At 40.5% G+C, this 72,089-nt stretch overlaps 2 protein-coding genes across 2 annotated transcripts; both read left to right on the top strand.

Moving 5' to 3' along the window:
- The first annotated feature begins 20,847 nt into the window (after window positions 1-20,847).
- On the top strand, window positions 20,848-25,811 carry LOC117527543 (metalloproteinase inhibitor 2-like). Its single transcript, XM_034189937.1, has 5 exons — window positions 20,848-21,051; window positions 24,148-24,242; window positions 24,339-24,444; window positions 25,362-25,486; window positions 25,580-25,811. The coding sequence occupies exons 1-5, from the start codon at window positions 20,922-20,924 to the stop codon at window positions 25,772-25,774; spliced, it is 651 nt and encodes a 216-aa protein (XP_034045828.1). The 5' UTR covers window positions 20,848-20,921; the 3' UTR covers window positions 25,775-25,811.
- An 8,772-nt stretch (window positions 25,812-34,583) lies between these two features.
- On the top strand, window positions 34,584-39,519 carry LOC117527542 (metalloproteinase inhibitor 2-like). Its single transcript, XM_034189936.1, has 5 exons — window positions 34,584-34,761; window positions 37,855-37,949; window positions 38,046-38,151; window positions 39,069-39,193; window positions 39,288-39,519. Exons 1-5 carry the CDS (start codon window positions 34,632-34,634, stop codon window positions 39,480-39,482), a joined length of 651 nt encoding a protein of 216 aa, XP_034045827.1. The 5' UTR covers window positions 34,584-34,631; the 3' UTR covers window positions 39,483-39,519.
- The last annotated feature ends 32,570 nt before the right edge of the window (window positions 39,520-72,089 follow it).

Genomic DNA, 72,089 nt, shown 5'->3' with positions numbered 1-72,089 from the left:
TTCCTTTATAATGTATTGGGAGCTGTGGATATTTGGCTAGATGAGGACACTGTGAAAGCTCACCTCCCACATGTGTTTCAGGACTACGCTGACACTCAAATAATTTTAGATTGCACAGAACTGTGATGACAAACCCCAAATTCCCTTTTCCTCCAGAGTGAAGTGTTTTCCACTTATAAATCACACTGTACATTCAAAGGGTTGATTGGGATAGCCCCTCATGGCGCAGTGACCTTTGTGTCTTCTCTTTATCAAGGTGCTATCAGTGATAAAGAGATCTTAAAGCAGTCTGGCATCGTGGCCCTTCTTAAGCCATCTATGGCCATCATGGTGGACAAGGGTTTCCTTGTTGAAGACTGTGTTCCATGCAAAGTCCACATACCTTCATTTCTGTCAAAGAGAGCTCAACTGTCTGGGCCAGATATCAGAAAGACGCAGTCCATTGCAAGACTGAGAGTCCATGTTGAGCGTGCAATTCGCAGGGTCAAAGAACATAAAATATTCAGCACAGTGATCCCCCTTTCAATCACAGGCAGCATAAACCAACTTTTTGCTGTTGCCTACGTTTTGGTTAATTATCAAAATGGTCCCTTGGTGAAAAGCCTGGGCAAGCAATTGCTGATCTCAATTCAGAATTGGAAAGATGATAATGTATCTTGTATGTATAGTTCATATCTTTGTAGTCACTTGTAACCTTTTCTCTAACATTAACATAATCTTTTTAGGGCGTGCACCAAACTGTAAGTATAGGCTGTGATAAGGTGAATGATTTATTGTATGTAACCTTTTCACTTTTATGTTAAAACTGACATAACACAACACATATGTACATACTGTATAGTTTTACCTTTACTGTTAAAATGTGAAAATTAAATGAATACAACTCTTCAATACAATGAATACATATCAATACAATAGACTGAATAAATTTTTTTTTTTCTTTAAATTGTTCATGTCTTCATTGCGTTTTCAATTACTTGTGCATGGACAGGTACTTTGGCATGTAAGTGTAAAAGAAAAACATGTCACACTTCTTTTTCAGCTCTTCTAATACATCGGTATCTCTGTAAATGCGCTGCACAAATATGTCATCACGTGCACAGATCACACAACAACACCACTGCATTCCAGTTAACAGTAATTGCCCCTGAACTTGCCAGTAATAGCAATGACCCTCCTTTAATTTGTGAAGGCCTTGTGTCACCTTCAGAAATTTACAGTCAATATGGCTTTGGACATTGGGACATTTAATTTCCACAAGCCCAAATGATGTGCGTTCCAAAGGGTCATATACAAGCCCATCTGGTGATGCACCCAGCCATGGGGCCTCTGGGTGGACCACCAGCCCACACTTTGTTAAGTTCAAGTTTTTCAGAATGGCATAATCCTTCAAAGCCCCCGTTTCCATTTCCAATCCCCTCTTCATTTGTGCAGTTTGTCGTGTTCCTCGTATGATTCTTTCTGCCAGGCTTTCTGCAGTTCCTGGACCTCTAACGTAGCTCACCTCTCTGAAATGTGAGGCAGTCACTCTCTCTCTCCTAAGTGAATGCCACTCAGGTGAAGCACTTTGGCATCTTGTTGCCTCCTCAATGAGGTGTGACTGTGACAAGGTCACAGACAGCGAGTTCAGATGTAGCTGTTCTTGGTGTGCTGGCACAAATGAACATTCAGTTGGGCTTAGATGGTAGCCCTCTAGTGGCACACTCGGGAATGGGGGGGGGACCCATGTATGACAACACTGTCGGATGGAGGTGGTGGTTGTTGATAGGACAGTATGCTGCCAGCTTGCACCTTCCCAAAGATGGAGTCCACAAGTGGCTTGTCAACTGAGATGACCCCCCCCCCCCCTTCCCCCAAACCAAACAAAAAACAGACAAAATGAAGGATATGGAACAAAAAGTGAAACACACACAAAGAAACAACAAAAAAACCCAGATTCACAAAAAACAAAAACATACACCGGGAGGAAGGCCAGGGCCGGCGTGGCAGACACGCTGCCAAACCAGGGCAGATCGCCCCAGAGACAATGAGACAAATACAGGTGATATAACTCCAGAGGCAGAGTCTGACAGCCACTGAAGGCGGAGGTAGGAGGCGGCCGGGCAGCCAGCGCAAGCCGACAGGTGAGTCTGGATACCGAACACCAATGTCCTCACAGGTGGGGGGGAAAAACTCTGCCACGCTGATGTTTTCGGGTGCGAGGACATCCAGCCCTGCTGTGATATATATATATATATATATATATACGATGTCTGTGATAAAAGTATCCGACCTTATTATTTTTTTCAAAAACCATATGGATTTGAATCGCGTGTGATTACATCAGACATGCTTGAACCCTCGTGGGCATGCGAGAGTTTTTTCACGCCTGTCAGTTACGTCATTCGCCTGTGGGCAGTCTTTGAGTGAGGAGTCGCCCACCCTCTCGTCGATTTTTTCATTGTTTAGGAATGGCTCAGAGACTGCTGCTTTGTTGGATCAAAATTTTTTCAAAACTGTAAGGCACAACTGAGTGGACACCATTCGATAAATTCAGCTGGTTTTCGATAAAAATTTTGATGGCTGATGAGAGATTTTGGTCTGGTAGTGTCGCCGTAAGGACGGCCCACGGTGCCTGACAGCGATCTGCGCTTCAAGGCGGCAGCGTCTCACCGTTTCAAGTTGAAAACTTCCACATTTCAGGCTCTGTTGAACCAGTAAGTCGTCAGAGAACAGAGAACTTTCAGAAGTCGGCATGAGGAGTTTATTCGGACATTCCATTGTTAACGGACATTTTGCACGGAAAGAACGTGCGGGCAGATTCGCATGTCGGGCCGGACCCGACCGCGGGGGGTCGCGACAGGAAAAACACCTCCGTTGGAAACCTTAACGGGCAAGTTGGAACATGCCCAAGCTGTTAAACAATTTCTCAGTTACTCACTTGTTGAAAGCCATCAAAAGCTGCCTGAATTTTACAAATGGTTTTCAACACGGAGGTGTTTTTCCTGTCGCGGCGCACACAGATTTGCGGAGTCGTCACGGAAATGACTCGGCGAATTTGCGCGCACGTCTTTCATTAAAAAATGTCCTTAAACAGTGGAATGTCCGCATAAAGTCCTCATGCCGGCCTCTTCTGAATCTTCTCTGTTCTCTCACGACGTCCTGGGTGAATTAAGCCTTAAATTAGGATGTTTCAGGTCGAAACAGGCCGACGACGGCGCCTGGAAGCGCTGCACGACGTCCCGCTCCGTGGGAAGTCCTTACAGCGACAGAAACACCCCATAATCTCTCATCAGCCGTTAAACTTTTCACCGAAAACCAGCTTAATTTCTCGAATAGTGTCCACTCGGATATTCCTCACAGGTCCAGAAAAAATTTTGATAAAGCAACGCGCGCCTTCTCGAGCAGCGTGTGAAACAAAGGAATTCAGCCGAGAGGGCGGGACCACATCTCACTCAAGGCCTGCCCACAGGGAAATGACGTCACCGACACGCGTGAAAAAACTCACGCATGCGCACGAGGGTTCAAGCATGATTGGTGTAATCGCACGTCATTCAAATCCATATAGTTAAAAAATAAATAAAAGGGTCGGTTTATTATCTAATAGACCTCGTATATATATATATATATATATATATATATATATATATATATATATATATATTGCCCTGGGATATCAATTAAACAACTGCAAAAAAGAAAAAGAAGACAATGTTCATACGGCCGAGGGTATTTTCGCATTGCGTTATATTTTAGTTTACATCCATTCCAGCATTTAAGGCCTGCAACACATTCCAAAATGAAAAAAAAGTTGGAATTCTGTATTTATTCTAAATATAAGGATTAAATCATCAATTTTACAGCCAGTTTTCTTGAAACATGCCAGTGGATGGATAGATGAACATTTCCAAGTCACTGCATATGTCTTGGACTTCAATCAGTTGTAAACATATAAAAACAGTTTGGTAAATCTGTGTCAAGTCGGCAGTTCTCAAAAACTGAGTGATCATACTGGAAGGACACTAGTGAGAGAAGCCACCAAGACACAACTCTGGAGTTGTAGGCCTCTGTGGGTGTGAGTTCATTTGCATTCTAAGTGTTGGCCCATAGAGTTCAGATTGTATGTGTTTTACACACACACACGTGTATATATATATATATATATATATATATATATATATATACGAGGTCTGTTAGAAAAGTAACGGACCTTTTTATTTTTTTCAAAAACTATATGGATTTGGCATGCGTGAGTTTTTCCACGCCTGTCGGTTGCGTCATTCACCTGTGGGCAGGCTTTGAGTGAGCACTGCTCCAACCCTCTCGTCGTCGTTTCATTGCGAGGAAATGGCAGAATGATTTGGGCTTTTTTCCATCAGAATTTTTTCAGAAACTGTTAGAGACAGGCAGCTGGAAACCATTAGAAAAATTTTGATGGCTTTCGGTGAAAATGTTACGGGCTTCCCAGAGATTAAGGAGTGTTACTATCGCTTTAAGGATGGCCCACAATGGTGCACGGCGCGCCGCGCTCCGAGCTGCGATCGACATATATATATATATATATGTATATACATATATATATACATATATATATATATATATATATATATGTATATACATATATATATACATATATATACACATATATATACATATACATATATATATATACATACATATATATATATATATATACACACACATATATATATATATACACACATATATATACATACATACATATATATACACATATATATATATATATATACATACATATATATATATATACACACATATATATACATACATACATATATATACACATATATATATATATATATACATACATATATATATATATATATATTTTTTTTTTTTCATTTAATTAATTTCATTTAGATAAACAAAAACAAAAAACCTATCGACCAACATTTTGCGTAAAATATATGGGTGATTCTTTAACTACACGCACTATTGGCCTTGTAAATGCAATTTCCACCACACCATTGCCTTACAATATAAAGTGCCTTGGGGCAACTGTTTGTTGTGATTTGGCGCTATATACATGTGCTCTGATGTCACTGTTTATCTCCATAGAAACTACCCAAACAATCTTTCATACAAACTGTTTAAAGGGACATTAGTGTTGTGGTGGAAATTACGGCAATAGTGTGGGACAACTACATTTTGTTTAAAAAGATCACAACAGTTGTATGACATTGAATACCCCAATTATGTTTTGATTATTTTACTGATATTTTATTCAGAGATATTTTAAAACATTAGAAAAAACGTTTCTTTACCATTCATTTTTATCATTTGAAGATCAAAAGTCTGGGTGTGGGACAAGCACAAAATGGCAATATTTGCATATAATGATGCTGAAAAAAGGTAAAAAAGTCATCATAGACTACTAGAACAAATTTCTTAACACACTTTCATTGTAAAGATAACTATAAAAGTGTGAAATTTACCCTTTTTTCTGTTTTTCATACAATATGATCAAAGGACATAATAAGTGCCCGTAGTCTAAGAATCACCCATATAAGGCATTCATGTTTAAAATCCACAGCAGCACTGAAACGACTTGTTCTACTTTGTTGTATTTAACCATGTCTGTTTCATTAAAAGTTATTGGATGAAATATGATGTATGATGAATATATGTCCTCTTAAGGGTAGAAACTACTTTCATGGAATCTTCCATAGCTGTTGCATGTTCTTTCAGTGTTCCTGCATTTATTCTTTGGATCTGACAACATACAGACCTACAGGCCTGAACAGGCCATTAACCTGCATCATGCTAAAAGAGAGAGTGTGTCACTGCTTTTTGTCACAATGTGACTGAGCCAAAAAACACAAGATATGAGAAGTTATCACCATCTGCATTTAAAGATGGTCTCGTGTCCATATTCACGGACCAGACTCATGATTCACTGATATATTATCCAGTGACGTGCCACACGCTCAGTGCGCCATCATTCATTCACCAGTAAGGAAATCTGAATGTTTTTCTTACTATGAGCAATATTACAGTGTTTTCAGTATTGTGTAATTTTACGCACACAAACTGGTTGTGACACATTTGTTTTACACAAGACCTGAAATCACTTTTTTAACCTTTTGACCTTCCTCTCTTAAATTCCTCTGATTCTTTTAAGAAGGGTTGTTTGAGAGAATAAGACATGCTGTCTCTCTCTGTACTTTACTGATAGAGAGTTGATACTAAAATAAAAATATATCTTCATCACAATTTTCTGATTTTGATTAAATGATATCAAGTCAAGAGCATTTTGAATGAAAGCCATTGTTCACCGTAGGAATTATTAACTTTAATCTATCATTTAAACTGACTCCAAATCAGAAAAAAAGGTACAGAAAATGCAAAAATTACAAAAACAAAACCCCAACAAAACACAAAACAGATTTACTTTGACTTCATTGATTTCATTGCAGACCATATAAACCCAAAATATTTTATATTTTATCTGGTCATTTTGTTAATATGCATCCATTGCTGCATTTAAGACCTGCAACACAATCCAAAAAATATGAATTTAGGGCTAGTAATGAAGAAAAATAAAAAATAAAAAACTGATTCATGATTTGGTACAAAAACAGTATGCATGAGAAAATTGTTAAAATGTTTAAAAACAATGTTCCTCAAAGGAAGATTGTAAGGAATTTGTGTATTTCTCCCTCGACAATGTTGAATATTATTAAACAAGTCAAGGAATCTGGAGGAATTTCAGGACATAAAGGGGAAGGACAACGTATTCACCTGCTGAACCCCTGTGATGTCCAGTCCCTCAGACGGCACTGCATCGAGAACTGTCATTCGTCAAAAGCTGATATAATCACATGGTCAAGGGATTACTTTGAGAAACCTTTGTCAAGCACTACAATAAATGCCACTTAAAAGCTTAGTTTGATGCATCTCGGTTGGACCATCACACAGCAGAAACATGCGGTGTGATCAGATGAATCAGTTCCATATCTTTTTTTCCAGAAAGACCAAAAAAAAAAAAAAACAAAAAAAACAAAACAAAAAGGACCATTCAGACTGTTATCAGTAACAGATTCAAAAGTTAGGGTCTGTCTTGGTCATGGGTTGTGTCAGGGCCCTTTACTTGGCAAAGGTAATTTTCACTTCTGTGATTACAGCATTAATGCTGAAAAGTATATTGAGAATTTAGTGTAACGTGTTGCATTCAAATAATATCTTTTCCACGGACCTCTGAGTAGCAGACCCAGAATAAACAGGAGAGATTACCATATATATCCCATTTCTTGATGTACCTCATGTAACCTGGTGCCACCTGTCTGCCAGGAGAGTTCTTATCTTCACCCTTGCTTACAACTTCTGGAAAATCACCACAGACAATGAGACTGCAGAATGACTTTCCTTCTGATATTTATTGCAATCAGGTTTTTTTTAAGGACAAAGTGAGGAGTTCTGACATCTGTTAGGACCCCTGTAGTACTGCTGCTCCTTTACTTAGGCAGGGTCAGGTTGGGGGGGGGAGCACCAGTTCATGGCAAGTTACATTCCCAACCGAGGCCAGTACCCATGACAGCTGAATGGACTGGGACAATGCAGATTATGTGTTTTGTACAAAGATACAGACAGGTAGCCAGAAGCACAGATCAGGAATCAAATCCCCGGTCTATATTTTGGGAGTCCAACTTCTAATCCACAGAGCCACCTGCTCTGCAGTTTTCTCTGAGGTCCCCAAAACAATAATTTAAAAATATGTATTTGGTTCTAACTTTCAAAAGATGTGGTGGCTAACACACATGTAAATTATATGAAAGGGCCATATTGTCCATTTTGTTGTTTATGCCCATCCTCTAATCCATTTTCACGCTCTAATCCTTTTGGTGACAGAAGACGACACAACAGCCTTTTCCACTGTATATTCATTGAGGCAGGTTGGGCAGCATGGTGGACAAGTGGTCAGTGCACTTGCTTCCAAAAACAGAAGGATCCCAGGTGGTCAAGGTCACCCGTGACCATTCTCCATGTAATGTGGAGTTGGGTCATGAAGGGCATCCAGCGTAAAACTTGTGCAAGCACATCGGATCTGCTGTGGTAACCCCAAGTGAAAAGGGAGAAGCTGAGAGAACTTATTGTTCAGCGAGGCAGGTCACTGGTTTGTAGCCCATGATGCATTACATTTTCTAAACCACAAAAATAAAAAGGAGGAGTTAAAGACCTTTTCCTACATTTCTTCTGTTACAACATTAAAATGAACTTTTCTCATCTTTTTATGAAGGTTTCTTCAGAGAGAAAATACAGGACAGCAGACAACCTAAACTGACAACCCAGATAAACTGCTTCATTGGTGATGACAGACTGGAAGCGAAACACAGAAGGACAAACAGTTATCCAGCAGAAAGAATCTATGTTTTTTTCTAGGATAACATGTGCTGAACCTTCAAGACTGATTATTTTTTTAATCATCTCAGCAATGACGTTCATGTCACTGAGTCCTGAGCCTTTGAGATGGAGAGACGTGAGAACAGCTCATGGTCTCATGAGGTCTCTGGATGGAGGTGTTTGGAGAAACAGATACCTTTGTAAGAGAACAAAGTTCCAAATATTCAGAGTCCTGATACCTTTTGTGTGGTAGTGAGACTTGGACACTAGCCCCTGAGCTAAAGCAAAGACTGGATCCTCCAAAATAGCCTAGTACCAAGTGGAACCAACTAGTAAAATCTCAAATAAGACATATGGGCTTGAGGACCCCAGCTACTGGAAAAGGACAAGGGGACACCAACTTATCACCCAACTGTGACAGATAGATGGCGACTTACTGGAAGTGGAAACAGACTGGTTGTCAGCCTGGGTGGTTGTCATCCAGGATCCAAGGTGGTTCCATTTTGTGGTGGATGCAGTGACACATGGTATGATGCAGACCTGACCTGACCTGACCTGACCCACGTTACTGAGTCAGACTCTGAGGAGTCTTTGACCTGAAGAAGTAAATAATAAAAAAAACTCTCCTGTTGTTTCATGAGTGTGTCATTTTTAGGGATTTTCCAGTTTGTATGTTGCAGTAAACTAATTGTTCTCCAGGAGAAATTACTTTGACCACTTATTGGTACCAGTAAACCCGTGTTGTGTAAAAGTGAAAGTTCCAGTGAATTATTCACAGCACTGACCTCGGTCACTGAGGATGCTCCTGAAGCAGTGATTCACCAGCACATCAGGATGTCACACAGACAGCAGTGCACCACCTTTGACCCCCACACACACTGATGGCCAAATGATGAGGGTTTTTTTTTCTATTTCCGCACATATTTCCCTCATTCTCTTTGTCTCTCAACTGAAATAACTAACTGATTCACTGATGCCAGTTAAAATTCATAACCAAAGTGATGCATGGAAAACTGAGGGAGTTACCCAGTGGACATGTTTGGGAAGCATCAATCGGAAGATAAGAAAAAAGAGGCAGAAAATCTAAGCGGTGGTCCATCCACAGGTCACACTGTCCCGTCATGGACAGACAGTGGGTGGGTGGGTAGGGGGGGAGTCAGAGGATGTGGATCAACACCACAGCAGCACACACCAGTTACCACAATGAGACCCTCTTTTCCAGCCGTCACATCCCTTTGAGGCTATTTCTGTTCTAACAAGTCTGTAATTTAAGATCTAAAGGTTCAGCCAGTCCTTGTCCCCTCTTTGTCTTTGTAGTGGGTTGTGCTGACACTGGACTTCTTTGTCAAATCCCACCTCTTCCGCCAAATTAAAACCAAATGTTGAGAGAACAATCCAGATGTTATACTTACGTTTATGGAAGCTCGGGAGCAGAGCCCACAGTATTGGTTATCCTCCTGGTGTTAATGGAGGCCTGCTGTCTGGACAAGAGAAGGAAGCATCCTCTGTTTTTCTGACAGCTTTGATAAACTATGCAAAGGGCACTAAATTCCTCCCCAGTTTGATGTTGAACTGTCATTTTCTGTCTCCCCTTTGACACCACTTCTTACAATCATCACACCTTAGACAAGATGTCTCTTCAGAGAATCCTTGAGTACCACTGGAATGACTTTGTGTAAAATGAACAGTTACTTAGGGAGACTAAGATGAGGAGTATCACTTGCCTTGAAAGGAAGCGTCAGCTGTAACATTTTGGCTATATGGTGCATTTCTCTGAGCATGATCTCAGTGCTGAGGACCCCAGAAGCTGGAAAAGGCCAAAGGGATCCATACGTTTCATGAGGCTGCAGGAGACAGATGGTGACTTTTGAGACGTGAGAAGGGATTGGTTGTCTGTCTGAGTGGTTGCTATCCAGGGCCTAAGGTGGTTCTGTAGTGTGGTTGATGCAACAATGGGCAGTGTAATCGCAGGTTTCCAGATCCCCTGCACCCATTAACTTCCACTCTGCTCCATCATGAGTAGGTCCCCTATAATATATAGTGCATCCAGAAAGTATTCACAGCGCTTCCCTTTTTCCACATTTTGTTAAGTTACAGCGTTATTCTAAAATGGATTTAATAAATTTCTTTCCTCAGAATTCTACACACAAGACCCCATAATGACAATGCAAAAATGCTTTTTTTTGTTGTTGTTTTTTGTTTTTAGACTTTTTGCAAATATATTAAAAATAACAAATTCAGAAATCACATGTACATATTCACAGCCTTTGCCATGAAGCGCAAAATGAAGCTCAGGTGCATCCTGTTTCCAGTGATCATCCTTAAGATGTTTCTATAGCTTAATAAGAGTCCACCTGGGGTAAATTCAGTTGATTGGATATAATTTGGGAAGGCCCACACCTGTCTACATATAAGGTCCCACGGTTGACAGTGCATGTCAGAGCACAAACCAAGCATCAAGTCAAATCGTCTGTCTTTGAGACAGGATTGTCTCGAGACACATATTTGAGGAAGAGTACAGAAACATTTCTGCTACTTTGAAGGTCCCAATGAGCACAGTGGCCTCCATCACCCATAAATAGAAGACGTTTGGATCCACCAGGACTCTTCCTAGAACTGGTTGCCTGTCTAAACTGAGTGATCAAGGGAGAAGGGTCTTAGTCAAGGAGGTGACCAAGAGCCCGATGGTCACTCTGTCAGAGCTCCACCATTCCTCGGTGGAGAGAGGAGAACCTTCCAGAAGGACAACCATCTCTGCAGCAATCCACCAATCAGGCCTGTCCTGTATGGTAGAGAGGCCAGATGGAAGCCTCTCCTTAGTAAAAAGCACATGGCAGCCCACCTGGAATTTCCCAAAAGGCACCTGAAGGACTCTCAGACCATGAGAAACAAAATTCTCTGGTCTGATGAGACAAAGACTGAACTCTTTGGCGTGAATGTCAGGCGTCATGTTTGGAGGAAACCAGGCATCATCCCTACAGTGAAGCATGATGGTGACAGCATCATGCTGTGGGGATGTTTTTCAGCAGCAGGAACTGGGAGACTAGTCAAGATTGAGGAAAAGATGAATGCAGCAATGTACAGAGACATCCTGGATGAAAACCTGCTCCAGAGCACTCTTGACCTCAGAGTGGGGCGACGGTTCATCTTTCAGCAGGACAATGACCCTAAGCACACAGCCGAGATATCAAAGGAGTGACTTCAGGACAACTCTGGGAATGTCCTTGAGTGGCCCAGCCAGAACCCAGACCTGAATCTGATTGAACATCTGTGGAGAGATCTGAAAATGGCTTTGCACGACGCTCCCCATCCAACCTGATGGAACCTGAGAGGTGCTGAAAAGCAGAATGGACAAAACTGTCCAAAGATAGGTGCACCAAGCTTGTGGCATCATATTCAAGAAGACTTGAGGCTGTAACTGCTGCCAAAGGTGCAAAAGTATTGAGCAACGGGTAAGAATACTTTATCATTATGGGGTGTTGTGAGTAGAATTTTGAGGGGAAAAAATGATTTCACTCCATTTCGGAATAAGGCTGCAACATAACAAAATGTGGAAAATGTGAAGCGCAGTGAGTAATTTCCAGGTGCACTGTATGTCTGACACTTTGGAAATTTTCCTTATCTGCCTTGCTTTCAAAGTTAGTCACTGCACATAACTCATCCTTTTCCTTTCTTGCCTCTGCCTTTTTTCAGATTGACACTTGTGGAAAAGTCACTATGTAAAAATGCCAAACTGTGGAAATGGAAAAAGAATGGAAACTGCATAGACTTAGAGTTGGTGGCCAAATATGGTGTCAGGGAGCAGATCCAGTGCTCCTTCTCCTCTGTTGTCTTATTGTGACTAGTCTATGCCAGAATCGACAAAAGAGGCCACAGAGCCTTGAGAAACGTTTTTTTCTTGAGGCAGTTTTCCAGAACTTAAGAATGACAAACCACTAAAGAAGCTTACCGTCGCAGGGTGGGAACTCACCACCACATTCACTGTAATAAATTGAAAGTGATAACGTCACTTCTGTCCACTCCGCCTCTGCTTGTGCATTCCTTCCCGTTGACATGTAGTAATTACTATAACTTACATTCATGCATCAACATTCTCATGAAATTAAAGCCACAAACAATGAGCAGACTAATACGTCAGAAAGACCAGCATCAGTACGTGCTCCAGTAAAGAGAACAGTAATTAAATATTTAAAAAAAAATAAATCACAACTCAATAAAATAAATACTCCAGTAGAACATGTATTAACTGGGTGAAAACAGTAAATAAATGTCTGAATAATAAACAGAATATAGGAATTCACAATGTGAAACCACTTAAGATGTCAACATACTTTTACAGCTGAAATTATATGAATATTAAACATCCACAGAGAACCACATTATGATGTTTATAGTTATCTTCTGACCTCTAATCAAACCAACAGATCAAAATTTCTGTGATACAGAAGAAATATAGTGAGAAAAATACACACACAAAACACAAAATTCAGATTTATTCAATTTCAATTCAATTTAATCAGCTTATAATGCACCAGATCACAACAAAAGCCATCTCAAGGTGCCTCACACAGACCAATTCAACAAAAAAAAAAATTAAATCAATATTTAAAAATGAATAAAAAATTCTAATACATTATTAAAAACAAGTAAAAGAATAAAACAGATAAAAATAAAGACTGTTCATAAGAAAGAGAATAAACAAAAGGTGACTTTACTGAATTGAATTGAATTTATTTATTTATCCGGCACACAGCTGAGCAACAACAAAGGCAGTAACAAAACATAAAAGAAACAATGTACGAAGAACCTGTGTGGCCAAAAGGTTGAGGGCAGAAGCAAAGCTTATAAGCACCCTCCCCTTATACCATTAAAATAAAGAATGTACGAGGTCTGTGAGAAAAGAAACTGACCGTTTTATTTTTTTTTTAAAACTATATGGATTTGAATCACATGCGATTACATCAGACAAGCTTGAACCCATGTACACATGCGTGAGTTTTTTCACGGCTGTCGGTTGCATCATTCGTCTGTGAGCAGGCTTTGTGTGAGCAGTGGTCCACCCCCCCATCGGAATTCCTTTGTCTGATAACTTGCTGAGAGACTGGCGCTTTGCTTTATCAAAATTTTTTCAGAAACTGTGAGGCACATCAAAGTGGACACCATTCGAGAAATTCAGACGGTTTTCGGTGAAAAATTTAACGGCTGATGAAAGATTATGGAGTGTTATTGTCGCTTTAAGGACTCCCCATGGAGAAACACCTCGTTGGAAGCCTTACAGAACAAGTAGGAACATGCCCAGCTGTTAAACAATTTCTTGGATACTCACTCGACTGAAAACCATCGAAAGCCGCCTGAATTTTACGAATGGCTATCAACACGGAGGTGTTTCTCTGTAGCGCCTCGCCATGAGCGGCTGCGTGCCGACGCGCCAATCCGTCCGCACGTCTTTCATTAGAAAATCTCATTTAACAATGGAATGTCCAGATAAACTGCTGATCCCGACCTCTTCTGAAACTTCTCTGTTCTCTCACGACATCCTGGGTCAACAGAGGCTTAAATTTGGAAGTTTTCAGCTCGAAACAGGCTGACGGCTGCGGCTCGGGGCGCGGCGCGCCAACCGGCTCCGTGGGTTGTCCTTAAAGCGACAGTAACACTCCATAATCTCTCATCAGCCGTTAAAATTTTCATCGAAAACCGTCTGAATTTCTCGAATGGTGTCCACTTCCATGTGTCTCACAGTTTCTGAAAAAATTTTGATGAAGCAAAGCGGCAGTCTCTCAGCAAGTTGTCAGACAAAGGAATTGCGATGGGAGGAGTGGACCACTGCTCACACAAAGTCTGCTCACAGGCGAATGACGCAACCGACAGGCGTGAAAAAACTCACGCATGCGCATGAGGGTTCAAGCTTGTCTAACGTAATCGCACATGATTCAAATCCATATAGTTTAAAAAAAATAAATAAAACGGTCGGTTTCTTTTCTCACAGACCTCATATATATACACACATACATACATACACACATATATATATATATATATATATATATATATATATATATATATATATATACATACAGACATACACATATGGTCATACTAACTATACAAGAAAAGAGAAAAAAAGGTGCATAAACAATTTAACTGAATCACAAAATTTCAAAACACAACCAAACAAGTAAGAGTGAACAGTGACAAAAACGGTAAACCTAATCCTTCAACCTATAACAAGTAAATATATTATTTTTGTAAAGCCTTTTAAAACCAACCAGTATACCAAGTATTTTAATATTATCAGGACAATTATTCCAAATATTAACACCCCTGACGGAAACACAATTACTTTTAACAGTAGTACAGATCTTCAATTTCTCAGATAATAATGTTCCTCTCAAACTGTAACTGGAAAACTTATTTTTAACTTTATACATAATCTGTATTGTACTATAATCAACTAAGTCCCAGAATTTAAAAATTTGCCGACAAACAAATAACAAATTTGTTTGCTCTCGATATGGTTTATTACTGATAATTCATATAGCTTTCTTTTGCAACAGAAAAACTGGTTTAGTATTAGTTCTGTATGTATTTCTCCAAACCTCGACACAATATGTCATATATGGAACAAGTAATGCATGATATAAAGTGGTTATTGCATGTTGGGTGAGGAAGTCCTGGGCTTTATGCAGAATTGCAATGGCTTTTGACATTTTAGTTTTAACATAGTTAATATGTTTTTTCCAGCTTAATCTATCATAAATATGAACACCAAGAAATTTTGTATCTGTTACAATTTCAATATCATGTAGTAAGTTTTTTGCTTAAATTCCTGGACTTATTTCCAAATATGCTACACTTAGTTTTACCAAAATGGAGCAATAATTTATTTAAATCAAACCATTTTTTAAATTTACGTAATTCGTTCTCCATCTTGTCCAGGAGCTGTCCCAAATGATCCCCACTACAAAACACAGTCGTATCATCCGCAAATAAAATACAACTTACATACTTAGAAACCAAACATATATCATTAATATACAAAAGGAACAACAGTGGCCCAAGGACTGAACCCTGGGGCACCCCACAAGTAATCTTCAAAAACTCAGAATTTGTCCCACCAAAGTGGACAAAATGATACCTACTGTCTAAGTAGCTCGCTATCCAGTCATGTGCCAATCCCCTGATACCATACTTCTGTAATTTGTCCAATAGCAAGGTATGATCTATAGTATCAAATGCTTTCTGTAAATCAAAAAAAAAGAAAAAACCCTACAGTATATTGCTTATTTTCAATCGCGTTGGTAATTTGTTCAACGAAGTCCATCACAGTCAGCGAAGTAGTGCGATTCTTTCTAAAACCGTATTGCTGCTCGCTAAGAATATGATGTTTAGTTAAAAAATCATTTAACCTAATTTCAAATACCTTTACCAGAATTTTGGAAAATTGTGGTAAGAGGGAGATTGGCCTATAATTGCAAAAGACATGCTTGTCACCAGATTTGAACAATGGGATCACTTTAGCTATTTTCATTTTGAAAGGAAATTTCCCAGTCATCAATGACAAATTACAGATCTATGTTAAAGGTTTAACAATGCAATCAATAACATTTTTAACCAAAGACATATCAAAATTATCACTATCAGTTGATTTTTTCCCTTTAAGTTTGTGAACTATATCAATAATTTCTATTTCATCCGTTCCTTTAATGAACATTGAATCACAAACTGTTCCTATTGTTCTGCTGTGATTCAAGGAGCACGTTTTGGAAGGAACATTTAAATTTGCTAAGTTTTTACCTACATTAACAAAATAACCATTAAAATGATCTGCTTTGTTTTCTTAAACAATTCTGTCAGTATATGTATAAAAATAGGCAGGATATTCTTTGACATCTTTTTTCTTATTTATGATTTCATTTAAGAACCTCCAAGCAGGGTCGGACTGGGAACAAATTTCGGCCCTGGCATTTTTACTCTGGACCAGCCCACTATTGGCCCGATGAATCCACCCCCAAACACGCACACCCACCCGTCCATACCAAACCCCCAATGAACAAATACTATACACCTAAACACCATGAACACACACCTAAACACACACTTTCACTGTCATTTCACCTTGATCATAGTACAAAATGGAAGCAAAAGCACACAGGTGGAAAAAAGCTTTTGTGTCTCCAAAGTGTGAGTGTGTGTGTGTGTGTGTGTGTGTGTGTGTGTGTGTGTGTGTGTGTGTGTGTGTGTGTGTGTGTGTGTGTGTGTGTGTGTGTGTGTGTGTGAGAGAGAGAGAGAGAGAGAAAATTAAGGTAATATTTTGCATGAACATTACTGAGTGGAATGGAGGCAAAAAAGAAGCTTGAAAAACTTAAATAACTTGACTAACTAATAACACCAAAACCTTTAAATTGGTTAAAATTAATTAACAGTGTAGAGGACAAAGCAAATTAAGTATACAAAACCACTTAATTAAATGCGTTGCTAAACTTGGGTTTGTCTGACTATAAGTGTCTTGTGTGTACTCAGTGGCTGAGTTAGAATTTCTTTAAAAAAACATGCAAATTGCTATTTTAGGGTTTTGTTTTGTTTTTAAACTGAGCAAATAATTTGTTTTAGAGTGTGGAATACTCCAAAGAATATTTCACTTCTGTGAACTGATCCTCATAACGTGTAAAGTGAAATCAAAATGCCAGCATGGCTGCAGCTTTGAACAGTTACAAACAGCCCCGGCCTCCCCTATTACCATTATAACTGGTCTGCTGTCCCAATAAAGATCACAGCTTTGACCCCCTAAAACAAACAAAAAACATCACTCATTTGTTTTAAATTAAATTTTCACCCTCGTTTCCACACCAGGAGCAACATTGGGGAATAAATCCGAGCAGCAGGGAGAGCGCGAAGCGCAGAGAAGTCCGGGCGCCGAGGAGTCAGTCCATTCACAGGGGCGCAGTGTTGCCAGATATGAAATATGAAACTATCGTAACAAAACCTCAAAATTATCGTATTTTGGGAGAAATGATCGTACACAAACAAAACGCATAAAACGTAGCTATTTTAGCTTTTTTTTTGTTTGTTTTTTGTTTTAATTTCCAAAGAATTTTATGTCACATTTTTAAACAGTAATCATAGGAATGGGGAAACTAGAACGCACTACTAGAAAGATTTTTTTTTCTCTGTGAAGGGACACAAACATGTGTTAATTACCAGACTAGAAAGAGTTGAATTCAACCTCGAGGTCACTGTCGTCATTCGATGCCATGGACACTTGTGCAGATTTTGTTCAACACAGAAAAAATGTTGACACCTCCATAAGGAACTTGAACTTTTTTTTTATTTTTCTTGTCTATCTCTTTGCTCTTGTGTTTTGTTCGTTTGTTATTGCATTTGTTGAAATAAAGTTTCGAAAAAAAAAGGTGTTGGTTGGGTAATCTTTCTGTCACGGCAGAGATTAGATGGAACTCATTACTTTGTATGAGAGGGGGCGGGCTTTCAAATGACTGTCCCGGGCGGCCAAAGCCTGCAGCAGCCCTGTGTGTGGTGTGTCTTTGATGCCGCCTGAGTGCAACGCCTGCAAAATGATTCTTGGGTGTCAGAGAGAGATGCGTGTTTGGGCAACCAACTGAAATGATCGTACATTTTGGATTTTTTCCCATTATTGATCGTACATCGTACAGAGGGTAAAACTATCGCACAAATACGATAATTATCGTACATCTGGCAACACTGCAGGGGCGGGAGCGGCCGCCTGCTCTTCCTGCAATCTGATTGGCCACCTAGTATGCTTCTCCAATTGTCATTGGCTGTTGGTCATGTCAATCATTATGCTCGATGTAAGTCACCGTTGTGTGATCAAACGGAAACAAAACTGAAACCTAGAATAAGACTGCGCCGTGTATGAAACAATACAGAACTTTTATTTTGACACAAATTCAGGAAGTGGTTCTGCAGCTGCGCCGATTAAATGCTGTAGCTTCACCGATCACGGACTTTCCTCGTGTTGACAGCAGCGCGCGGTTCGAGAACACTGTATTTCCATAATCTCTATAAATATGGGAGGGCCGGCCCACGCACGTGAAAACGTGCAGCGGCCCACCGGGCAAATGCCCAAAATCACAGATTATCAGTCCGAGTATGCCTCCAATGCCTTTATATTAATTTAATTTTTTTCCAATATGAGAATAATATTGAGATTTATGAGAATAAAAACCAAATCATACATCTTCAAACAATCCATTGCATACAGTAATTATTAAAACAGGTGATTCATAATTCAACATGTTTTTAAATGTGTTTCACACTTTAAAATTCATCATGTTTGTGCTGATCTCCTGCAAGTGCTATGAAAATGTAATCAAGGTTTTCACCACTTGATCAAGAAATCAAGTTTTTTGTTTTTTGTTGAAAAACAAGGATTTTTATTTGAGATGCACACACACACACACACACACACACACACAAGCAGAAACAGTACCCGCCACTTCACTGATGTGCAAATTTAATATTGCTTTGTGATAATAATAATACATTATTCATAAATATGTCTCAGGTCAGGTTAGGTCTGCCTGGTACCATGTGTCACTGCATCCACCACACAATGGAACCACTTTGGATCCTGGATGACAACCACGCAGGCTGACAACCAGTCTGTTCCCACTTCCAGTAAGTCGCCATCTATCTGTCACAGTCTGGAGATAGGTTGGTGTCCTCTTGTCCTCTTCCAGTAGCTGCGGTCCTCAAGCCCATAATGTCTTATCTGACATTATACTAGCTAGTTCTCACATGTCTCTCCATCTCAAAGGCTGAGGACTCAGTGACATGAACGTCATTGCTGAGATGATTAAAAAAATAATCAGTCTTGAAGGTTCTGTTTGTGTTTAAGTTCAGCACGTTATCCTAGAAAAACAAAACAAAAAAAAAACATAGATTATCTCTGCTGGATAACTGTTTGTCCTTCTGTGTTTCGTTTCCAATCTGCCATCACCATGGAAGCAGTTTATGTTCTTCATGTGCGGAAAAACTGGATCCTAACGGTTGTATTGTCTGCTGTCCTGTATTTTACCACTGAAGAAACCTTCATAAAAAGATGAAAAATTTATTTTAATGTTGCACCAGAAAAAATATTGGAAAAGATCATTTAACTCCTACTTTTTTATGTTTGCTGTTCAAAAAATTGTTAAAAGTAATGCAAACCAATTACCTGCCTCACTGAACAATAAGTTATTTCGGCTTCTCCCTTTTCACTCGGAGGTACTACAGCAGATTCGATGTGTTTGCACAAGTTTTACGCTGGATGCTCTTCATGACCCAACTCCACATTAAATGGAGAATGGTCACGGGTGACCTTGACCACCTGGGACCCTTCTGTTTTTTGGAAGCAAGCCTCAATGAATGTACGGTGGAAAAAGCTGTCTTCTGTCACCAAAAGGATTAGGGTGTGAAAATGAATTATAGGATGGGCATAAACAACAAAATGGACAATACGTTCCTTTAAGGGAAAACACGGTCAATTTAAATGATTGATTAAAATTTATAATTCCTGTGATGAACATTGGCTTTCATTCAGAAGTGTTCTTTAATTGATATGATTTCATCACAATAAGAAAATAGTGATGACTTTTTTTTTTACTATCAACTTTCTAGCAGTAAAATATGCAGAGAGACAGCATGTCTTATTCTCTCAAATAACCCATCTTTAAAAAAAAATCTGAAGAATTTAATGGAGAACAGTCAATAGGTTTAAAAAATGTGAATTATATGGCTTATTTGGTGTAATTTTAGGTTTTTATTAACTTTGTTCGACAACACTGTAATTTTTTTTATCTTCAAAACACTTCATGTATGATTATTATAGCAACTTGGTGCACTTCATTGCAAGTCCAAATATTCTGATTTCTGGGTTGACACGTTTGCTTTGCATGCTGTTTTGAAGAATAATATCAAGCCACTAAAAATCTCATATTTATTTATTTAGCTCATTAGGTTGTTACTCAGTTTATGATGGTCACACATTATAAGAAACAAAAGATCATTTTATGGAAATAAAAAAATTCAACATGCGCTTTTAAAATGTATTTCATATTTTAAAATGTATCATTTTCTGCTGATCTCCTGCAAATGCAATGAAAATGTAATCAAGGTTTTCAGCACCTGATCAAGAAAATAAGTTTTTTGTATTTATTTGCAAAACAAGGATTTTAATTTGAGATGAACATGCATCATTTATCTGACTATTGTAGAAACATTTTTTTTTTTTAAGTAGCGGGATGACGGTGACTAATGTGATCAATAAATGCCCCGAGTTATGTCATCGGTAACAGTCATGCGGACCTCCACAGCGTTGCTCTGATTGGCTGAGCTCGATGACCCCGCCCCCGGCTGCTCTATTAAAGCGCTCCATCTGCAGCCGAAAACATCAAATTTCAATCTTCTTTAACTTTGTCTCTTAAACTCACTTTTTTTCTTTCTTTCTACTGAAACCTTGTACAATTTTTGTTCATTTTTTATTCTCCTAGTGCTGAACTTTTCTTTGCCACCTGTCTGTCTTAATTCAGTAATAGTTATAAAAAATGTCGTGGACGGTGAAGACGTGTTTCGTGACCCTGATCGTCCTGTTTCTTTGGAGGGACGGAGAGGTGGCTGAAGCCTGCAAATGCTTACCAAAACATCCTCAGCAGTACTTTTGTGACGCAGACGTGGGTAAGAAAGGCAAATGATATATATATATATAATTTTGTAACTCAGGAGAATGAGGATCAATAGATCCTGTGGTCAGTGTTTTGAATTTCAATATTTAAAAGTTTGGCTTTTTGATGCTGGTCAGCTCAGACAAAGACGAAGGCAAAAATTTGAATTGCAGATTCAATTTGATCCCAAAGGGCTCAACTCAATCTTTTTACCTTACAGCTATAAGGATGCAGTAGGTGAATTTCAAAGGATTGTGAATCTCCTTAAAATGATCTCTAATCATAACCTTAATTATAAATCATGGCATTGCCATTTTCTACAGGTCAATGCAAATGCTGAAGGGTATCTTCTGTATCCACAGAGCAACAACATGTAAACACTTATCGGAAGATACCTCGGGATAGGAACATTTTGTAAAAAGTGCACATTAATAAGCACAACCTCAGTGGAGTTGACGGCTCAGGACAGGATTACGTCCTTTGAATATACATGTATATGTGTGTGTATGTATAACCGTTATTTGAGGTGGGGATGAGGGGTGATGTAGTGCACCCCTGGGTTACGCGCCTGTGTGAGACCAATGAAGAGATTTCTTGACTTCTTTAATAAATTACAAGTCAATTCTTTATTTTATCTCCCAAAAAACACTGTTTGTTGCTGCGTTCAATGCAGGTCTTAAGCTAACAAGTCTCAAAAGTCACCAGTTTGTCCAACTGCTTAAACTGCTCTTTGCTCAGGTTCCTGTGGGGTGAGTAGCTGACATATTCAGGAGGAGCTGACATATTCAAAGGCTTCTCTTTTTCCACTGGATTAGCTTTGGAAGATGAAATGGCTAAATATTTGTCAATTTGTGCAGCATCTTGCTGACAGAAGCTTTAATGTGTTGTCACTAGAAGACATTTGGGTGGAAAGAAGATCCTGCCTCTCACTGATGAAACAAAATCTATTATGTTTTAAGTAATTTGAATGCTTTGGGATTTCACTATTTTCCCATTGCTCTTCCCATAGCAGTCAGAGGTCTAGATTGACCTTTTCTGAGCTGAAACAAGCGTGTGTAAGTGCTCACAGGAACTTCTTTCACACGTCGCTGTGTGCATCGATACTTATTCTGCTGGAGAGAGATGGATCATAATTTGTCTGTCCAGCAGCTTCGTGTTTTGAGAACTGAAAAGACAAAGTCAACTCTGCCGTAGTTAATAATAATAACAAAAAAAAAGGAATTGCCTGTAACACAATACAACATACGGTCCAAAAAAAAAAGGAGAGGCAACATTCAATTGATTTTATCTGGGGGGCCGAAGAAATCAGCTTTTTTTTTTTCTTCTCCCATTTTTGACCTTTGACCACTTTGTGGCTTCTGGAGGAGGAAACTGGTTGTACGATGCTCTGCAATTACATGTGTGTTTATTTTATTCCTCTTTTCTTTGTTTTTCAAGCACCATAATCCAAATTGCAAAATCTCCCATTTATTACATGAGCAGTAACAAAATTGCACTCTTTACTTCATTTCTGAAACTTATGATTTTACAGGTTTTGGTCAGTCTGTCACCAGTAAACCATCATTTCCTCTGTGAATACTGCATATTATAATGCAAAAAACATCTACTGTATAATCTACACTGTCAACAATTTAAGTGTGTGTGTGTATTTATGATATCAAGATTTACTTTTTTCTTATTAACCTAAAATCATGCACACTGTTTATTTGACTAGCTGTTCTTTGTCCACATGTAGTCTAGTCTTTACACTAAAGTAAAGTAGATTAGCTGGAATCCAGTTTGGAGCTGAGAGGTTGGACAGTTGAGTTGCTCGGCAACCGCACAGGTCATTTTTTGTATGATACTGTCATAAATTACTTGACGGTCCAAGAGTACTGCTGGAAAAGATCAACAAGCATTTCACTTTTAGTTGCATAATGATCAAACTCACCAACCTATGGATTAATCAACAATTTACCTTCCCACCTGAGGTATCTTCGTGCCCCCGCTGCATACATTCCACTCAATGTGGAGGGAGGGGAGGTGATGGTCTAAAGATAAAAATCAACTTTATTTATCCCAAGAAAATTACTTTGCCAGAGTCCAGAAGCAAGAAACAATGTTTAGTTCAATATACACAATTACAGAAAGTGTTAGTAGTTAAATAAAAATCAAAAACTAATAAATAAATAAGTCAACTAGAATACAAGTACAAAAAGCAAGTGTAGTGTCTAAAATAATAAAATAAAATTCAAGCTAAATGACTGGAAGATATATTGCACAAAATATCTGATAATATTGCACATAAGATGAGTCCGTTATGTAACCGTCCTGTAGAAGGGGGAGGAAGTCTGATTGCCACAGGTAGGAAAGACCTTCTGTGGTGCATCTCAGTGGTCCAGGATGCTGAGCAGTTTCCTCAGCATCCTCCTCTCTGACACCTCCACTGCATATTTCAGCTCAACCCCCAGGACAGAGCCAGCTCTCTTGATGAGCTCATTGAGTGTGTTCATGTCTGCTGATTTCATGTTGTGAAATGTCACTACACGACAGTGTAGAACATGACGCTGGAGACCACCGAATGATAAAACATCTGCAGCTTGTTTCTTCAAACATTGAAAGATCTGAGCTTCCTGAAGTACAGTTGGCATTGATCCTTAATATACAGCATTTGTGTTTACAGTCCAGTCCATTTTATTATGTGGACACCCAGGTACTTGTAGTAATCCTTTTGACCACCTGTTTTCCATTGATGGTAACTGGATTTGGACGGGTCTTCCATCTTCTGAAGTCCACCACCAGCTCCTTCATCTCTGATATGTTGAGCTGCAGGTGGTTGAGTCCACACCACCCCACAAACCTGTCCACCACACCCCTGTGCTCAGCCTGCTGGTCAGTGCCGATGCAGACCACAATGGCAGAGTCGTCCGAAAACTTCTGCAGGTGACAGGACTCTGACCAGCATCTAAAGTCTGAGATGTAGAGTGGGAACAGGAAGGAAGACAGGACCGTCCCCTGTGGTGCCCCCATGCTGCTCCTGATGTCAGATGTTTAGATAGAGACACGGGGCCTACATGCCTCTTGATGCAGGTGACTATTAGTAATTGTGGTTTGTCGTCTCTCTTTTCAGTTATCAGGGCAACTGTGGGTAAGCATGAAGAGGTTGAAAACGGCCCATTCGGAAATCCTACCAACCTGAAGAAGTACAAGATTACACAGATTCAGGTACGTTCCTGAATGTTGCATATCTTATCAGTTTGAAATGATTTGATACGTTCATAAACGTCATTTTCCTTTAAATGTATTTTTTGTTTTTGACAGCTGTACAAAGCTCCTAACCTGACCCAGGAATTCAAAGCCTTCTACACTGCGGACTCTTCTGCTGCGTGTGGAGTGACTCCAGCTGAAGGCGATTATGTCATTGCAGGTAAAACTGTGACCACATTACAAACACAATCACATGCAAAATGTAGATAAGAAAACATGCAAAAACAAGAGCAATCAGTGATTTCTGACATCCGCCGATCTGGATCACCTCCAAAATTCAGCGGAGTCTTCCTTGCCCTAATATCAGTCTGTGGTACAAATTTGAGACTCTGTTAAGTAGTTTTAATGAAATTCTTCAAAGCCTATATAAAGTAAAACTTGGACCAGAATCCAAATTTGGATCCGGATCACCTCCAAAATATAATGGAGTGCCTACAATAGTAGTGACAATATAATGGAGTGACAGACAGACAAATAAACACTGATAATTTTATTACATCCATGGCTACTGTAATGATGGAGAAATAAAATCTCACAATGAATTGCATCATGCAGAACTACAGTCTGCATTGTTTTGCATTGGGATTAAGAATGATTTTAATATTTGTATTCATATTTCTATTTCCAGATTCTTGAGATCTGACGAAGTAAAATGTTAATTTTTCTAAATTTTGACAAATTCATTCAAAATAATAATAACGTCCCTATATGCTCAGCCAGTGGACAAAAAATTATATGCATTCTTCCTCTTGATACAATCAAAATAACTTGACTTGCGATCTCTTCCCACCTGGTCCCGTGGCTTTGCATGTTCGTCTCCCCGTGTTTGGGTGGGTTCACTCCGGCCTCCACTTCCAAAGACAGGCAGGTTAGGTGAATTGGAAACTTTAAAGTGACTGTAGGTGTGGGTGTGTTTCTGTCTATAAGTGGCCCTGCGATAGACTGACACTGTGTCCAGTTTATACCCTCACGCCTATAGTTTTGGAGCCTGAAATAAAAATGATACAAAGACATCTCCTTGGCAAACTGATTTCCTTGTTTAGGATTATTCTGACAGTGTGTGTTCATGTCTGTCAGGCAACCTGGAATCAAACGGGAATCTGCATGTCTCACTTTGTGGCTTCATGGTGCTCTGGGACAGCATTACTGTTGTCCAAAAACAAGGCCTGTGTGGGCAGTATGCAAAGAACTGCGACTGCACGGTAAATACTTCAAATGTGCCATAAGACCAAATCAGAACTTTAAACCATCCGATTAGTTCAACCGCTGTTCTCAACGTCTTCTCTTGTTCTCAGATCACTCGGTGCCATTCCACCCCATGTGGGATCAGCCACAAGATGGAGTGCCTGTGGACGGACGACTTGGTTCAGAACCATAACGGCAGAAAATGGTTACAGGAAAAATATTCTATTTGCGTCAAGAGGCCTGACAACTCCTGCAGCTGGCAGAGCAGGAGAAAATCACACAGCTCCAAAAATGAAGAGTCTTAAAAGTCTGTGTTTAAATATACTCTAGTAGAAATTCAAATCCAACAACCAGATTCTAAAATTGAGGGTCTTTTTTTTGGGGGGGGGGGGGGGGGGGGGGGGGGGGGAGTAGTCCATGGTGAGGCTGTTGCAACAAACAAAATGAAAATCTTTTGAATTGTAGTCCCCTCACCCCCGCATAAGCAAAATTTGCTTTCAAACATGACATTTTTTCCTTCAAAATCCCAAGCACTTACTCATAAACCACGTCTTTAACTGACACTGTGAATTTTCACAGTTCAGTGCTAGCCTTCAATTACTTTTTTCAGATATTATTGATATGGATCCAGAACACTTCATTGTCTGCGTGTGCAACAGAATGTACTGGTTCTATATTATTATATTATTTATGTATGCATTTGTGGTGTGTTAAACATTCGAGTGCAAGAGTCACATCATGATGTAAACAGTCAGTACGTCTTCAATTTAAATTTATTTTCATTTATATAGCGCCAAATCACAACAGAGTGGCCTCAAAGCACTTCACACAGGAAAGGTCTAACCTTACCAACCCCCAGAGCAACAACTGTAAGGAAAAACTCCCTCTGAGGAAGAAACCTCAAGCAGACCAGACTCAAAGGGTGGACCCTCTGCTTGGGCCATGCTACAAACATAAATTACAGAACAATTCACTTAACTAAAACACTTCTTGTTTTACTTAATCTTTTTAAATTCTTTAACAGCCAAGGATGCAGTTTGAACACAAATATCACAGCAATAATTTTTGCTACCATGAAAACTTTATTTAAAAAAAAGAGGTTTGAATCTTCTCTTATGTTTTATTTCTCTTTAATGATTCACATCTTTCTGCTTGAGCATGTTTAATTGAAACTGGTAATTCATTGCATTCTATTGAAGAAAAGCTATTTTTGCTAAAATACTTAAATCATTGCAACAAAATACAGATGTTTGTGTAAATCATTGCAACAAAATACAGATGTTTGTGTCAACTAAATATCAAATAAATTAAGGCGTATGTCAAGGAAATGTCATGTGCCTTATTGAGATTTGTTGTTTCCCACTTTTGTAAAAACATGAACGTGTTATCAAAATTGTAGTTATTCTTCAGCTGGTTTCACATGAGACTTGAAGAAAAGTCAGATTTTTAAATGCGTGCTCAGAAGTAACAATCCTGTTCATCCGACTACGACATTAATGTCAAACTCTGCCTTGATGTGGTAACTTTTACATTACTTTTTGTGAATGTAAAATTTGAAAAATGAAAAAATGAAAAATTTAATGGCTGATGAAAGATTATGGAGTGTTATTGTCGCTTTAAGGACTCCCCATGGAGAAACACCTCGTTGGAAGCCTTACAGAACAAGTTGGAACATGCCCAGCTGTTAAACAATTTCTTGGATACTCACTCGACTGAAAACCATCGAAAGCCGCCTGAATTTTACGAATGGCTATCAACACGGAGGTGTTTCTCTGTAGCGCCTCGCCATGAGCGGCTGCGTGCCGACGCGCCAATCCGTCCGCACGTCTTTCATTAGAAAATCTCATTTAACAATGGAATGTCCAGATAAACTGCTGATCCCGACCTCTTCTGAAACTTCTCTGTTCTCTCACGACATCCTGGGTCAACAGAGGCTTAAATTTGGAAGTTTTCAGCTCGAAACAGGCTGACGGCTGCGGCTCGGGGCGCGGTGCGCCAACCGACTCCGTGGGTTGTCCTTAAAGCGACAGTAACACTCCATAATCTCTCATCAGCCGTTAAAATTTTCATCGAAAACCGTCTGAATTTCTCGAATGGTGTCCACTTCCATGTGTCTCACAGTTTCTGAAAAAATTTTGATGAAGCAAAGCGGCAGTCTCTCAGCAAGTTGTCAGACAAAGGAATTGCGATGGGAGGAGTGGACCACTGCTCACACAAAGTCTGCTCACAGGCGAATGACGCAACCGACAGGCGTGAAAAAACTCACGCATGTGCGTGAGGGTTCAAGCTTGTCTAACGTAATCGCACATGATTCAAATCCATATAGTTTAAAAAAAATAAATAAAACGGTCGGTTTCTTTTCTCACAGACCTCATATATATACACACATACATACATACATATATATATATATATATATATATATATACATACAGGCATACACATATGGTCATACTAACTATACAAGAAAAGAGAAAAAAGGTGCATAAACAATTTAACTGAATCACAAAATTTCAAAACACAACCAAACAAGTAAGAGTGAACAGTGACAAAAACGGTAAACCTAATCCTTCAACCTATAACAAGTAAATATATTATTTTTGTAAAGCCTTTTAAAACCAACCAGTATACCAAGTATTTTAATATTATCAGGACAATTATTCCAAATATTAACACCCCTGACGGAAACACAATTACTTTTAACAGTAGTACAGATCTTCAATTTCTCAGATAATAATGTTCCTCTCAAACTGTAACTGGAAAACTTATTTTTAACTTTATACATAATCTGTATTGTACTATAATCAACTAAGTCCCAGAATTTAAAATTTGCCGACAAACAAATAACAAATTTGTTTGCTCTCGATATGGTTTATTACTGATAATTCATATAGCTTTCTTTTGCAACAGAAAAACTGGTTTAGTATTAGTTCTGTATGTATTTCTCCAAACCTCGACACAATATGTCATATATGGAACAAGTAATGCATGATATAAAGTGGTTACTGCATGTTGGGTGAGGAAGTCCTGGGCTTTATGCAGAATTGCAATGGCTTTTGACATTTTAGTTTTAACATAGTTAATATGTTTTTTCCAGCTTAATCTATCATCAATATGAACACCAAGAAATTTTGTATCTGTTACAATTTCAATATCATGTAGTAAGTTTTTTGCTTAAATTCCTGGACTTATTTCCAAATATGCTACACTTAGTTTTACCAAAATGGAGCAATAATTTATTTAAATCAAACCATTTTTTAAATTTACGTAATTCGTTCTCCATCTTGTCCAGGAGCTGTCCCAAATGATCCCCACTACAAAACACAGTCGTATCATCCGCAAATAAAATACAACTTACATACTTAGAAACCAAACATATATCATTAATATACAAAAGGAACAACAGTGGCCCAAGGACTGAACCCTGGGGCACCCCACAAGTAATCTTCAAAAACTCAGAATTTGTCCCACCAAAGTGGACAAAATGATACCTACTGTCTAAGTAGCTCGCTATCCAGTCATGTGCCAATCCCCTGATACCATACTTCTGTAATTTGTCCAATAGCAAGGTATGATCTATAGTATCAAATGCTTTCTGTAAATCAAAAAAAAAAAAAAAAACCCCTACAGTATATTGCTTATTTTCAATCGCGTTGGTAATTTGTTCAACGAAGTCCATCACAGTCAGCGAAGTAGTGCGATTCTTTCTAAAACCGTATTGCTGCTCGCTAAGAATATGATGTTTAGTTAAAAAATCATTTAACCTAATTTCAAATACCTTTACCAGAATTTTGGAAAATTGTGGTAAGAGGGAGATTGGCCTATAATTGCAAAAGACATGCTTGTCACCAGATTTGAACAATGGGATCACTTTAGCTATTTTCATTTTGAAAGGAAATTTCCCAGTCATCAATGACAAATTACAGATCTATGTTAAAGGTTTAACAATGCAATCAATAATATTTTTAACCAAAGACATATCAAAATGATCACTATCAGTTGATTTTTTCCCTTTAAGTTTGTGAACTATATCAATAATTTCTATTTCATCCATTCCTTTAATGAACATTGAATCACAAACTGTTCCTATTGTTCTGCTGTGATTCAAGGAGCACGTTTTGGAAGGAACATTTAAATTTGCTAAGTTTTTACCTACATTAACAAAATAACCATTAAATGATCTGCTTTGTTTTCTTAAACAATTTCTGTCAGTATATGTATAAAAATAGGCAGGATATTCTTTGACATCTTTTTTCTTATTTATGATTTCATTTAAGAACCTCCAAGCAGGGTCGGACTGGGAACAAATTTCGGCCCTGGCATTTTTACTCTGGACCAGCCCACTATTGGCCCGATGAATCCACCCCCAAACACGCACACCCACCCGCCCATACCAAACCCCCAATGAACAAATACTATACACCTAAACACCATGAACACACACCTAAACACACACTTTCACTGTCATTTCACCTTGATCATAGTACAAAATGGAAGCAAAAGCACACAGGTGGAAAAAAGCTTTTGTGTCTCCAAAGTGTGTGTGTGTGTGTGTGTGTGTGTGTGTGTGTGTGTGTGTGTGTGTGTGAGAGAGAGAGAGAAAATTAAGATAATATTTTGCATGAACATTACTGAGTGGAATGGAGGCAAAAAAGAAGCTTGAAAAACTTAAATAACTTGACTAACTAATAACACCAAAACCTTTAAATTGGTTAAAATTAATTAACAGTGTAGAGGACAAAGCAAATTAAGTATACAAAACCACTTAATTAAATGCGTTGCTAAACTTGGGTTTGTCTGACTATAAGTGTCTTGTGTGTACTCAGTGGCTGAGTTAGAATTTCTTTAAAAAAACATGCAAATTGCTATTTTAGGGTTTTGTTTTGTTTTTAAACTGAGCAAATAATTTGTTTTAGAGTGTGGAATACGCCAAAGAATATTTCACTTCTGTGAACTGATCCTCATAACGTGTAAAGTGAAATCAAAATGCCAGCATGGCTGCAGCTTTGAACAGTTACAAACAGCCCCGGCCTCCCCTATTACCATTATAACTGGTCTGCTGTCCCATAAAGATCACAGCTTTGACCCCCTAAAACAAACAAAAACATCACTCATTTGTTTTAAATTAAATTTTCACCCTCGTTTCCACACCAGGAGCAACATTGGGGAATAAATCCGAGCAGCAGGGAGAGCGCGAAGCGCAGAGAAGTCCGGGCGCCGAGGAGTCAGTCCATTCACAGGGGCGCAGTGTTGCCAGATATGAAATATGAAACTATCGTAACAAAACCTCAAAATTATCGTATTTTGGGAGAAATGATCGTACACAAACAAAACGCATAAAACGTAGCTATTTTAGCTTTTTTTTTTTTTTTTTTTTTTAATTTCCAAAGAATTTTATGTCACATTTTTAAACAGTAATCATAGGAATGGGGAAACTAGAACGCACTACTAGAAAGATTTTTTTTTTTCTGTGAAGGGACACAAACATGTGTTAATTACCAGACTAGAAAGAGTTGAATTCAACCTCGAGGTCACTGTCGTCATTCGATGCCATGGACACTTGTGCAGATTTTGTTCAACACAGAAAAAATGTTGACACCTCCATAAGGAACTTGAACTTTTTTTATTTTTCTTGTCTATCTCTTTGCTCTTGTGTTTATTCGTTGTTATTGCATTTGTTGAAATAAAGTTTCGAAAAAAAAAAGGTGTTGGTTGGGTAATCTTTCTGTCACGGCAGAGATTAGATGGAACTCATTACTTTGTATGAGAGGGGGCGGGCTTTCAAATGACTGTCCCGGGCGGCCAAAGCCTGCAGCAGCCCTGTGTGTGGTGTGTCTTTGATGCCGCCTGAGTGCAACGCCTGCAAAATGATTCTTGGGTGTCAGAGAGAGATGCGTGTTTGGGCAACCAACTGAAATGATCGTACATTTTGGATTTTTTCCCATTATTGATCGTACATCGTACAGAGGGTAAAACTATCGCACAAATACGATAATTATCGTACATCTGGCAACACTGCAGGGGCGGGAGCGGCCGCCTGCTCTTCCTGCAATCTGATTGGCCACCTAGTATGCTTCTCCAATTGTCATTGGCTGTTGGTCATGTCAATCATTATGCTCGATGTAAGTCACCGTTGTGTGATCAAACGGAAACAAAACTGAAACCTAGAATAAGACTGCGCCGTGTATGAAACAATACAGAACTTTTGTTTTGACACAAATTCAGGAAGTGGTTCTGCAGCTGCGCCGATTAAATGCTGTAGCTTCACCGATCACGGACTTTCCTCGTGTTGACAGCAGCGCGCGGTTCGAGAACACTGTATTTCCACAATCTCTATAAATATGGGAGGGCCGGCCCACGCACGTGAAAACGTGCAGCGGCCCACCGGGCAAATGCCCAAAATCACAGATTATCAGTCCGAGTATGCCTCCAATGCCTTTATATTAATTTAATTTTTTTCCAATATGAGAATAATATTGAGATTTATGAGAATAAAAACCAAATCATACATCTTCAAACAATCCATTGCATACAGTAATTATTAAAACAGGTGATTCATAATTCAACATGTTTTTAAATGTGTTTCACACTTAAAATTCATCATGTTTGTGCTGATCTCCTGCAAGTGCTATGAAAATGTAATCAAGGTTTTCACCACTTGATCAAGAAATCAAGTTTTTGTTTTTTGTTGAAAACAAGGATTTTTATTTGAGATGCACACACACACACACACACACACACACACAACACACACACACACACACACACACACACACACACACACACACACACACACACACACACACACCACACACACACACACACACACACACACACACACACACACACACAAGCAGAAACAGTACCCGCCACTTCACTGATGTGCAAATTTAATATTGCTTTGTGATAATAATAATACATTATTCATAAATATGTCTCAGGTCAGGTTAGGTCTGCCTGGTACCATGTGTCACTGCATCCACCACACAATGGAACCACTTTGGATCCTGGATGACAACCACGCAGGCTGACAACCAGTCTGTTCCCACTTCCAGTAAGTCGCCATCTATCTGTCACAGTCTGGTGATAGGTTGGTGTCCTCTTGTCCTCTTCCAGTAGCTGCGGTCCTCAAGCCCATAATGTCTTATCTGACATTATACTAGCTGGTGCCACTTGGGTCTACATTTCTTTGGAGGATCCTTGGACACCAAAGACATCCAGTCATTGCTTTAGCTCAGGGGCTAGTGTCCAAGTCTCACCACCACACAAAAAAACATCAGGACTCTGAATATTTGGAACTTTGTTCTCTTACAAAGGTATCTGTGTCTCCAAACACCTCCGTCCACTGACCTCATGAGACCATGAGCTGTTCTCACATGTCTCTCCATCTCAAAGGCTGAGGACTCAGTGACATGAACGTCATTGCTGAGATGATTAAAAAAATAATCAGTCTTGAAGGTTCTGTTTGTGTTTAAGTTCAGCACGTTATCCTAGAAAAACAAAACAAAAAAAAACATAGATTATCTCTGCTGGATAACTGTTTGTCCTTCTGTGTTTCGTTTCCAATCTGCCATCACCAATGAAGCAGTTTATGTTCTTCATGTGCGGAAAAACTGGATCCTAACGGTTGTATTGTCTGCTGTCCTGTATTTTACCACTGAAGAAACCTTCATAAAAAGATGAAAAATTTATTTTAATGTTGCACCAGAAAAAATATTGGAAAAGATCATTTAACTCCTACTTTTTTATGTTTGCTGTTCAAAAAATTGTTAAAAGTAATGCAAACCAATTACCTGCCTCACTGAACAATAAGTTATTTCGGCTTCTCCCTTTTCACATCGGAGGTACTACAGCAGATTCGATGTGTTTGCACAAGTTTACGCTGGATGCTCTTCATGACCCAACTCCACATTAAATGGAGAATGGTCACGGGTGACCTTGACCACCTGGGACCCTTCTGTTTTTTGGAAGCAAGCCTCAATGAATGTACGGTGGAAAAAGCTGTCTTCTGTCACCAAAAGGATTAGGGTGTGAAAATGAATTATAGGATGGGCATAAACAACAAAATGGACAATACGTTCCTTTAAGGGAAAACACGGTCAATTTAAATGATTGATTAAAATTTATAATTCCTGTGATGAACATTGGCTTTCATTCAGAAGTGTTCTTTAATTGATATGATTTCATCACAATAAGAAAATAGTGATGACTTTTTTTTTTTACTATCAACTTTCTAGCAGTAAAATATGCAGAGAGACAGCATGTCTTATTCTCTCAAATAACCCATCTTTAAAAAAAAATCTGAAGAATTTAATGGAGAACAGTCAATAGGTTTAAAAAATGTGAATTATATGGCTTATTTGGTGTAATTTTAGGTTTTTATTAACTTTGTTCGACAACACTGTAATTTTTTTTATCTTCAAAACACTTCATGTATGATTATTATAGCAACTTGGTGCACTTCATTGCAAGTCCAAATATTCTGATTTCTGGGTTGACACGTTTGCTTTGCATGCTGTTTTGAAGAATAATATCAAGCCACTAAAAAATCTCATATTTATTTATTTAGCTCATTAGGTTGTTACTCAGTTTATGATGGTCACACATTATAAGAAACAAAAGATCATTTTATGGAAATAAAAAAATTCAACATGCGCTTTTAAAATGTATTTCATATTTTAAAATGTATCATTTTCTGCTGATCTCCTGCAAATGCAATGAAAATGTAATCAAGGTTTTCAGCACCTGATCAAGAAAATAAGTTTTTTGTATTTATTTGCAAAACAAGGATTTTAATTTGAGATGAACATGCATCATTTATCTGACTATTGTAGAAACATTTTTTTTTTTTAAGTAGCGGGATGACGGTGACTAATGTGATCAATAAATGCCCGAGTTATGTCATCGGTAACAGTCATGCGGACCTCCACAGCGTTGCTCTGATTGGCTGAGCTCGATGACCCCGCCCCCGGCTGCTCTATTAAAGCGCTCCATCTGCAGCCGAAAACATCAAATTTCAATCTTCTTTAACTTTGTCTCTTAAACTCACTTTTTTTCTTTCTTTCTACTGAAACCTTGTACAATTTTGTTCATTTTTTATTCTCCTAGTGCTGAACTTTTCTTTGCCACCTGTCTGTCTTAATTCAGTAATAGTTATAAAAAATGTCGTGGACGGTGAAGACGTGTTTCGTGACCCTGATCGTCCTGTTTCTTTGGAGGGACGGAGAGGTGGCTGAAGCCTGCAAATGCTTACCAAAACATCCTCAGCAGTACTTTTGTGACGCAGACGTGGGTAAGAAAGGCAAATAATATATATATATAATTTTGTAACTCAGGAGAATGAGGATCAATAGATCCTGTGGTCAGTGTTTTGAATTTCAATATTTAAAAGTTTGGCTTTTTGATGCTGGTCAGCTCAGACAAAGACGAAGGCAAAAATTTGAATTGCAGATTCAATTTGATCCCAAAGGGCACAACTCAATCTTTTTACCTTACAGCTATAAGGATGCAGTAGGTGAATTTCAAAGGATTGTGAATCTCCTTAAAATGATCTCTAATCATAACCTTAATTATAAATCATGGCATTGCCATTTTCTACAGGTCAATGCAAATGCTGAAGGGTATCTTCTGTATCCACAGAGCAACAACATGTAAACACTTATCGGAAGATACCTCGGGATAGGAACATTTTGTAAAAAGTGCACATTAATAAGCACAACCTCAGTGGAGTTGACGGCTCAGGACAGGATTACGTCCTTTGAATATACATGTATATGTGTGTGTATGTATAACCGTTATTTGAGGTGGGGATGAGGGGTGATGTAGTGCACCCCTGGGTTACGCGCCTGTGTGAGACCAATGAAGAGATTTCTTGACTTCTTTAATAAATTACAAGTCAATTCTTTATTTTATCTCCCAAAAAACACTGTTTGTTGCTGCGTTCAATGCAGGTCTTAAGCTAACAAGTCTCAAAAGTCACCAGTTTGTCCAACTGCTTAAACTGCTCTTTGCTCAGGTTCCTGTGGGGTGAGTAGCTGACATATTCAGGAGGAGCTGACGTATTCAAAGGCTTCTCTTTTTCCACTGGATTAGCTTTGGAAGATGAAATGGCTAAATATTTGTCAATTTGTGCAGCATCTTGCTGACAGAAGCTTTAATGTGTTGTCACTAGAAGACATTTGGGTGGAAAGAAGATCCTGCCTCTCACTGATGAAACAAAATCTATTATGTTTTAAGTAATTTGAATGCTTTGGGATTTCACTATTTTCCCATTGCTCTTCCCATAGCAGTCAGAGGTCTAGATTGACCTTTTCTGAGCTGAAACAAGCGTGTGTAAGTGCTCACAGGAACTTCTTTCACACGTCGCTGTGTGCATCGATACTTATTCTGCTGGAGAGAGATGGATCATAATTTGTCTGTCCAGCAGCTTCGTGTTTTGAGAACTGAAAAGACAGAGTCAACTCTGCCGTAGTTAATAATAATAACAAAAAAAAAAGGAATTGCCTGTAACACAATACAACATACGGTCCAAAAAAAAAGGAGAGGCAACATTCAATTGATTTTATCTGGGGGGCCGAAGAAATCAGCTTTTTTTTTTTTTTTCTCCCATTTTTGACCTTTGACCACTTTGTGGCTTCTGGAGGAGGAAACTGGTTGTACGATGCTCTGCAATTACATGTGTGTTTATTTTATTCCTCTTTTCTTTGTTTTTCAAGCACCATAATCCAAATTGCAAAATCTCCCATTTATTACATGAGCAGTAACAAAATTGCACTCTTTACTTCATTTCTGAAACTTATGATTTTACAGGTTTTGGTCAGTCTGTCACCAGTAAACCATCATTTCCTCTGTGAATACTGCATATTATAATGCAAAAAACATCTACTGTATAATCTACACTCTCAACAATTTAAGTGTGTGTGTGTATTTATGATATCAAGATTACTTTTTTCTTATTAACCTAAAATCATGCACACTGTTTATTTGACTAGCTGTTCTTTGTCCACATGTAGTCTAGTCTTTACACTAAGTAAAGTAGATTAGCTGGAATCCAGTTTGGAGCTGAGAGGTTGGACAGTTGAGTTGCTCGGCAACCGCACAGGTCATTTTTTGTATGATACTGTCATAAATTACTTGACGGTCCAAGAGTACTGCTGGAAAAGATCAACAAGCATTTCACTTTTAGTTGCATAATGATCAAACTCACCAACCTATGGATTAATCAACAATTTACCTTCCCACCTGAGGTATCTTCGTGCCCCCGCTGCATACATTCCACTCAATGTGGAGGGAGGGGAGGTGATGGTCTAAAGATAAAAATCAACTTTATTTATCCCAAGAAAATTACTTTGCCAGAGTCCAGAAGCAAGAAACAATGTTTAGTTCAATATACACAATTACAGAAAGTGTTAGTTGTTAAATAAAAATCAAAAACTAATAAATAAATAAGTCAACTAGAATACAAGTACAAAAAGCAAGTGTAGTGTCTAAAATAATAAAATAAAATTCAAGCTAAATGACTGGAAGATATATTGCACAAAATATCTGATAATATTGCACATAAGATGACTCCGTTATGTAACCGTCCTGTAGAAGGGGGAGGAAGTCTGATTGCCACAGGTAGGAAAGACCTTCTGTGGTGCATCTCAGTGGTCCAGGATGCTGAGCAGTTTCCTCAGCATCCTCCTCTCTGACACCTCCACCGCATATTTCAGCTCAACCCCCAGGACAGGGCCAGCTCTCTTGATGAGCTCATTGAGTGTGTTCATGTCTGCTGATTTCATGTTGTGAAATGTCACTACACGACAGTGTAGAACATGACGCTGGAGACCACCGAATGATAAAACATCTGCAGCTTGTTTCTTCAAACATTGAAAGATCTGAGCTTCCTGAAGTACAGTTGGCATTGATCCTTCATATACAGCATTTGTGTTTACAGTCCAGTCCATTTTATTATGTGGACACCCAGGTACTTGTAGTAATCCTTTTGACCACCTGTTTTCCATTGATGGTAACTGGATTTGGACGGGTCTTCCATCATCTGAAGTCCACCACCAGCTCCTTCATCTCTGATATGTTGAGCTGCAGGTGGTTGAGTCCACACCACCCCACAAACCTGTCCACCACACTCCTGTGCTCAGCCTGCTGGTCAGTGCCGATGCAGACCACAATGGCAGAGTCGTCCGAAAACTTCTGCAGGTGACAGGACTCTGACCAGCATCTAAAGTCTGAGATGTAGAGTGGGAACAGGAAGGAAGACAGGACCGTCCCCTGTGGTGCCCCCATGCTGCTCCTGATGTCAGATGTTTAGATAGAGACACGAGGCCTACATGCCTCTTGATGCAGGTGACTATTAGTAATTGTGGTTTGTCGTCTCTCTTTTCAGTTATCAGGGCGACTGTGGGTAAGCATGAAGAGGTTGAAAACGGCCCATTCGGAAATCCTACCAACCTGAAGAAGTACAAGATTACACAGATTCAGGTACGTTCCTGAATGTTGCATATCTTATCAGTTTGAAATGATTTGATACGTTCATAAACGTCATTTTCCTTTAAATGTATTTTTTGTTTTTGACAGCTGTACAAAGCTCCTAACCTGACCCAGGAATTCAAAGCCTTCTACACTGCGGACTCTTCTGCTGCGTGTGGAGTGACTCCAGCTGAAGGCGATTATGTCATTGCAGGTAAAACTGTGACCACATTACAAACACAATCACATGCAAAATGTAGATAAGAAAACATGCAAAAACAAGAGCAATCAGTGATTTCTGACATCCGCCGATCTGGATCACCTCCAAAATTCAGCGGAGTCTTCCTTGCCCTAATATCAGTCTGTGGTACAAATTTGAGACTCTGTTAAGTAGTTTTAATGAAATTCTTCAAAGCCTATATAAAGTAAAACTTGGACCAGAATCCAAATTTGGATCCGGATCACCTCCAAAATATAATGGAGTGCCTACAATAGTAGTGACAATATAATGGAGTGACAGACAGACAAATAAACACCGATGATTTTATTACATCCGTGGCTACTGTAATGATGGAGAAATAAAATCTCACAATGAATTGCATCATGCAGAACTACAGTCTGCATTGTTTTGCATTGGGATTAAGAATGATTTTAATATTTGTATTCATATTTCTATTTCCAGATTCTTGAGATCTGACGAAGTAAAATGTTAATTTTTCTAAATTTTGACAAATTCATTCAAAATAATAATAACGTCCCTATATGCTCAGCCAGTGGACAAAAAATTATATGCATTCTTCCTCTTGATACAATCAAAATAACTTGACTTGCGATCTCTTCCCACCTGGTCCCGTGGCTTTGCATGTTCGTCTCCCCGTGTTTGGGTGGGTTCACTCCGGCCTCCACTTCCAAAGACAGGCAGGTTAGGTGAATTGGAAACTTTAAAGTGAGTGTAGTTGTGGGTGTGTTTCTGTCTATAAGTGGCCCTGCGATAGACTGACACTGTGTCCAGTTTATACCCTCACGCCTATAGTTTTGGAGCCTGAAATAAAAATGATACAAAGACATCTCCTTGGCAAACTGATTTCCTTGTTTAGGATTATTCTGACAGTGTGTGTTCATGTCTGTCAGGCAACCTGGAATCAAACGGGAATCTGCATGTCTCACTTTGTGGCTTCATGGTGCTCTGGGACAGCATTACTGTTGTCCAAAAACAAGGCCTGTGTGGGCAGTATGCAAAGAACTGCGACTGCACGGTAAATACTTCAAATGTGCCATAAGACCAAAATCAGAACTTTAAACCATCCGATTAGTTCAACCGCTGTTCTCAACGTCTTCTCTTGTTCTCAGATCACTCGGTGCCATTCCACCCCATGTGGGATCAGCCACAAGATGGAGTGCCTGTGGACGGACGACTTGGTTCAGAACCATAACGGCAGAAAATGGTTACAGGAAAAATATTCTATTTGCGTCAAGAGGCCTGACAACTCCTGCAGCTGGCAGAGCAGGAGAAAATCACACAGCTCCAAAAATGAAGAGTCTTAAAAGTCTGTGTTTAAATATACTCTAGTAGAAATTCAAATCCAACAACCAGATTCTAAAATTGAGGGTCTTTTTTTTGGGGGGGGGGGGGGGGGGGTAGTCCATGGTGAGGCTGTTGCAACAAACAAAATGAAAATCTTTTGAATTGTAGTCCCCTCACCCCCGCATAAGCAAAATTTGCTTTCAAACATGACATTTTTTTCCTTCAAAATCCCAAGCACTTACTCATAAACCACGTCTTTAACTGACACTGTGAATTTTCACAGTTCAGTGCTAGCCTTCAATTACTTTTTTCAGATATTATTGGTATGGATCCAGAACACTTTCATTGTCTGCGTGTGCAACAGAATGTACTGGTTCTATATTATTATTATTATTTATGTATGCATTTGTGGTGTGTTAAACATTCGAGTGCAAGAGTCACATCATGATGTAAACAGTCAGTACGTCTTCAATTTAAATTTATTTTCATTTATATAGCGCCAAATCACAACAGAGTGGCCTCAAAGCACTTCACACAGGAAAGGTCTAACCTTACCAACCCCCAGAGCAACAACTGTAAGGAAAAACTCCCTCTGAGGAAGAAACCTCAAGCAGACCAGACTCAAAGGGGTGACCCTCTGCTTGGGCCATGCTACAAACATAAATTACAGAACAATTCACTTAACTAAAACACTTCTTGTTTTACTTAATCTTTTTAAATTCTTTAACAGCCAAGGATGCAGTTTGAACACAAATATCACAGCAATAATTTTTGCTACCATGAAAACTTTATTTAAAAAAAAGAGGTTTGAATCTTCTCTTATGTTTTATTTCTCTTTAATGATTCACATCTTTCTGCTTGAGCATGTTTAATTGAAACTGGTATTTCATTGCATTCTATTGAAGAAAAGCTATTTTTGCTAAAATACTTAAATCATTGCAACAAAATACAGATGTTTGTGTAAATCATTGCAACAAAATACAGATGTTTGTGTAAATCATTGCAACAAAATACAGATGTTTGTGTCAACTAAATATCAAATAAATTAAGGCGTATGTCAAGGAAATGTCATGTGCCTTATTGAGATTTGTTTGTTTCCCACTTTTGTAAAAACATGAACGTGTTATCAAAATTGTAGTTATTCTTCAGCTGGTTTCACATGAGACTTGAAGAAAAGTCAGATTTTTAAATGCGTGCTCAGAAGTAACAATCCTGTTCATCTGACTACGACATTAATGTCAAACTCTGCCTCGATGTGGTAACTTTTACATTACTTTTTGTGAATGTGTACTGGGCAAATCTTAGACTAAAATACAAGTTGTCTGTTGGATTTGTGCACGTTTACTTGGAGCCCAATTTAGTCCATCAGCTTAATCACAGATTTACAGCTAATTGCATATAAAACTGTGTAAAACATTAAAATGTTTCATATTTCATCTTTTAACATAAATTATGTACATGACTGACAAATGTTCTTTTTATCTGCTGCCCCCTAGTGGTTGTAACACATTACTAATTTATTCCAGAACCAATTATTTATCAAATTAGATACTCGAAAGATAAACATGGAATTTAAAGTTAAGAAACGCAACAGCTAAAATAAGAAAATTTTGGAAAAACTGTGTTGCGAACATTTCAACTGATCGACCCCTCGTCGGAATCAAATGTTTCATGTCGTGTTTTGAGCACCAACAACAATGAACCGTTTTAGTTTTTAGTGTTTTGAACATTTCCAAACGCTCAGTCAGGTTCTGAAACAGTTTTTATTTAATTTTTCAAACGGCAATTCATTTTCAGTAATAGTTTCATTGAGCATTTTGTAACATTGAATTGTTTAACAATTGTCATTTGTTGTTTTAAGCGTTTGCGCTCACATTTACCAAAAGAATACAGACGGTTGCCCAGTTCCGGATCACCTTTTTTAAAGTCCCGCTATACAGAGCCATAATGCAACTGAATGTCCTTTATTGTGTATTGTTGTATTGGGTATTTGGATGTTATTTAGCTGAAAAAGTCTGGGTGGTGTAGCACTTCTACTTAAAGTGTGAAGCCACATTATGTGTGGCGCAAACATTTGCCAGAAATGCATCACGACACTCTGCGTCACTTTGGGTTCATTCCTGGCATCTGGCTGGTGCCCTTCTAATGCAGAATGATACACACTGTGCCTGAGAATGTGTTTTGAACACAAAATGATAGAAATTATAGTTATTAAATGAGAATTTACTTCATTTCAAAAAGCGCCGTTATACGTTGAGAGACAGCTGGTGCATTTTGCGGCAGCAGCATCTTGTCTCAGTGTCTACGTTTTTACGAGCAAAAAATGAAGTGTGGAGGTGAGATTTCTCCCGAATTAAAAAGTAAAAGCCCCCACATTCATGCCCATTCGTGATTTTGAGATGAGCCCCAAAGTCCACAAAGCTCACAACTACAGACACGAGGCTGCTGCTTCAGTGATCCGGAACTGACAAATTGTCGCGTCAGAGATAAATGTGCGCAGCAATTAAACGGCAAGACATAACACACTGACATTTTCTACCCAAGTAAGTAAGTATTTCCCCACTCTAGAACCAAAAACACCGAACGGCTAACTCTCCTTTGCTACATTTTAGAGATCGTTACTTTAAAACTTGCAGGAATGAGTGAGTCAGAAAAAGCGCGCACACCACAGACACCGGGATGCTTTGATTCCTCTGCTGATCACAAGGACGGCTGGATCTGGTCGAGCTTGTGGTCGTTTGTAGACAAAACATCAATCTTTCCATTGGTACTAAGTATTAGCTTATTCGTGCCGATTATGAGAAACGGCGGCACAAAAACTACAGCAGTGATCCAGAACTGGCAATGATCCGAAACTGGGCAAGTGACTGTACAGTAGTGTTCAGAATAATAGTAGTGCTATGTGACTAAGAAGATTAATCCAGGTTTTGAGTATATTTCTTATTGTTACATGAGAAACAAGGTACCAGTAGATTCTCACAAATCCAACAAGACCAAGCATTCATGATATGCACACTCTTAAGGCTATGACATTGGGCTATTAGTAAAAAAAAAAAAAAGTACACTCAACAAAAATATAAAAGCAACACTTTTGGTTTTGCTCTCATTTTGTATGAGATGAACTCAAAGATCTAAAACTTTTTCCACATACACAATATCACCATTTCCCTCAAATATTGTTCACAAACCAGGCTAAATCTGTGATAGTGAGCACTTCTCCTTTGCTGAGATAATCCATCCCACCTCACAGGTGTGCCATATCAAGATGCTGATTAGACACCATGATTAGTGCACAGGTGTGCCTTAGACTGTCCACAATAAAAGGCCACTCTGAAAGGTGCAGTTTTATCACACAGCACAATGCCACAGATGTCGCAAGATTTGAGGGAGCGTGCAATTGGCATGCTGACAGCAGGAATGTCAACCAGAGCTGTTGCTCGTGTATTGAATGTTCATTTCTCTACCATAAGCCGTCTCCAAAGGCGTTTCAGAGAATTTGGCAGTACATCCAACCAGCCTCACAACCGCAGACCACGTGTAACCACACCAGCCCAGGACCTCCACATCCAGCATGTTCACCTCCAAGATCGTCTGAGACCAGCCACTCGGACAGCTGCTGAAACAATTGGTTTGCATAACCAAAGAATTTCTGCACAAACTGTCAGAAACCGTCTCAGGGAAGCTGATCTGCATGCTCGTCGTCCTCATCGGGGTCTCGACCTGACTCCAGTTCGTCGTCGTAACCGACTTGAGTGGGCAAATGCTCACATTCGCAGGTGTTTGGCACGTTAGAGAGGTGTTCTCTTCACGGATGAATCCTGGTTCACACTGTCCAGGGCAGATGGCAGACAGCGTGTGTGGCGTCGTGTGGGTGAGCGGTTTTCTGATGTCAATGTTGTGGATCGAGTGGCCCATGGTGGCGGTGGGGTTATGGTATGGGCAGGCGTCTGTTATGGACGAAGAACACAGGTGCATTTTATTGATGGCATTTTGAATGCACAGAGATACCGTGACAAGATCCTGAGGCCCATTGTTGTGCCATACATCCAAGAACAATGCATGGCCCCATGTTGCAAGGATCTGTACACAATTCCTGGAAGCTGAAAATGTCCCAGTTCTTGCATGGCCGGCATACTCACCGGACATGTCACCCATTGAGCATGTTTGGGATGCTCTGGACCGGCGTATACGACAGCGTGTACCAGTTCCTGCCAATATCCAGCAACTTCGCACAGCCATTGAAGAGGTGTGGACCAACATTCCACAGGCCACAATTGACAACCTGATCAACTCTATGCGAAGGAGATGTGTTGCACTGCATGAGGCAAATGGTGGTCACACCAGATACTGACTGGTATCCCCCCAATAAAACAAAACTGCACCCTTCAGAGTGGCCTTTTATTGTGGGCAGTCTAAGGCACACCTGTGCACTAATCATGGTGTCTAATCAGCATCTTGATATGGCACACCTGTGAGGTGGGATGGATTATCTCAGCAAAGGAGAAGTGCTCACTATCACAGATTTAGACTGGTTTGTGAACAATATTTGAGGGAAATGGTGATATTGTGTATGTGGAAAAAGTTTTAGATCTTTGAGTTCATCTCATACAAAATGGGAGCAAAACCAAAAGTGTTGCGTTTATATTTTTGTTGAGTGTAGAAAAGGGGGTGAGTGTGCACACTATGCCACACTACTATTATTGTGAACACCCCCTTTTCTACATTTGTTTTAAACCAATAGCCCAATTTCATAGCCTTAAGAGTGTGCATATCATGAATGCTTGGTCTTGTTGGATTTGTGAGAATCTACAGAATCTACTGGTACCTTGTTTCCCATGTAACAATAAGAAATATACTCAAAACCTGGATTAATCATCTTAGTCACATAGCACTACTATTATTCTGAGCACTACTGTACAGTCACTTGCCCAGTTCCGGATCATTGCCAGTTACGGATCACTGCTGTAGTTTTTGTGCCGCTGTTTCTCATAATCAGCACGAATAAGCTAATAATACTTAGTACCAATGGAAATGTTTCTCATGTAACAATAAGAAATATACTCAAAACCTGGATTAATCTTCTTAGTCACATAGCACTACTATTATTCTGAACACTATTGTACCTCTGGAAATATAATTTTCTGGCTTGCTAAAAATGAAATTCAACTGTCTGGACAAATGAAATTCTGTTCTGCTTCTGACCAAACAGAGCTTGGCTGTAGGGCTGAAACGATTAATCAAGTAATTCGAATAATTCGATTACAAAAAATGTTAGAGGTAAATTCTTTGCCTCGAAGCTTCGTTTAAAGCTGTAGTACATATGCCAGGCCTGTAGGTGAGACTGTAACGCTCCCACAAAAAACTGGGAAGAAGACCGTAGAACATGCCCATAACTAATGTACGTGCTAATCAATGTAGTGGGCGATGCTACAAGTTTACAAAGTTACATGCTGAGTAAAATAAAGCCTTTTAAGAGAAAGGGTCCGTGCTGATCGTCTGAAACGGACTTATTATGCATTTAAAGTGAAGCAGTGTGTTTATATGTACAGACGGTTGCCCAGTTCCGGATCACCTTTTTTAAAGTCCCGCTATACAGAGCCATAATGCAACTGAATGTCCTTTATTGTGTATTGTTGTATTGGGTATTTGGATGTTATTCAGCTGAAAAAGTCTGGGTGGAGTAGCGCTTCTACTTAAAGTATGAAGCCACATTATGTGTGGCGCAAACATTTGCCAGAAACGGATCACTTTTGCCAGTTCCGGATCACAACACTCTGCGTCACTTTGGGTTCATTCCTGGCATCTGGCTGGAGCCCTTCTAATGCAGAATGATACACACTGTGCCCGAGAATGTGTTTTGAACACAAAATGATAGAAATTATAGTTATTAAATGAGAATTTACTTTGTTTCGAAAAGCGCCGTTATACGTTTTTACGAGCAAAAAATGAAGTGTGGAGGTGAGATTTCTCCCGAATTAAAAAGTAAAAGCCCCCACATTCATGTCCATTCGTGATTTTGAGATGAGCCCCAAAGTCCAAAAGGCTGCTGCTTCAGTGATCCGGAACTGGCAAATTTTCATGTCAGAGATAAATGTGCGCAGCAATTAAACAGCAAGACATAACACACTGACATTTTCTACCCAAGTAAGTAAGTATTTCCCCACTCTAGAACCAAAAACACCGAACGGCTAACTCACCTTTGCTACATTTTAGAGATCGTTACTTTAAAACTTGCAGGAATGAGTGAGTCAGAAAAAGCGCGCACACCACAGACACCGGGATGTTTTGATTCCTCTGCTGATCACAAGGACGGCTGGATCCGGTCGAGCTTGTGGTCGTTTGTAGACAAAACATCAATCTTTCCATTGGTACCAAGTATTAGCTTATTCGTGCTGATGACCAGAAACGGTGGCACAAAAACTACAGCAGTGATCCAGAACTGGCAATGATGCGGAACTGGGCAAGTGACTGTATATTTTTTTAAAACGTGGTTTGCTCCATTGGCTGCTCTCCACCTTTGCAGATGAAGCGAAAGGAAGCGCACTTTAAATTAATCATGTTTAACTATTAAAAAAAATGCTTTTGTCAGATTTGATAAGAGTTTTGTAGAGTCAATTTATCAGTGCAGCTGTTGTGGAAATGTTGCACTCCACAGCTGTTTTTTTTCAAACGCTGTTATTCGCCAAGTATCCACAGAAAACAAGGAATTTGACTTCGGTTTGAGCTGCTCTGTATGGCATGTATAAATATACACTAAACACACTGAATAAATCACAACAATAACAAGTGCAAATGAAATGTGCAATAAGGAAAAAAAAAAAAAATAATGTCCTGTCCGCAGACTGAAGATTTCTCAGAGCGCCTGGGCTTATGGTTTGGCAAAGCTCCAAAACTCTTAATAATGTGGAAAAAGTAAATAATTACCTGGGAAAACAGAAAGAGGGAACATCCTAAACTTAAAAATCTGCATGATTGCACAGTGACGTGCCATTGCTTAGGGAGAGCCCTGCCACTACTGATATTTAAAAATACAAAAGTACTTTTATCCCATTAATCGATAGAATACTCAATTCCAAAAATATTCGATAGCTGTTGGTTGCTTATTCACAACAAAATTTATGTAGTATGTTGTCAAAGTAATTTAAAAAAGTCAACTTAAACACCATGACTTCAAATTACCACTGCTCCTGTCGTGGTTCACGCTTCTGGTGCTGAATTTATGATATCTGGGTTTATATTTCTAGTGTCATCTCCTGTGTATTGTAATCTTGTTTATATTATCTGGTATTCCTCATCCATGTTAATTAGTCAAGTTTTCCTGTTTATTATTTCATTCATCACTCACTCATCTTCAACCGCTTACTCCAAATAAGGGTCGTGGGTCGTCCGAAAGTACACTGTACATTCAGGAACACGGCGTTGGCCAGTCGCTGTCTTTTACAACCTGATTGACATTGCAGCACTGAACGCACATCTGTTTTTTGTATACTTGGGTTCTGTCTTTAGAGTTAATTCTTATGCCGCGTTCACACCGGGCGCGATGCAAGCGACTGCAGCCACAGGTTGCCATGTAATCCCTATGTAAGGACGTGTTTTGGCGCCAAACCGTGCAGCGCGATGCGATGGACACGAGTGAAGCAACGCGAGTGAAGTGATTCTGAGCGTTTTGCGCGTTTGTGGCGGGATATTGCGTCGCATCACGTCGCGTTGCCCTCCTCCCCAAGTTCAAAAATCTGAACTTTTTCGTCTCGTCGCGCCGCGATGACCAATCGGGGACTGAATATGTAGTGATGTGGAGATATCTGGAGTTTGACTGAAGATGTGAACATGTCCTGTATCTGGTAGCAGCCTGTGAGCAGGACTTATGTCTCTTTTGTCCTTTATTTCACAATCATGACAGTTTTTGGAGCGAACAGCAGCACCACAGCAGTGGGGAGCGGAGTTTCCTTTTCTTTTTATTTTACATGTGCGCGCGCGCGCGAAACGTCCTGGAGATTATTTTACTTATTAACTACACAGATGTATAATAAGACAAATGGTGACTGGTTTCTAAACACAATTATGACAGTTTTTGGAGCTAGCAGCAGCCCTGCTTGCAGCAGCGGGAGCGGAGCTTTTTCCTTTTCTTATTTTTCTACGTGCGCGCACGAGCGAATCGTCTGTAGAGAATATGTATTAACTACACAGATGTATAATAAAACAAATGGTGACTGGTTTCTAAACACAATTATGACAGAGTTTTTTGGGGGAAAAGCGAGCTGCAGCAAGCAGCTGAGTTTTTTTTTTTTTTTTTTAATTGTTTACATGTGCGCGCGTGAACGGGACAGTTGATCCTCAAACTGGGTCCCGCAGAGGCGGAAGGACTGCTGAAAGCGGCTGTCACCCAGACACAGCTCCTGCAGCAAATAATGATACTCTCTGTATTGGGAGCTTTTCACAACAACTCGCTCCGTGTGATCAAGGTCCGTCATGTTAGCTTGACTGACAACCGGAGCCAGTGCGCGGAATGGAAGCTCCTCCTATTTGATGACACACCGGTGCGAATCTTCGCAGCGAAAGTCCACCCAAGCAGAGCGACACACCGGGCGAAGGAGGCGCGTCCGTCGCCTGGCGACCCACGTGAATTTGTAGCGTCTGATCGTGCCCGGTGTGAATGCGGCATTGCAAATGTAACTGAAACCATTTGTTAACTTTTTTAATGTAAAAAAATAAATAATTTTGACCAAACAATTACCAAAAAATATAAAAACATTTATTCTCAACATGGCTCAGACTATCTGGTCCTTTTGAGGAGTGGGTCTTTTTCACTGTAAAGCACTTTGGCATTCTTTCCTGTCCTTCTCCCTAACCCCCACTGAGTAGAGTGTAACGGCCTCATTTACATAACACTGGTGACAAGCTGGGCTGTTCACAGCCGCCATTTGGCACCACCTTGGGATTTAAAGGAAGAAGGGCCATTTGGCACCACTCTGGTAGTTCTAGTCTAGTGTTAAGAGCCACAACTTCAGGCTGTTTTACTTAAATCTGATGCATCAAAAAAGAGCATAATAAATGATAAACTCTCAAACACAAATCAACAGACAAACCAAGAGACAAAATGCAAGTCACAAAATAACTGTGAGAAGGTGACAAAATCATGGAAACCAAAAAACAGACACTAATGAACACAACCACAAAGAGAAGGAGAACCAAGGACGGAGGGAACAGATTAATGACAGGAGCAAGAACACAGAGACATAAGGACCAGGAACCGAGGAGGGTAAGGGAGCACAGACAGCAGACGGAACACGAAGGAGACTGACCACGGGAGACATGTCCAGATACACACACACACACACACACACACACACACACACACACACACACACACACACACACACACACACACACACACACACACACACACAGAGAGAGAGAGAAAAGGGATACACATGAGTGAAAGACGCTGGAGAGACCATACCCACACGAGTGACACACATACACATACTGGACCCACACAAAAAAGAAGCACAAACACCAGATATGGCCCAGGGGGGTGCATGCACATACACGGGACTCACACAAACAGGACGGCAGACACATGATCTCACACACACACACACACACACACACACACCAGACAGGCACAGCCTCGGGGTGCACAGACAACACATGAATGATAGGAGAATGAAACACACAGAAAACTGCATGGGGGCGTGGCAACAAGAAACATACATACAGACAAGGACGCATCCAAAACAAAGGACACAAACAGGTGCATCAGAGCATAGGCGAGGGGAGAAAAACGCTGCCATGCTAATGTCTTCAGGTGCGGGGACATCCAGCCCTGCTGCGGTGTCCTCAGAGGTGGGGGCGAAACACCCCGCTGCGTTGTCATTGGCATTGACATCACCTGATGATGTCATCGGTCGCGGAGGCGGCTGGGCCCACGTTGATGTCTGACATGTTGATGTCTGACATCCAGCCCTGCTGCTCTGCCGGCACCATCAGTGGTCGGGACTTGTGACCCTTCGGCAGAGGTGCCGCCAGGGATTTTGGGGCCCATGAAAAGAAACCTTATTGGGTTTTCCATAAGCGGCCGCTAAGTGGGTAAAACATTTTGATACTGTTTTACATAAAACTACTATGCATTTAAATGATGTTTTTGACTATCATTCCCATATTTGTGTAAAGAAAAACATGACTTGACAGTTACTTGGTCAGGGAAGCACTGAAATTACAATTACAATTTTGATTCAGTTGTTTGCTGCAAGACTGATACTCGACTACATACAGTAGAGTACAGTACAGTACAATACATACAGTATTTGCTGCAGACAAAGAGGTATGTTAACAATCAAAATGACTTTATAGTCATAAAGAATTGTCATGTTACCTTTTTCCTGTAATTATTCAAAGCATCTTGCTTTTAATGCTGACATTCTATATTATTATAGCCAACTGGCTTGTGTGTGTGTGTGTGTGTGTGTGTGTGTGTGTGTGTGTGTGTGTGTGTGTGTGTGTGTGTGTGTGTGTGTGTGTGTGTGTGTGTGTGTGGCTACAATCACGCAAAAAAAAGGGGGAGAGCTGAAATTTCCCATTTGGTATGCTTGTGCATTTTAGGTGAAGGATGAATGCTGCGAAAATGGAAAGTTGATAGGACAAATATTTTGGAGAAATTGGCAATTTTAGCTAACCAGCAAACAGTGGACATTGTGCAGCGATGCACCTTGGGAGTTTGGGGTTTGAGGGTTTGAAATGTTGTAATTGTGGTTCATGTTTAACAGTGTTGTTAGTGTTACTGATTCATTGTGTTTTTGTAGTTGAATCGGATTAGTCAGTTTAGGTACGACTCATGTTGCCGTTACCATGAGTGAGTTAACCCTTTGGGGCTGATGCTGTCATATACGAAGGCTAAGACCAAGCTTTACTAAATTATAAATAACTCTTTAATGATATGAGATAGAAACTTACTTTTTTTTTTGCTGAAAAGTTAACTCCGCAGACTTTCGAGCCAGCCATTGGCCATCTTTATACTCCTCATAGAAGCTGTGTGATGATGTGCACAATATGAGTGTCCAATCGGAATTGGTTCACCATCACATGGTTTTCCAAAATCCAATCGTAGGGCAGATTTACCTCACGTGAAAAGCCAAAGATCATTTTAGGAGTGATATGTTACTAGTTGGCCCGTTTGAATAGCCCCCTGGGTGCTCCAATGAGTACATACTATTGGGCTCCAGTGCGCCCTGCACCATTACGCACAGCAATCAGTGAAAGCAGACGGAGCAGATGGACAGCCTCTAATGACAATCTCACATGCTCAAACAAAGAGTGTGTAACTATCAGGATTGCTCCACTAGTTTGCATGTGAATGTTACTGGATAACTCTGTTGCTTTCTCAGCATAAAGCACTGTTTACCATATCAATGGAGTGAGGAGGAGGGCCACTCCTCAGACTGTAAGGAGCCAAAGTGGGCCAAAGTGTGAATGAAAGCTGCTTTAGGAGCAGCACAGAACAGTAGAAGTTTGTGATGTAACCTTTGTGTAATATCAGACAGGAATTGCTTTGAGATGAAGACAAACAAAATGCATAGACCATTTTGTATATATTGTTCAAAATGTGGATTTGTTTATTGTTTGAACCTTTTTGTTGTACAGTCTTTCACACAAGACCTCAAATTACCTTTATAAAGTGTCAAAACAGTTGTTTATTATAGTTTGCTGTGTGTTTTGAATAAATGTGTGTGGAAAATTATTTCCGCTTTAATTTTTCCTTTCTTATTTCTGATTGTAAACCTTTATTACACTTATAAAACACAACAAAACCATATATATTTTGAAAGCACAGGTTGTCCTGAAAGAAAGAGACATAAAACTTGATTGTGGAATGCAGGGAGAGCTGTTAACAGTAATAATAAAACATTGATGCTAGGCGAGTGAACTGTCCAAAAAATGCCCTCTGACCCCAGAGGGTTAAATTTCATGTTGCTGGTACCATGAGTGAAAATTGTAGTGTCTTTTATGTCTTCCGCTTCTGTCTCTGTTTCTAGTGTTGCCAACTTGGCGACTTTCTCGCTAAATCTGGTGACTTTCCAAACCCTTATTTTCTCAAAAGTGACTCGTGACAAATCTACCTACTTTAACTGGCATCATTGGAGACTTTTCTGGTGTTTGGCGACTCAAAATTGAAAGCATGTATTGATCTACAGTCCCTGTTCTCACTGAGCAGCAGTGAGTACTGCCATGAGGTCCCTACCACCCCAAAGCAGTCACAAGTGGTCAGTAAACATTGTGCTCCACGGCACCTGCAAAGCACTGGGAGCAGCACAGATGGAGAACTACACTCCTCCACATTCAAAGTGCAAATGAATCACGCATGCGCAGTGCCGCTGTGGCTGATACCGCCCAGTTTTAGAGCAGGATATTAAAAAAAAAATTGTTTCTCACCTAAATCACTACAGCTGCAATGATCTGATCACTGAATCGCAAACCTAACTTGGACTCCGTCAGCCTACTTACCTCGTTTGCTGCACAGCCTGACCTTGAGAAGTTATTTTATTTTGAGAAGTGATGGCCAATTTTAAAGGCAAAATGAATAAACAAACCAAGAATCAAGATTATTTGTAGTTCTAAATATTACTAAGGTGTTTTATTTACTTTTTTGTCTCTCCCAGGACATTATTCTTTTTTCCTACAGCATCTGTTACGACATGATTATGCAAATAATATGATAATTAGACAATGACATTATTTACCAACTTCTAGCGATTTTTAGGACAGCAAACAGCTACTTTTCTTACTGAGGAGTTGGCAACAGTGCCTACGTTTACATGCAGCCAATAACCCTTTCATAACCGGAATATTAGCAATAACCCGGTTGCGCACGGCAATGTAATCACCTGCAAAAACCCAAATATGCTCATATTCCGGTTTTTAAAACCTGAATATGACCGCTGGGTTACTCCTTTTCTAACCCGAATATCAGGTCATATAAATGTGCATCGGGATATCCCCATAGAAAGGAACATTGTTTTGTGTTCTGCGCATGTCCTATCCGCAAGGAATCTTGGTCTTTTGAGTACGGCAACTACTTGTATGCGGCGCGCGCAACCCACCGGACACCACAGAAACAGAGGTAAACAAGCATGGCAAAGCACAGCACCACACTTTTGGAGTGAGGAGGAAACCGAATACTTCATTAGTATTGTGAAAGACATGAATATAACGTCTTTTATTGATGGTAGAAAGAGAAAAAACAGACGGAAATGACGCATATTTGCGTCATGACGTTCTCCGTGCGTCTTGACGTTGTCCATGCTTATGTTTAGATGGGGATATTCCAAATGATACCAGTGACCATGTATACAGGAGTAACTCTGTCTGCTTAAGCATGTAAACAGGTTATTCCTAATGATTCAGAAACCCGAATATTGACCTTAACCCGAATATTAACGGCATGTAAAATCAAAATCAACAGTGGATCAAATAATTATTTTCCTCACTGTATAGACACACGCACTCCTACAATTAACTTAAATTTTCTAATTCATCTAAGCTGCAGGTCTTTGGACGTGGTAAAGAAACCAGAGGGAACCTACGCGTACACGGGGAGAGCATGCAAACTCCACACAGAAAGGGAGGGAACTGATCCCATAATCTTTTTGCTCTAAGGCAACAGTGCTAACCACTAAAGCCAGGTTCACACGGCAGGATAATTAGGCCAATATCGGACCCGATCTTCCCTTTCCGACAATCTTAAGGACACACCGGCAATCTTGATGACGCTAAAGATAATCTTATCCTGCCGTGTGTGGTGTGTTAAGAGGCGCTCTGATCTGCTCGGAAGGGCGTCAGGAGCGCTCCGATCGCAAATCTGGGATCTTCAACATGTTGGATGTTTTGACCCGATATTGCAGCGTGTGTTGTGTCCTCTGACCACAAACGAGCACACAGCCTGCTGAATGTGAGGTGCAGCCAATCAGAAAGCAGTGGTGGGCACAGATAACCAAAAAATTAACTTCGATAACAGATAATCAGATAACTGAAAAGCTATCTTCGATAAAGATAAAACAATAAACCACCCAAAAATATATCGGAAGTTACAGATAACCGATAACAGATAAATTCCAATATTATCTCTGGCACATTTACAACTACTAGCAAAACAAATTTAATAGCTTCTAATAATATTAAAATTAACAACAGACCCAAACAATGAGACCACACTTTTTTCTTTCAACATTCGGCCCCCTGCTGGAAGCTCTTATTACAGCCCTCCCAACACAGAAGCACCCTGAGAACAGCTGTAAAGGCAGCTCTCTATCAATGATAAAGCTCCAGTCATGCGGAGGTCTTGAAAAATAAAGTCATACTGAGTTATGGTGTTGATTTATAAATAACATTAATACCGATAGAATAACTCCATTAATGTCAAGTCTGTCATTTGTACAAAGTTAAAATATAACATATATCTTTTAATGTTGAATAATGCACTAATTCTGACGTTTTGTAACAAAGAGACAGATCGCAAATGATTCTGGGTAAACGTGCCTCTGCTAAACACATTGGTTCAGTCATTCATTATGTAAACCAACATGTTAATGTGACGTCTGTTGTGTGTTGGTGTTTAAATGTGATTTTGTAAAATATTCCATTTTTTTATTTGTAAAAACAGGCATTTTTACGGAGCACTGGAAGTGTCATCGCAAATTTTTTTGCATGTGGAGTGGAGAGAATGTGCATGTTTGCACACATTCTCTCCACATTCTCTCTTTACAACATTCATATGATGTTGTAAAATGTGCTTTACAGTGTGCGAGATGATTTTTCATGCAGGAATTTTTTGGACCAAGTTTTAGGTTAATCGTGCATCCTGCATCGTGTAGTGTTCATGGAGTATCAAGCTGCGGTCAACATCTGACGACCACCTCCTGATCGCTGATCGTATGGTCGAATGAGAATCAAACCTGTTTGATATATTATTGTGGTCGGCCGTCGCCGTGAGGTTATCCTGCTGCTGAAAGCTACAAGCAGCATCCAACCATTCGCACTGTGCCTGTGCAAACACTGCAGAGCTGTCTTGTAATAATGTTATTATTATTATTATTATTATTATTATTTTGCAGTTGTTTTGTTTTTAAACTTCATTTGTAAAAAAAAAAAAAATCCATTTGCAAAGCAAAAAAGTTGATTTGACAATCATCTGACATAACCGGGGTCAAAATAAATAGAACACTGCCATCTACTGGTTCCCAGACACTGCCATGAACACTACTGGCCAGTAGATGCTAGATGGCAGTAGAGGCTTTCAAAACAAATTCTAGATAATCCCTGTCTGCTCACATTTAAAATGCGTGGAATTTAACAAATGCAATTAAAAAATCAATGTCTATAAACGCAGAGAATATATTCAAGAGAGTTTTAGGCACTAGAGTTTAATGCTGTTGTCCGTGGAGCCTGAAAAGAGTGTCTGAAATGCATTTGTCCTGTTGTGACGTACTGAGATTACATCATCCTACCCAAAATGCACTGCGGGGCAGAGCATGTGCTCACAAAACCTTAAAAATTAGCACATTACTTTAAAACTAAAACATATATGTGATTTTTTACTTTATGAAACTTCAGACATGACAGTAATTTTAAATAACTTGTCCAAAATTAGTTTGGTTAAAATTTGAACTATAAGTTAAAAATGTATGCCTCTGGATGACTTAGGTCATATTGCAAGCATAATGGTATGGTGTTAAAGGAAATGTTCCCCCCCCCCCCCCTCCTTCCTTCTCCCCCCCCCCCCTCCTTTGGGTTTGTTTTTCCTTTGTTTGCAGAGAATTGAGATGCTTTTTATAAAAGCAGTTTTCTTCTGTTTGCAAAGGTTATAACTACACGTCTGTTACAAAACTCTTAACAGGTGGGTGCTGAACTAATTTTAAAAATGCTTGTCGCTGTTCAGCTTTGTTTATTTTGTTTATTGGTTTAAAAGTTATCAGATAAAAATTAATCAGAAGATAATTTGTCTGATAATGGTTTTTAAAGTTATCTAAAAAAATAATCCAATACTGAAAACATTATCTTCGATAATTATCTGTTATCGGATTATCGGAACTGTGCCCACCACTGTCAGAAAGCGAGGTGACGGACGTCCAGAGCAGAAAATAAAATCAAAACAGCTGTTCTGACTTACCAGAGAGTCAAGTGGTCGTGCTGTCTCCAATCCTTTAAAGAACGACTTTTCTTTTTCTTTTTGTATAGTTTATTCCCTCTGTTTTACATAGTCCACAAAGTACCTCCGTTTGTTTACTCTGAAGTCACGTTTAATCTCGAGAGACTTTGTGTGGTGTTGTTGTCCTTACCATGTGACTGAACACCACACACTGTACGACCAAACCTGTTAGATCCATGATTTTTTATCTTCATGTGTGTGGTCTCTCAGGTTTTGGAAACCTAAAGATAATTTTAAAATCCTGTCGTGTGAACCAGGCTTAAGGGCCCTTGGGCAAGGTCCTTAATCCCCAAGTTGCTTCTGGTGTGTAGTGAGGACCTTGCATGGCAGCACCCTGACATTGGTGTGTGTGTGTGTGTGTGTGTGTGTGTGTGTGTGTGTGTGTGTGTGTGTGTGTGTGTGTGTGTGTGTGTGTGTGTGTGTGTGTGAATGGGTGAATGTGAGGCATAATTGTAAAGCACTTTGAGCATCTGATGCAGATGTAAAAAATGCTATATAATGCAATCCATTTACCTGAGGCTTTTCCAGTGCGTGGGAATAATATCATCATCACATACATTATGGAATTCTGATCATGTGAAGATACACGTAACTTGAAATAAAAATGGAATGAAAATTTCCTTCTTTTCACAGCTAAGGTTTGGTAGCCACCAGGGCTACTGGTCCTTGTCATAAAGATGACAAAGAGCAAGTCAGGATCATGTCAGTTGTGGCTTCCAGGCAGTGTGGTTTTTCCTCATCTTCTTCCTTACATTTTCAAGCTGGATGGACCACACACACTTTATATATATATATATATATATATATACAACCCCTGGCAAAAATTATGGAATCACTGGCCTCGGAGGATGTTCATTCAGTTGTTTAATTTTGTAGAAAAAAAGCAGATGACAGACATGACACAAAACTAAAGTCATTTCAAATGGCAACTTTCTGGCTTTAAGAAACACTATAAGAAATCAAGAAAAAAAGATTGTGGCAGTCAGTAACGGTTACTTTTTTAGACCAAGCAGAGGAAAAAAATATGGAATCACTCAATTCTGAGGAAAAAATTATGGAATCACCCTGTAAATTTTCATCCCCCAAACTAACACCTGCATCAAATCAGATCTGCTCGTTAGTCTGCATCTAAAAAGGAGTGATCACACCTTGGAGAGCTGTTGCACCAAGTGGACTGACATGAATCATGGCTCCAACATGAGAGATGTCAGTTGAAACAAAGGAGAGGATTATCAAACTCTTAAAAGAGGGTAAATCATCACGCAATGTTGCAAAAGATGTTGGTTGTTCACAGTCAGCTGTGTCTAAACTCTGGACCAAATACAAACAACATGGGAAGGTTGTTAAGGCAAACATACTGGTAGACCAAGGAAGACATCAAAGCGTCAAGACAGAAAACTTAAAGCAATATGTCTCAAAAATCGAAAATGCACAACAAAACAAATGAGGAACGAATGGGAGGAAACTGGAGTCAACGTCTGTGACCGAACTGTAAGAAACCGCCTAAAGGCAATGGGATTTACATACAGAAAAGCTAAACGAAAGCCATCATTAACAACTAAACAGAAAAAAACAAGGTTACAATGGGCTAAGGAAAAGCAATCGTGGACTGTGGATGACTGGATGAAAGTCATATTCAGTGATGAATCGCGAATCTGCATTGGGCAAGGTGATGATGCTGGAATTTTTGTTTGGTGCCGTTCCAATGAGATTTATAAAGATGACTGCCTGAAGAGAACATGTAAATTTCCACAGTCATTGATGATATGGGGCTGCATGTCAGGTAAAGGCACTGGGGAGATGGCTGTCATTACATCATCACTAAATGCACAAGTTTACGTTGATATTTTGGACAATTGAAAGGATGTTTGGGGATGATGAAATCATTTTTCAAGATGATAATGCATCTTGCCGTAGAGCAAAAACTGCGAAAACATTCCTTGCAAAAAGACACATAGGGTCAATGTCAACGAGGAGATCTGATTTGATGCAGGTGTTAGTTTGGGGGATGAAAATTTACAGGGTGATTCCATAATTTTTTCCTCAGAATTGAGTGATTCCATATGTTTTTCCTCTGCTTGGTCTAAAAAAGTAACGGTTACTGACTGCCACAATCTTTTTTTCTTGATTTCTTATAGTGTTGCTTAAAGCCAGAAAGTTGCCATTTGAAATTACTTTAGTTTTGTGTCATGTCTGTGATCTGCTTTTTTTTTCTACAAAATTAAACAACTGAATGAACATCCTCTGAGGCCGGTGATTCCATAATTTTTGCCAGGGGTTGTATATAGCAATTGATATCAATTAAACAACTGCAAACAAAGAAATAGAAGAAGACAATGTTCATACGGCCGATGGAATTTTCGCATTGTGTTATATTTTATTTTACATACATTCCTGCATTTAAGGCCTGCAACACACTCCAAAAAGAAAACAAAGTTGGAATTCTGTAATTTATTCTAAATATAAGGATTAAATCATCAATTTTACAACCAGTTTTCTTGAAACATGCCAGTGGATGGATAGATGAACATTTCCAAGTCACTGCATATGTCTTGGACTTCATTTCAATCAGTTGTTAAGATATACAAACAGTCTGGTAAATCTGTGTCAAGTCAGCAGTTCTCAAAATACTTCTTCATACATTCATAATAAATCCTTCATACTGGAAGGACACTAGTGAGAGAAGCCACCAAGACACAACTCTGGAGTTGTAGGCCTCTGTGGGTGTGAGTTCATTTGCACGGCCTCCCCGATCTGAACCAGAGTGGTGTTCAGTTGTTGGACTTCTGTGCTAGTCACAGTTTGTCCATCACGAACACCATGTTCGAGCACAAGGGTGTCCATAAGTGCATGTGGCAACAGGACACCCTGAGCCAGAGGTCGATGATCGACTTTGTAGTTGTATCATCTGACCTTCGGTCACGTGTCTTGGACACTTGAGTGAAGAGAGGGGCTGAGCTGTCGACCGATCACTACCTGGTGGTGAGTTGGATCCGCTGGGAAGGGAGGAAGCCGGTCAGACCTGGCAGGCCCAAACGTATCGTGAGGGTCTGCTGGGAACGACTGGCGGAACCCTCTGTCAGCAAGGTCTTCAACTCCCACCTCCGGAAGAGCTTCTCCCAGATCCCGGGTGAGGTTGGAGACATGGAGTGCGAGTGGACCATGTTCTCCACCTCCATTGTCGATGCGGCCGCTTGTAGCTGTGGTCACAAGGTCTCTGGTGCCTGTCGCGGCGGCAATCCCCGAAACCGGTGGTGGACGCCGGAAGTAAGGAATGCCGTCAAGCTGAAGAAGGAGTCCTACTTGTCCTTGTTGGTAGGTGGGACCCCAGAGGCAGCTGACAGGTACCGGCCAAGCGTGCTGCAGCATGTGCGGTCACAGAGTCAAAAACTCGGGTATGGGAGGAGTTTGGGGAGACCATGGAGGAGGACTATCGGTCGGCCTCTAAGAAATTCTGGCAAACTGTCCGATGCCTCAGGAGGCGGAAGCAGCTCTCCACCAGCACTGTCTACGGTGCGGGTGGGGAGCTGTTGACCCTGACTGAAGATGTTGTCGGGCGGTGGAAGGAATACTTCGAGGATCTCCTCAATCCCATCGTCACGTCTTCCGAAGAGGAAGCAGAGACTGGGGACTCAGAGGCAGACTCATCCATTACCTAGGCCGAAGTCACCGAGGTGGTTAGAAAGCTCCTTGGTGGCAAGGCTCCTGGGGTGGATGAAATCTGTCCTGAGTACCTTAAGTCTCTGGATGTTGTGGGACTGTCTTGGCTGACACGCCTCTGCAACATCGCGTGGCGGTCGGGGACAGTGCCTCTGGATTAGCAGACCGGGGTGGTGGTCCCTCTGTTTAAGAAGGAGGACCGGAGGGTGTGTTCCAACTACAGGGGGATCACACTCCTCAGCCTCCCCGGTAAAGTCTATTCCAGAGTACTGGAGAGGAGAATTCGACCTATAGTCGAACCTCGGATTCAGGAGGAGCAGTGTGGTTTTTGTCCTGGTCGCGGCACACTGGACCAGCTCTACACGCTCCATCGGGTGCTCAAGGGTTCATGGGAGTTCGCCCAACCAGTCCACACGTGCTTTGTGGATCTGGAGAAGGCGTTCGACCGTGTCCCTCAAGGCACCCTGTGGGGGGTGCTCTGGGAGTACGGGGTCCAGGGTCCTTTGCTAAGGGCTATCCGGTCCCTGTACGACTGCAGCAGGAGCTTGGTTCGCATTGCCGGTAGTAAGTCAAACCTGTTTCCAGTGCACGTTGGCCTCCGCCAGGGCTGCCCTTTGTCACCGGTTCTGTTCATCATCTTTATGGACAGAATTTCTAGGCACAGCCAGGGTGTAGAGGGGTCTGGTGTAGGAACCACAGAATCTCATCTCTGCTGTTTGACGATGATGTGGTTCTGTTGGCGTTGTCAAATCAGGACCTTCAGAGAGCACTGGGGCGGTTTGCAGCCGAGTGTGAAGCGTCCGGCATGAAAGTCAGCACCTCCAAATCTGAGGCCATGGTTCTCGACCGGAAAAAGGTGCTTTGCCCTCTACAGGTCGGTGGAGTGTCCTTGCCTCAAGTGGAGGAGTTTAAGTACCTCGGGGTCTTGTTCACGAGTGAGGGACGGATGGAGTGTGAGATTGATAGACGGATCAGTGCAGTGTCTGCAGTGATGCGGTTGCTGTATCGGACCGTCGTGGTGAAGAGAGAGCTGAGTAGGGGGGCAAAGCTCTCAATTTACCGATCGATCTACGTTCCGATCCTCACCTATGGTCATGAGATTCGGCTCATGACCGAAAGAACGAGATCGCGAGTACAAGCGGCCGAGATGAGTTTTCCTCCGTAGGGTGGCTGGGCGCTCCCTCAGAGATAGGGTGAGGAGCTTGATCACTCGGGAGGGGCTTGGAGTCGAGCCGCTGCTCCTCCACATCAAAAGGAGCCAGTTGAGGTGGCTCGGGCATCTTTTCCGGATGCCCCCTGGACGCCTCGCTGGAGAGGTGTTCCGGGCACGTCCCATCGGGAGGAGGCCCCGGGGAAGACCCAGGACACGCTGGAGGGACTATGTCTCTCGGCTGGCTTGGGAACGCCTTGGGGTTCCTCCGGAGGAACTGGGGGAGGTGTGTGTGGATCGGGAGGTCTGGGCGGCATTGCTTGAGCTGCTGCTGCCCCCGCGACCCACCTCCTGATAAAGTGGTAGAAAATGGATGGATGGATGGATGGATGGCTGGATGGATGGATGGATATATATATATATATATATATATATACGAGGGCTGTCAATAAAGTAACGGTCCTTTTTATTTTTTTCAAAAACTATATGGATTTCATTCATATGTTTTTACATCAGACATGCTTGAACCCTCGTGCGCATGCGTGAGTTTTTCCACGCCTGTCGGTGACGTCATTCGCCTGTGAGCACTCCTTGTGGGAGGAGTCATCCAGCCCCTCATCGGAATTCCTTTGTCTGAGAAGTTGCTGAGAGACTGGCGCTTTGTTTGATCAAAATTTTTCTAAACCTGTGAGACACATCGAAGTGGACACGGTTCGAAAAATTAAGCTGGTTTTCAGTGAAAATTTTAACAGCTGATGAGAGATTTTGAGGTGAGACTGTCGCTTTAAGGACTTTTCACGGTGCGAGACGTCGCGTAGCGCTCTCAGGCGCCGTCATCAGCCTGTTCAAGCTGAAAACCTCCACATTTCAGGCTCTATTGATCCAGGACGTCGTGAGAGAACAGAGAAGTTTCAGAAGAAGTCGGTTTCAGCATTTTATCCGGATATTCCACTGTTAAGGAGATTTTTTTAATGAAAGACGTGCGGACGGGTCCGCGCGTCGGGACGCAGCCGACGCGGTGCGGCGGCACAGGAAAAACACCTCCGTGTTGATAACCATTTGTAAAATCCAGGCGGCTTTTGATGGCTTTCAGTGGAGTGAGTATATGAGAAATTGTTTAACAGGCAGGACATGTTCCAACTTGTCCTTAAGGCTTTCAACAGAGGTGTTTTTGCTGTGGCGGAGCGTCGCGGCGGCTGCGTCCCGACGCGCAGACCCGTCCGCACGTCTTTCATTAAAAAAATCTCCTTTAACAGTGGAATATCCGGATAAAATGCTGAAACCGACTTCTTCTGAAACTTCTCTGTTCTCTCACGACGTCCTGGATCAATAGAGCCTGAAATGTGGAGGTTTTCAGCTTGAACAGGCTGACGGTGGCGCCTGAGAGCGCTGCACGACGTCTCGCACCGTGAAAAGTCCTTAAAGCGACAGAATCACCTCAAAATCTCTCATCAGCCGTTAAAATTTTCACTGAAAACCAGCTTAATTTTTCGAACCGTGTCCACTTCGATGTGTCTCACATGTTTAGAAAAAATTTTGATCAAACAAAGCGCCAGTCTCTCAGCAACTTCTCAGACAAAGGAATTCCGACGAGGGGCTGGACGACTCCTCCCACAAGGAGTGCTCACAGGCGAATGACGTCACCTACAGGCGTGGAAAAACTCACGCATGCGCACGAGGGTTCGAGCATGTCTGACGTAAAAACATATGAATGAAATCCATATAATTTTTGAAAAAAATAAAAAGGACCGTTACTTTATTGACAGCCCTCGTATATATATATTAATATTTAGATATGATAATTTGGCCATATTGTACGGCCCTACTGTCAACTAGCTGAAAAGTTTGAATATTCATTTACATCTACATTTAAAAAACAATGCTTCAATTGGCAGGGGGTTAAGACGGCTGTAGTTGGGGGGGTCTGGGGGGCTTCGCTGAAGGTTTATAGCCATGCTAATGCCCTCCAGTAGCATTTACTGAAAAAAGTCTGAAGGACCTAAATAAAATGGTGAGATGCTGAAAAGCTTTGCTCCTTCATGTCCATGACATATATATAAATTTCATTTAAATTAAAAAAACAAAAACAAAAAACCTATCAACCAACATTTTGCGTAAAATATATAAGGCATTTATGTTTAAAATCCACAGCAGCACTGAAACGACTTGTTGTACTTTGTTGTATTTAACCATGTCTGTTTTATTAAAAGTTTTTGGATGAAATATGATGTATGATGAACATATGTCCTCTTAAGGGTAGAAACTACTTTCATGGAATCTTCCATAGCTGCTGCATGTTCTTTCAGTGTTCCTGCATTTATTCTTTGGATCTGACAGCATACAGACCTACAGGCCTGAACAGGCCATTAACCTGCATCATGCAAAAAGAGAGAGTGTGTCACTGCTTTTTGTCACAATGTGACTGAGCCAAAAAACACAAGATATGAGAAGTTATCACCATCTGCATTTAAAGATGGTCTCGTGTCCATATTCACGGACCAGACTCATGATTCACTGATATATTATCCAGTGACGTGCCACACGCTCAGTGCGCCATCATTCATTTACCAGTAAGGAAATCTGAATGTTTTTCTTACTATGAGCAATATTACAGTGTTTTCAGTATTGTGTAATTTTGCGCACACAAACTGGTTGTGACACATTTGTTTTGCACAAGACCTGAAATCACTTTTTTAACCTCTTGACCTTCCTCTCTTAAATTCCTCTGATTCTTTTAAGAAGGGTTGTTTGAGAGAATAACACATGCTGTCTCTCTCTGTACTTTACTGATAGAGAGTTGATAGTAAAATAAAAAAAATATCTTCATCACTATTTTCTGATTTTGATTAAATGATATCAAGTCAAGAGCATTTTGAATGAAAGCCATTGTTCACCGTAGGAATTATTAACTTTAATCTATCATTTAAACTGACCCCAAATCCAGAAAAAAGGTACAGAAAATGCAAAAATTACAAAAACAAAACCCCAACAAAACACAAAACAGCAATTCTAAGATTTACTTTGACTTCATTGATTTCATTGCAGACCATATGAACCAAAAATATTTAATATTTTATCTGGTCATTTTGTTAAGATGCATCCATTGCTGCATTTAAGACCTGCAACACAATCCAACAAAATATGAATTTAGGGCTAGTAATGAAGAAAAATAAAAAATAAAAAACTGATTCATGATTTGGTACAAAAACAGTATGCATGAGAAAATTGTTAAAATGTTTAAAAACAATGTTCCTCAAAGGAAGATTGTAAGGAATTTGTGTATTTCTCCCTCGACAATGTTGAATATTATTAAACAAGTCAAGGAATCTGGAGGAATTTCAGGACATAAAGGGGAAGGACAACGTATTCACCTGCTGAACCCCTGTGATGTCCAGTCCCTCAGACGGCACTGCATCGAGAACTGTCATTCGTCAAAAGCTGATATAATCACATGGTCAAGGGATTACTTTGAGAAACCTTTGTCAAGCACTACAATAAATGCCACTTAAAAGCTTAGTTTGATGCATCTCAGTTGGACCATCACACAGCAGAAACATGCGTTGTGATCAGAAGAATCAGTTCCATATCTTTTTTTCCAGAATGACCAAAAAAAACAAGGACCATTCAGACTGTTATCAGTAACAGATTCAAAAGTTAGGGTCTGTCTTGGTCATGGGTTGTGTCACGGCCCTTTACTTGGCAAAGGTAATTTTCACTTCTGTGATTACAGCATTAATGCTGAAAAGTATATTGAGATTTTACTGTAACGTGTTGCATTCAAACAATATCTTTTCCACGGTCCTCTGAGTAGCAGACCCAGAATAAACAGGAGAGATTACCATATACGAGGTCTGTTAGAAAAGTATCTGACCTTTTTATTTTTTTGCAAAAACCTGATGGATTTGAATCACGTGTGCTTGCATGAACCAAGCTTGAACCTTTGTGTGCATGCGTGAGTTTTTAGACGCCTGTAGGATGCGTCATTTCCTGGTAAGCAGCCTTTGTGTAAGGACATGTGCTGTCCACTCGGTGGATTTTCATTGCGAGGAAAATGTCTGAACGACTGGAGCTTTGCTGCATCAAATTTTTCCAGAAACTATGTGAGACAGCCAGGTGGAAACCATTCGGAAGATTCAGACGGCTTTCGGTGATGATCCTATGGGCATCACACAGATTAAGGAGCGTTACAACCAGTTTAAAGACAGTGCACAACGGCGGATCGACAGGCTGAAATGACCAGATCATTTCCAAAGTGAACGCTGTGTTGAAGTGGGACCGTCATGTGACTATCCGAGAAATTGCAGAAGAGGTGGACATCAGCACTTTTTCGGCACATTCCTCTGTTACAGGAGATTTTGCCATGAAAAGACGTGCGGAGAAATTCGCTCTTCGGGACGAAGCCGCTAATGGCGCAGACCAAAAGCAACTCCGTGTTGAAGTCTCACAGGACATGCTGTGACATGCCCACCTCTTCCACCATTCGGAAGATTCAGACGGCTTTCGATGGCTTTTCAGTCGAGTGAGTATCCGAGAAATTGTGGAAGAGGTGGGCATGTCGGATACTTTTCTAACAGACCTCATATATCCCATTTCTTGACGTACCTCATGTAACCTGGTGCCACCTGTCTGCCAGGAGAGTTCTTATCTTCACCCTTGCTTACAACTTCTGGAAAATCACCACAGACAATGAGACTGCAGAATGACTTTCCTTCTGATATTTATTGCAATCAGGTTTTTTTAAGGACAAAGTGAGGAGTTCTGACATCTGTTAGGACCCCTGTAGTACTGCTGCTCCTTTACTTAGGCAGGGTCAGGTTGGGGGGGGGGGGGGGAGCACCAGTTCATGGCAAGTTACATTCCCAACCGAGGCCAGTACCCATGACAGCTGGATGGACTGGGACAATGCAGATTATGTGTTTTGTACAAAGATACAGACAGGTAGCCAGAAGCACAGATCAGGAATCAAATCCCCGGTCTATATTTTGGGAGTCCAACTCCTAATCCACAGAGACACCTGCTCTGCAGTTTTCTCTGAGGTCCCCAAAACAATAATTTAAAAATATATATTTGCTTCTAACTTTCAAAAGATGTAGTGACCAGGATGGCAAACACACATGTAAATTATATGAAAGGACCGTATTGTCCATTTTGTTGTTTATGCCCATCCTCTAATCCATTTTCACGCTCTAATCCTATTGGTGACAGAAGACGACACAACAGCCTTTTCCACTGTATATTCATTGAGGCAGGTTGGGCAGCATGGTGGACAAGTGGTCAGTGTACTTGCTTCCAAAAACAGAAGGGTCCCAGGTGGTCAAGGTCACCCGTGACCATTCTCCATGTAATGTGGAGTTGGGTCATGAAGGGCATCCAGCGTAAAACTTGTACAAGCACATCGGATCTGCTGTGGTAACCCCAAGTGAAAAGGGAGAAGCCGAAAGAACTTATTGTTCAGCGAGGCAGGTCACTGGTTTGCATTACTTTTAAAAAAATTTTTGACCTGTAAAAATAATAAAGGAGGAGTTTTGGAGAAACAGATACCTTTACAAGAGAACAAAGTTCCAAATATTCAGAGTCCTGATACCTTTTGTGTGGTGGTGAGACTTGGACACTAGCCCCTGAGCTAAAGCAAAGACTGGATGTCTTTGGTGTTGAAGGATCCTCCAAAATAGCCTAGTACCAAGTGGAACCAACTAGTAAAATCTCAAATAAGACATTATGGGCTTGAGGACCCCAGCTACTGGAAAAGGACAAGGGGACACCAACTTATCACCCGACTGTGACAGATAGATGGCGACTTACTGGAAGTGGAAACAGACTGGTTGTCAGCCTGGGTGGTTGTCATCCAGGATCCAAGGTGGTTCCATTTTGTGGTGGATGCAGTGACACATGGTATGAAGCAGACCTGACCTAACCTGACCTGACCCACGTTACTGAGTCAGACTCTGAGGAGTCTTTGACCTGAAGAAGTAAATAATAAAAAAAAAAACTCTCCTGTTGTTTCATGAGTGTGTCATTTTTAGGGATTTCCCAGTTTGTATGTTGCAGTAAACTAATTGTTCTCCAGGAGAAATTATTTTGACCACTTATTGGTACCAGTAAACCCATGTTGTGTAAAAGTGAAAGTTCCAGTGAATTATTCACAGCACTGACCTCGGTCACTGAGGATGCTCCTGAAGCAGTGATTCACCGGCACATCAGGATGTCACACAGACAGCAGTGCACCACCTTTGACCCCCACACACACTGATGGCCAAATGATGAGGGGTTTTTTCTCTTTATTTCCGCACATATTTCCCTCATTCTCGTTGTCTCTCAACTGAAATAACTAACTGATTCACTGCTGCTAGTTAAAATTCATAACCAAAGTGATGAATGGAAAACTGAGGGAGTTACCCAGTGGACATGTTTGGGAAGCATCAATCGGAAGATAAGAAAAAAAGGCAGAAGAGCTAAAGCCTAGTTTACACACAGACGGTTTTGTTGGTGAGTAGTACGTAGACCGAAGTTCGCGGTAGTTCCGGCTGTTTTCGCGGTGGAAAGGGGCGGAGCTCGCCGGCTCCGGTTGTCAGTCAATTAACATGACGGACCTGGATCACACGGAGCAAGTTGCTGTGGAAAGCTCCCAATAGAGAGAGTATCATTATTTGCTGCAGGAGCTGTGTCTGGGTGATGGCCACTTTCAGCGGTCCTTCCGCCTCTGCAGGACCCAGTTTGAGGATCAACTGTCCCGTTCACGCACGCACATGTAAACAATTAAAAAAAACAAACAAACTCCGTTGCTTGCTGCAGCTCGTTCTTTCTCCCAAAAAACTCTGTCAAAATTGTGTTTAGAAGCCAGTCACCATTTGTTTTATTATACATCTGTGTAGTTAATTAATAAAATATTCTCTACAGACGATTCGCTCGCGCGCACGTAAAAAAAAGAAAGAAAAACGAAAGTCCGCTCCCCGCTGCTGTTTGCTGCAGGGCTGCTCCTTGCTGTTTCCCCCAAAAAATGTTGTCATAATTGTGTTTAGAAGCCAGTCACCATTTGATTTATTATACAGCTGTGTAGTTAATAAGTAAAATAATCTCCAGGACGATTTGCGCGCGCGCACGCATGTAAAATAAAATTTAAAAGAACCTCCACTCCACGCTGCTGTGGCTGCTGCTTGCTCCAAAAACTCTGTCATGATTGTAAAATAAAGGACAAAAGAGACATAAGTTCTGCTCACAGGTACAGATACAGGACATGTTCACATCTTCAGTCAAACTCCAGCCATCTTCACGTCACTACATATTCAGTCCCTGATTGGTCATCGCGGCGCGACAAGGATGAAACAGCGATTAAAAAGTATCACATGCCGTTGTTCCTTGTCACGGGAGGTCTCCGGGAGCGCTCCCGGAATTATTTGACATGTTGAATAATTCCGGGAGCGATTCCCGGTAAAGCCGGAACTAAACCACGCCCCCTAGTGCCGGTGTTAACAACGGCGTGTGATCCTTAAGACGGCCAAAAACTCTTCCGGGATGCTTCCGGGAGCTCTTACCGTCTGTGTGTAAACGGGGCTTAAGCGGTGGTCAGTCCACAGGTCACACTGTCCCGTCATGGATAGACAGTGGGTGGGTGGGTAGGGGGGCAGTCAGAGGATGTGGATCAACGCCACAACAGCACACACCACTTACCGCAGTGAGACCCTCTTTTCCAGCAGTCACATCCCTTTGAGGCTATTTCTGTTCTAACAAGTCTGTAATTTAAGATCTACGAGGTCTGTCCAAAAAGTAACGGACCTTTTTATTTTTTTCAAAAACTATATGGATTTGAATCACGTGTGATTGCATCAGCCAAGCTTGAACCTTCGTGCGCATGTGTGAGTTTTTTCATGCCTGTCGGTTGCGTCATTCGCCTGTGGGCAGGCTTTGAGTGAGCACTGGTCCACCCTCCTCGTCGGATTTCTTTTGTCTGAGAACTTGCTGAGAGACTGCTGCTTTGTTCCATGAAATCTTTTTCAGAAACTGTTAGAGACAGCCAGTTGGAAACCATTCCAAAGATTCAGATGGATTTCGGTGAAGATTCTGTCGGCGTCACGCGGATTAAGGACTGTTAAAACCTTTTTAAAGACGGCCCACAATGGCAGAGGGCGCACAGCTCACCGAGCGGCCATCAACAGGCTGGAACGACCAGATCATTTCTAAACTGAACACTGTGTTGATCCGGGACATCGTGTGACTACCACAGAAATGGCAACAGAGCTGGACATACAACTTTTGCGGCACATTCCACTGTTACAGGAGATTTTGTAATGAAAGACGTGCAGAGGATTTCACATGTCGGCACGAAGCCACTCATGACGTGCAACAACAACAAAAAAACACCTCCATGTTGGAAACCATTCAGAAGATTCAGACGGTTTTCGATGGCTTTCAGTCGAGTGAGTATCCAAAAAATTGTGTAACAGCTGGACATGCTACAACATGTCCTGTGAGACTTCCAACACGGAGGTGTTTTTTTGCTTTTGTTGTTTTTTGTTTTTAGATTTTTTGCAAATATATTAAAAATAACAAACTCAGAAATCACATGTACATATTCACAGCCTTTGCCATGAAGCTCAAAATGAAGCTCAGGTGCATCCTGTTTCCAGTGATCATCCTTAAGTTGTTTCTATAGTTTAATAAGAGTCCACCTGGGGTAAATTCAGTTGATTGGACATAATTTGGGAAGGCCCACACCTGTCTACATATAAGGTCCCAAGATTGACAGTGCATGTCAGAGCACAAACCAAGCTTCAAGTCAAATTGTCTGTCTTTGAGACAGGATTGTCTCGAGACACATATTTGAGGAAGAGTACAGAAACGTTTCTGCTACTTTGAAGGTCCCAATGAGCACAGTGGCCTCCATCACCCATAAATGGAAGAACTTTGGATCCACCAGGACTCTTCCTAGAACTGGTTGCCTGTCTAAACTGAGTGATCAAGGGAGAAGGGTCTTAGTCAAGGAGGTGACCAAGAGCCCGATGGTCAGTCTGGCAGAGCTCCACCATTCCTCTGTGGAGAGAGGAGAACCTTCCAGAAGGACAACCATCTCTGCAGCAATCCACCAATCAGCCAGAATCGATAACAGAGGCCACACAGCCTTGAGAAACTTTCTTTCTTGAGGCACTTTTCCAGAACTTAAGAATGAGAAACCACTAAAGAAGCTTACCATCGCAGGGTGGGAACTCACCACCACATTCACTGTAATAAATTGAAAGTGATAACGTCACTTCTGTCCACTTCGCCTCTGCTTGTGCATTCCTTCCTATTGACATGTAGTAATTACTGTAGCGGGATGAAAGTCCCGGGTCCCAATTGAAAAGACGTTCCCGCTAGCTTGGCTAACGGGGAGTTCCCCTTTGGCTGACCTGGTAGAGGAACGGTCTTTTGTGCGAGCCGCGTGGGTTCGATCCCCACCATCGTCCCGGCCACGAAGGTCCTGCTGCTTCAATCTGGCGTCACGAACAGGATGTGGATCACAGAGTATGCTAACATGCACCTGTGACTTCGGGACGAAGTCAAAAATAGTGGGGAGATGTGTAGCGGGATGAAAGTTCCGGGTCCCAATTGAAAAGACGTTCCCGCTAGCTTGGCTAACGGGGAGTTCCCCTTTGGCTGACCTGGTAGAGGAACTGTCTTTTGTGCGAGCCGCGTGGGTTCGATCCCCACCATCGTCCCGGCCACAAAGGTCCTGCTGCTTCATTACTATAACTTACATTCATGCATCAACACTCTCATGAAATTAAAGCCACAAACAATGAGCAGACTAATACGTCAGAAAGACCAGCATCAGTACGTGCTCCAGTAAAGAGAACAGTAATTAAATATTTTTTTAAAAAATTACAAAAATTGCCAGGTCCCTCCATCTGAAATTTGATCAGCTTTCACGCCCATTGGTGGTTCGTGTGGTGGACGGCCGTGAAATAGGCCAAATTGTGCACCGCACCCAATCTGTCCGCATGACAATTTCCGGCAATTGTAATTATTATCATCATCATAGCAACTTGGTGCACTTTGTTGCAAGTCCAAATATTATGATTTTTAGGTTGACACATTTGCTTTGCTTATTGATTTGAAGAATAATATTAAGCTGCTAAAAATCTCCCATTTATTAATTTAGCTCATTAGTTTGTTACTCAGTTTATGATGGTCACACATTATGAGAAACAAAAGGTGACTTTATGAGAATAAAAACCAAATCATACATCTTCTAACAATCCATTTCATACAGTAATTATTAAAACAAGTGATTGATAATTCAACATGTTTTTAAATGTGTTTTACACTTTAAAATTCATCATGTTTTTGCAGATCTCCTGCAAGTGCTATGAAAATGTAATCAAGCTTTTCACCACTTCATCAAAAAATCAAGTTTTTTGTTTTTAGTTGAAAAACAAGGATTTTTATTTGAGATGCACACACACACACACACACACACACACACACACACACACACACACACACACACACACACACACACACACACACACACACACACACACACACACACACACACACACACAAGCAGAAACAGTACCCGCCACTTCACTGATGTGCAAATTTAATATTGCTTGTGATAATAATAATAATACATTATTCATAAATATGGCTCAGGTCAGGTTAGGTCTGCCTGGTACCATGTGTCACTGCATCCACCACACAATGGAACCACTTTGGGTCCTGGATGACAACCACGCAGCCTGACAACCAGTCTATTCCCACTTCCAGTAAGTAGCCATCTATCTGTCACAGTCGGGTGTTCAGTTGGTGTCCTCTTGTCCTCTTCCAGTAGCTGGGGTCCTCAAGCCCATAATGTCTTATCTGACATTATACTAGCTGGTGCCACTTGGGTCTACATTTCTTTGGAGGATCCTTGGACACCAAAGACATCCAGTCATTGCTTTAGCTCAGGGGCTAGTGTCCAAGTCTCACCACCACACAAAAAAACATCAGGACTCTGAATATTTGGAACATTGTTGTTTTGCAAAGGTATCTGTGTCTCCAATCACCTCCGTCCACTGACCTCATGAAACCATGAGCTGTTCTCACATGTCTCTCCATCTCAAAGGCTGAGGACTTAGTGACATGAACGTCATTGCTGAGATGATTAAAAAAAGTCATCAGTCTTGAAGGTTCTGTTTGTGTTTAAGATCAGCACATGTTATCCTAGAAAAAAAACATAGATTATCTAGGGATAACTGTTTGTCCTTCTGTTTCGTTTCCAATCTGCCATCACCATGGAAGCAGTTTATGTTCTTCATATGAGGAAAAACTGGATCCTAACGGTTGTATTGTCTGCTGTCCTGTATTTTACTACTGAAGAAACCTTCATAAAAAGATGAGAAAAGTTTATTTTAATGTTGCACCAGAAGAAATAAAAAGGTCTTTTAACTCCTACTTTTTTATTTTTTGCTGTTCAAAAAATTGTTAAAACTAATGTAAACCAGTGACCTGGCTCACTGAACAATAAGTTCTTTTGGCTTCTCCCTTTTCACTTGGGGTTACCACAGCAGATCCTATGTGTTTGCACAAGTTTTACGCTGGATGCCCTTCATGACCCAACTCCACATTACATGGAGAATGGTCACGGGTGACCTTGAC

Source organism: Thalassophryne amazonica, chromosome 16 (assembly GCF_902500255.1).
Source record: "Thalassophryne amazonica chromosome 16, fThaAma1.1, whole genome shotgun sequence".
Classification (NCBI taxonomy): Eukaryota; Metazoa; Chordata; class Actinopteri; order Batrachoidiformes; family Batrachoididae; genus Thalassophryne; species Thalassophryne amazonica.
The sequence above is the reverse complement of the archived record's forward strand: the minus strand, read 5'-3'. Positions and strand labels throughout refer to the sequence as shown.

Coding starts and splice junctions, on each gene's coding strand:
- LOC117527543 (XM_034189937.1), top strand. CDS start 20,922: ATGTCGTGGACGGTGAAGACGTGTTTCGTGACCCTGATCGTCCTGTTT. Junction 21,052..24,147: donor CTTTTGTGACGCAGACGTGG/GTAAGAAAGGCA, acceptor CTCTCTTTTCAG/TTATCAGGGCAACTGTGGGT. Junction 24,445..25,361: donor AGGCGATTATGTCATTGCAG/GTAAAACTGTGA, acceptor CATGTCTGTCAG/GCAACCTGGAATCAAACGGG.
- LOC117527542 (XM_034189936.1), top strand. CDS start 34,632: ATGTCGTGGACGGTGAAGACGTGTTTCGTGACCCTGATCGTCCTGTTT. Junction 37,950..38,045: donor ACAAGATTACACAGATTCAG/GTACGTTCCTGA, acceptor TGTTTTTGACAG/CTGTACAAAGCTCCTAACCT. Junction 38,152..39,068: donor AGGCGATTATGTCATTGCAG/GTAAAACTGTGA, acceptor CATGTCTGTCAG/GCAACCTGGAATCAAACGGG.